Genomic DNA, 72,089 nt, shown 5'->3' with positions numbered 1-72,089 from the left:
CAAGCAAATGAGGTGTAGAAAGAGGCAACAGAGGTGCATAAAGACACAAGAGAGGTGCAGAAAAAAAGGAAAAGAAGTACAGAAAGAGGCAAGAGAATTGCTGAAAGAAGCAACAGAGGTGTGGAAAGAAGCAAGAGAAGTACGGAAAGAGGCAAGTGAGGTACAGAAAGAAGAAATAGATGTGCAGAAAGAAGCAAGGGACGTTTAGAAATAGACAAGGGAAGTGCAGAAAGAGGCAAGAGAGGTGTAGAAAGAAGCAAGAGAAGTGCAGAAAGAGGCAAGTGAGGTGCAGAAAGAAGCAACAGAGGTGCAGAAAGAGGCAAGGGAAGTGCAGAAATAGGCATGAGAGTTGCAGAAAGAAGCAAATGAGATGCAGAAAGAGGCACGTGAGTTGCAGAAATAGGCAAGAGTTGTGCAGGAAATGGCAAGAAAGAGCAGCAACAGGCAAGAGAAATGCAGAAAGAGGCAAGAGGGGAGCAGAAAGAGGCTAGAGAGGTATAGAAAGAAGCAAGAGAAGTACAGAAAGAGACAGGAGAGGTACAGAAAGAAGCAAGAGAGGTGTAAAAAAGGCAAGAGAGGTGCAGGAAGACACAAGAGAGGTAAAGAGACAAGCATGAGAAGTACAGAAAGATGCAAGAGAATTGCAGAAAGAAGCAACAGAGGTGTTGGAAGAAGTGAGAGAAGTGCAGAAAGAGGCAAGTGAGGTAAAGAAAGATACAAGAGCAGTGCAGAAGGAACCAACAGAGGTGCAAAAAGAGGCAAGGGGGTGCAGAAGGAGGTAGGAGTGGTGCACAAAGATGCAAGAGAGGTACAGAAAGAGGCAGGAGGGGTGCAGAAAGAAGAAAGAGAAGTGCAGAAAGAAGCAACAGAGGTGCTGAGAGAGGTGCAATGGGTGCAGAAAGAGCAAGAGAAATGCAGAAAAAAGAAACAGAGATACAGAAAGAGTCAAGAAAGGTGAGGAAACAGGCAGGAAATGTGCAGAAAGAGGGAGCAGGGGTGCAGAAAGAATGTGAGGTACAGGGAGAGGGGTACAGAAAGAAGCAAGAAGGGTGTAGAAAGAAGCAAGTGAGGTACAGGTATCATCAGTGATATCAACGGCGATGTCATTTGAGATGTCATCAGTGATGCCATCAGTGATGTCACTGATCATGGCACGAGTGATGTACTATTTGAAGTCATCAGCAGTGCATTACGGGGGCATGAGTTATAGTTAGCTCAGCTAACTATAAAGGCTGAATTTCTCTGGTTTTGAACTACTGAAATGTCAGTCTAACTATAACGTCCCTGAAACCTGTTATTTTTTCAGTGAATTTTCAAGGTTTTTTTAAATGCTGATTCCTAACTATACGTCCCTAAATCCTGTGTTTTTTTCAGTGAATTTATAGTGTTTTTTAAATGCTCATTACTAACTATAATGTCCCTGAAAGCTGTTGTCTTTTCAGTTAATTTCTAAGGTTTTTTAAATGCCAATCACTAACTACAACATCACTGAAACCTCTGTATTTTTTGGTGAATTTCTAAGGTTTTTTAAATGCTAATTTATAACTATGAAACCAAATCCCAGTACACCACAATACATATCTCAATTTAAATAATCTTCAAAGTTAAATATGAGCATTGACAACAGGTATCATTTTAATATGTTTAGGTAGTTCAGGTTCCAGCCGACACGTGTTTCGTACTTCGGGAAGAATTACCTGCGACTTCCTCAGGGCTGGAAAAAATTTACAAATGGTATAGTGTAAGCCCCAGATACGGTGGGCATTTATCACATCATATTCAGACATTTCCATATAATTATACATACACATGCATGTGGCATAAGAGGTGCCTGCAAGTGCAGATGGTATATTATTATTAATAGTGAGGGAAATGGAGAGAAAGCACCAAGACAGAACCAGGAATCCAATCCAAATTGTGCCTCCGAGCGTGATAGTCAATGATGGTCGTGTCTGTGAGGCAACAAATGTATCTCTAGTTCTATTTATGTGAGTATCAATAACCTGGGGACAGGGAGTGCTGGGTGTGGTATATAAAACAGTCAAACCCGGATATCATAAAATTTACTCGTGATAGGTGTTCTTAGTATCAAATAAGCAAGACTGGGGCATGCCCCAGGCCTACCTTAAAGAAATGCTCAGATTCAATTCCGCCTAGATTTAGACAATGATGACACAAACATTTTGTCATAAATTCAATCCACCAAATCTGATGGTCATCTAAGTAGCCCCAAAGGTCAATAACATACCTTCTGGCTGGTTATAATTCCGTCCCAGCCTCAATATGGCTGAGCAAAAAAGTCGAAAGACGTTCTCAATCAAGTCTCCTTAAATCAGTTAGGTATCTGTAAACAGTATAATTGATGCAAATAATAGGCATCAATCGATTTAGTGTGGCATGTTTCAACTATTGACAGTGCAAAGCATTGCATGGCCCTATTCACAAAGTAACATACTCATGTGCACCTCAACAAACCGTCTATAGTTATAGATGCCTGTGCGGCCTGTATTATATCCAAACCAATTTACATACCACTATCCATGACAGCTATACAAATATGCTCGCCCCTCAGTTTTGTATAAAAAACCAACATCCTATCTAATCCCCAATAAAAATATGCCAATTAGGTCACTCACATGCGCGCAGTATCCAAATCCGGAACAATAGCAGTGCTCCCGATGCGCATACCAGTCTTAGTCAGTAGCGCTAAAAAAACAAGAACGGAAGAAAAAGCGGGGATACTATTAGCTAGCACGTTCCAGCCGAGTCCGACATAGAACGGTGTGTGCTGCGATGAGGTGTAGCTACACGTACCTGTATCTGGCTACCTTCATGCGGCCATGAGTATCCGGCATCTACGCGTGGTCTGTGCGAGTCGGCACTCCTACGCAGAAGTCGTCTGAAGTACCGGTATGGCTATTGTAAACAACTAGAACACCTTCAACACAGACTCGCGTTCGAGACATGGTCGCCATATTGGGCGTCCATAGAGAATAGAGTATATATGTCAACTTTTGAAAAAAGAAAAGCTAAGGTATACATCGAAACCACAGAACACAGCAATGCCTAAGATGCCAACTCGTCAATACTCAAAGGGATCCGCGAATTCCGGGTCCAACATAATTAATGGTACCAATATGATTATCTATAAAGTCATGAATGCATCCTGCTGGCCCGGGTATCTCCCGAAGGAAATTGTTCCTAAACATCAATTATTGCGCATAATATCCTACATCCGAAGTAATCAGATAAGCAAATCAACCGCCATTTATTGGTATCTCAAGTTAGTCTTATCTCTGCATAAGAGATGTATTTACTTGCAAACTAGTGTCCTACAGTTGAGTGCAGATTGAAAAGGGTGCTCATAAGTGCTCAGTAATCGCCATCAGTTACTCGTGCAAAAAAACACCATTGATCAGTTGGGCTGTAAGAGTTTAAAAGGGATTTCATCTGGTGGGAAAGAACATACTGAAAACAATGAACAAAATATAAATTTAAAAAACTATATATATATATATATATGCATAATAGTGTAAATCAAAAACTGTAACGGTTACAATGTTCTGTCACATCCTGGAGTTTCTACACAATGTCATCATTATTATATTGACTTAATTCAACATACATATATTTATTAACATGCTATTCCCATGCATGGACACATCAATATGCAGCATATGATCAGCTTACATTTGAAGCATGGTGGGTGATGTGACTCACCAATCACAGTCATTCAATCATTCAGTCCCCCAGGAAGTAATGTAATTCATGCTCAGAATTCATTCCGTGTTCCACCGCCTGAAGCTTCATTATCCAGAGGGCCTCTCTACGTCTTAGTTGTAACTCATGATTGCCACCTCTATGGTCTGGATTAATCTGTTCTATGCCACAGAATGTAATTGTTTTGCTGTCTGTTTGTGCTCTGCAATCATTGATATGAGATGCGGTTGTGTATCGTGCATCCTTGTGTTTAATGGCCCTCAGATGTTCCAATATTCTTTCCTTCAGTGCTCTAATTGTGCTGCCTATATAGAAACTTCTGCATACGCATTTGATCATATAGACTACGTATTGAGTATTGCAATTAATCATCTGCTTAATTTCATATTCCTTTCCCAGGTGGCTGCTAAACACTTTGGTGTTGTTCATGGCCAAAAGGCATATTTTATAACATCCACATCTATGGAATCCCACACATCGCTGTTCCAGCCAATTGGGCGGTCTCATGTTTTGTTTCGGGTAACTCGGACTGATCAATGCTTTTATGTTTTTACTTTGTCTGTATGTAATTAGGGGGTGTTTAGCAATGTATTTATTAAGAGTTTTATAACTGGTTAGTATTTTCCAATGGGTTTGCATACTCTTGTCGGCTGGAACCTGAACTACCTAAACATATTAAAATTATACATGTTGTCAATGCTCACATTTAACTTTGAAGATTATTTAAATTGAAATATGTATAGTGGTGTGCTAGGATTTGGTTTCAAGTTATAGGATCTGCTGATCTATATGTTGCGGTATTGGATGACTGCCTCTACCCCAAGCACCCACTAACTTCAAATTTCTTAAGATTCAATACTGACCGTAACAGGTGAAGCGCCAACTTAGCCCAGGGTAAAATTCATCCCAATCTCTTACTAATTTATAACTATGCCTACATAGGTAGGACATGTGCAGAAAGAGGAAGAAAGTTGCAGAAAGAAGCAAGAGAAATGCTGAAGAAGGCAAAAGAGGTGCAGAAAGAGGAAGAAAGGTGCGGAAAGAAGCAAGAGGAGTGTAGAAAGAACCAACAGAGGTGCAGAAAGATGCCTACTTTGATTAGACCTTTCCACAGACCCTTCGCTGCTGGGGGTCCTTTGGGGCCAACTAGCTTACCTCTTACCTCCAGTAAGCCCCACACAGTGGGATTACTGAGAGGTGGACACAGGCCACGCCCCCTGTCTCCACCATTCTGCAAACGCGCCTCCTGGTGCACTTTAGGATGGGGATGATATCCCCTTTCCTCCTAAGAGTCCCTGGGGGCCAACTAGCCATCCTGTTACCTCCAGTAAGCCCCATACAGCTGGATTGCTGAGAGTGCCCAAAGGCCTCGACCCCTCTTAAAACCACTCTGCAAGCGTGGTTCCTGGCACACTGAGCTCGGGGATAAAGTCCACTTGAGTCCTGAGGTCCTCAGGACACAAGAGGACCTCATCGCCCCACTAGCAGTGTGCCAAGAGGCGTATTTGCAGAGTGGTGTAAAATGTAAATGTCATGGTACTAATAGAGCGCACTGTCACCAGACGGTCACCTTGCGGTGTCGCCTATTCGGCTTCCTGGCGCTGATACTCATACTGCTGTGGAACCCCTCCTGGCTTTCCCTGTGAAGTGTCCACTCCTGGGCACCCCAGGGCGAAGCCAGGCATCCTTAGGGCTGTTGGGGCCGGTGTGGATGCTAAGCAAGCTATTGCCCAGAGTTGCAGCGTGAGGCCCGTGATTAGAATAGGCACCGAGGCGAGAATTAACAGGTCTGAGGAAATTGAGCCCGAGACCCCACCGAGGCGGGAATCGTACCCTGGTCCCTGGCCAGAACTCTGCATCAGGGTCTGCCGCTCTAACCATTCATAACAGGTCTCTTTTTGCTATTCCATACTAAGTTCAGCATTGGCATTTGTTTCGTTGGTTCAGCTCTAACCATTCAATCAATCAATCAATCAGGTCATTTATAGAGCGCACTACTCACCCGTAGGGTCTCAAGGCGCTGGGTTGGGGGGGGGGGTGCCGCTACTGCTCGAACAGCCAGGTCTTGAGTTTCTTCCTGAAGGAGAGGTGGTCTTGGGTCAGGCGCAGGTCGGTTGGGAGTGAGTTCCAGGTCTTGGCGGCCAGGTAGGAGAAGGACCTTCCTCCTGTTGTCGCTCTTCGGATGCGGGGGACGGCGGCGAGGGCGTGGCTGGTTGATCTGAGGAGGCGCTTGGGAGTGTAGAAGTTGATCCGGTTGTTGAGGTAGCTCGGGCCTTGGTCGTGTAGGGCTTTGTGCGCGTAGGTGAGGAGACGGAAGGTGATTCTCTTGTTGACCGGGAGCCAATGCAGATCTCTCAGGTGTCCGGAGATGTGGCTGCGTCGGGGGATGTCGAGGATGAGTCTGGCCGAGGCGTTCTGGATCCGCTGGAGTCTCTTCTGGAGCTTGGCGGTGGTTCCGGCGTAGAGGGCGTTGCCGTAGTCCAGTCGGCTGGTGACGAGGGCCTGGGTGACCGTCTTCCTCGTCTCGGTGGGGATCCACCGGAAGATCTTACGTAGCATGCGCAGGATGTTGAAGCAAGACGAGGAGACGGCGTTTACTTGTCTGGTCATGGAGAGGGAGGAGTCCAGGATGAAGCCCAGGTTGCGTGCGTGGTCCGTTGGTTTGGGTGCGGTGCCCAGGGCGGGGGGCCACCAGGAGTCGTCCCAGGCGGAGGGCGAGGAGCCCAGGATGAGGACCTCCGTCTTGTCCGAGTTCAGTTTCAGGCGGCTGGTCGTCATCCATTCGGCTACCTCTCTCATCCCTTCGTGCAGGTTGGCTCTGGCGGTGGCGGGGTCGTTGGTCAGGGAGAGGATCAGCTGGGTGTCGTCGGCGTAGGAGATTATGTTGAGGTTGTGTTGGCGTGCGATGGCCGCGAGGGGGCTCATGTAGACGTTGAAGAGGGTGGGGCTCAGTGAGGATCCTTGAGGGACGCCGCAGATGACTTTGGTGGCCTCTGACTTGTACGGTGGTAGGCGGACTCTCTGTGTTCTTCCGTCGAGGAAGGAGGTGATCCATTCCAGTGCCTTGTCCTGGATTCCGATGTTGCCGAGGCCCATTGAGCCACACTCCTCCAAAGGGGTGTAGTCTGGACCACCTCTCAGCATTCCCACTGTGTGGGGCTTACTGTAGGTAAGAGATGGGCTAGTTGGCCCCTAAGGACCATCAGTAGGGTGGGGGAGTTCATCCCCTAACATAGAACGCTCCAGGAGACGCGTTTGCAGCGAAATAGTAAAAGGGTGCAGGGCTACCGTGAGTTGCGGGCTTCTTTTATTTTTTTTATCTTAGGAAGCGGGGCCGTGCGGCCCCCTTCCCCTGACCCTTTTGGGCTCCAGGGACCCCATCCCCCAGGGCCTGGCTAGTCTTTCCTTTTTATTTTATTTTGGAGGGTGGCCGCTAGGCCCCCCCTCCTGAGGCCAGTTATGGCCACGATGACCATTTTCCCAGCCTTGATTTTTTTTGTGGGAGGGGGGCCACGTGGAACCCTATCCCCTGGGCCTCGACAGCTTTGTATTTTTATTTTTTTCGGAGGGGGCCGCTTGGAGCCGACCTTCCTGTTTTTTTTTAAATAAAAAAAATTAAAGGGGATGGGGGCTCAGCCTCTCCCCTTCCGGGCCACTTCTGGCCCCGGGAACCCCATCCTCTGGGGCCAGCCCTCAAGTTGGGGACCCTGGGGGGAGCCTAAATGCCCCCACGGTCCCAGCCAGCTCCCCACCTCCTGCGGGAGCTGGCATTGCATTTAGACAAGGGGAGCTGCATGTTAGCAGTTCTGCTTTGCTTTTTGGAAGCTAGAGCAGGTTTCCTGCTCTAGCTTCCAAAAAGAAAAGCAGGAGTTTGCAATGGCAGGATGGGAGCCATGCTCCCATGGGCATAGGAAGTGTGGGGGATGCGGGGGATATATCCCCCCAGATTTTGCAGAGTGGGGGACACGGAGGACAAGGGTGGGGGGGACGAGAGGACAATAGAATTTCCCCTCTCCCTTCTGTGATTCTCAGTGCCATAAGCACACGAAAGCGCTACCGTTAATGGGCCTGAACTTTACCTGTGATCTGCCTCCAGTCACAGAGGCCACCCGCCCTCTGGCCTTTGTTATGCTGCAGTGAGGCTCGGCCATTCTGAGCATTCTGAGACAGGCAGAGAAGGAAAAATACCCTGTCTCTTTTCCTTCCTGCACAGAGAAGTGTCCATTTCTCCAGCTCTGCCTCTGGCAGCTGCCCTCCCCTATTCTCTCTCTTTATTTTAAACATTAGTTTTATTTACCTAGCATATTGGTTTCTCGTGTGCGACATTTACGTCGCACAGAGGCTCCCCGCACTCGATCTCCCTTTCACGGCGCAGCCGATTAAGGTGCTGACGCCGTGACTCTGACGATTACAGCCGCCATCTTACTGGGAGGAAAGGGTTGCAGTCCAGCTGCTGGACGCCTCCCGCCCTCCCAGGATACTTAAGGAGCTAATTTGCTAACGCACCAACTTTTGCTTTTTCTCCCCTGAGGCGGAAGTCGGGGGATCTCCACACTACCCCTGCATTATTGTATGTATTTGACATTTGCTGGTAAAATCTGATTTTAAGAACTGTAAATATTTTAAACATTCGTTTTATTTACCTAGCATATTGGTTTCTCGTGTGCGAGATTTACGTCGCACAGAGGCTCCCCGCACTCGATCTCCCCTTCACGGCGCAGCCGATTAAGGTGCTGACGCCGTGACTCTGACTATTACAGCCGCCATCTTACTGGGAGGAAAGGGTTGCGGTCCAGCTGCTGGACGCCTCCCGCCCTCCTCCACCTCGTATAAAGGGACCATGCCTTCCCGTCCGTGCAGCGGGCTGGCGCAGCGGGCGCGCCGGAGGCGTGCCAAAGGCGCGCCAAAGGCAAGCCCGTCTGCGCCCGTCTGTGCCTGGACCGGGCTTAGGGCCATACCCCCTACATCTCAGCCGCTACATAGCAGGTATTATAGTACTGAAGTCCTCCTTAGCATGAGGCCTTTGGGAATTAAAGGCTGTTCGCATTCTTTCCAGGCTACAGATCTACCAGTGATCTGTCCGGGGTGTAAACAGACTCTTAAACCCATGCAACTACGTGACGCGAAACGGGACGATAGCATGTTTATGTTAAACTGTAGATCCTTACCAAAACACAGGGTGGAACTTGCTCTTTTGCTATAAGAACGTATGCCAGATGCAGTTTTCCTCACAGAAACTCGGCTTACGACAGACTCTGACCCCGATATTGTGACAGCCCTTCCCTCAGGCTTCCAAATCATCCGGCAATATCGTCCTGAAGGGAGAGGAGGAGGTCTAGCCATTATACATAAAGAGCAGTATCATTGCCGAGTAATCCCTGAATCAATTCCAGAATGCGAGAGCCTAGCATTTAGCCTGGAATTTTCCCCTAGCAACTGTTTTTCAGGCACTGTTGTATACCGCCCCCGGGGCCCTCTAAACAGTTTCACAAGCACCTTCCATCCATTATAGCCGAACGGGTTACAACTGCCTCGAATTACACACTGTTAGGCGATCTTAATTTCCACTTTGATGCCACCCTGGATCATACCGCCATGGCGCTGGCAGTTGATTTAGCGGCGCTACAGTTAGCTCAACGAGTCGAGGCACCCACCCACATTAAGGGTCACTTATTGGACCCAGTGTTTAGCAACTGCACAGAGCTGGTGGTTGGGCTACCGATTTCTCTCCCCTGGACTGACCACCTACTTGTGCCTCTCACCTGGACTACACATAAGTCACTCCTCCCTAGCACCACCGCAAGGAATGCTAGAATTTGGGCCTGATTACCAGTTAAATCCTGGTCTAATAGACTCGTGATTGCCCAGCCCTCTTACAACGGGGACCCATGTGTGGCCAATCAGGAATATGAAGAATGGATTGCACAATCCCTTGAGGACACCCTTCCCCTGTGTAAAATCACATCGAAACGCTCTCAAAAAACCACTCCCTGGTATTCAGAGGCCCTTAGGGAAAAGAAACACCACTGCAGGAAACTAGAAAGACGGGGGCGCATGGGTTACTCACTGGATGAGAAAACCCAATATATGGAGGCAATTAAATCCTATAAGGTTGAGGTTAAATCTGCCCAGTCTAATTATTTCTCTGATAAAATTATGCGAGCCAAGTCTAAACCGAAGGAAATCTTTCAAATAGTGAAAAGCCTTACCAAACTTCCCTCCCCTGGCATGCACCCGGGAAAAACTGCAGCCCACTGCAATGACTTGGCAGAATTTTTCCCCTCACAAAGTCAACCAAATCTACTCCTCCTTTCCCTCCATAGCATTAGAACCCACAGTCCAGGGACAGACAAACCTGGGGGATACTCCATCTCATTCCCCGATAACTCTGGATCATTTTCCATTGCTAGACCCTGAATCTCTGGATTCTATAGCCCGCCAGGTAAAATCTGGGTCTCCATGCGACCCAGCACCCCCAGAAATTATGATGCTGGGAGCCCAGGCCGTACTACCCACCATCATGAACCTCCTGAATGCCTCCATCATCTCTGGCACCATCCCTCCTGCTTGGAAGCGGGCCATGGTCCGTGCTCTGCTAAAAAAAAACAATCTGGACCCCGGTGACTTCAGTAGTTATAGTCCGATCTCCTTGCTCCCCTGGGTGAGCAAAATTCTCGAGAGGCACATCAATACCCATCTGGTGGACTTTCTCGAGAATAACCAGCTGTTAGATGCCACCCAGATGGGCTTTCAACCCAGACATGGGGCAGAGACCGCTCTGCTGGCAGTCACCGAGGAAACCAGAAAGATCCTGGATCAAGGGGGATCAGTGGTAGTGATCCTCCTTGATCTAAGCGCGGCATTCGATACGGTCAGCCATGACACCTTGCTGAGTCGTCTCTCGAATGTCGGAATAGCAGGCGGAGCATGGCTATGGCTCAAATCATTTTTGAGCACCAGGTCCTTCCAAATTTTTGATGGAGACACGGTATCCACGAGTAGGCCACTGAAGTGGGGAGTCCCGCAGGGCTCCTCCCTGAGCCCTGCGCTTTTTAACATCTATATGAGACCGCTGGCTGAGGTTGTCTGCCCGTTTGGTATTAATATCATTTCTTACGCGGATGACACTCAGCTAGTGGTCTCCTTGGCGCAGGAGGATGGCCTATCAGCATCAGTGGGGCTGAAGAATTGCCTGGAGGAGGTAAAGGTTTGGATGACTTCATCCTCCCTCAAACTTAATGGGGACAAAACGGAGCTGATGCTCCTGGGTCCCACGAACCCCACCTTTTTCAACTCCCTGTGGCCCCCATGCCTAGGCACCCCTCCAACCCCCAAGGACAACATAAAGAGCCTAGGGATCTGGCTGGACAAAGCTCTATCTTTTAATACCCAGGCTACAAAACTTTCGGCTACCTGCTTTGGTCTCCTTAGGATGTTGAAGAAAGTTCTTCCTCTTCTGCCTGTGGAGGCAAAGCAGGTGGCCATTCAGGGTCTGATTCAGTCCCGATTGGACTTTAGCAACGTCCTTTACCTCGGTGCCCCTGAATATACACTGCGTAAGTTACAAATAGTGCAAAGCTGCACGGCCCGCACATTGCTCCAGCTGCCGCGTAGACTGTCAGCCAAACCTGGACTGAGCAGTCAGCATTGGCTACCGGTACGACAAAGTATTGCCTTTAAGGCTATGTGTATATCCCACCAAGCCTTCTGGGACACAGGACCGGCTATCGTCCGTGATCTAATAACACAGTATCATCCCAGTAGAAATCTTTGTTCTAGCCAGGCGTTTATGGCCATAGTCCCTAGAATAAAAAAGGCAAGAGCTGGCGGCAGGATGTTCACTCATAATGCCGCCAAGCTATGGAATTCACTCCCCCTTCAACTCAGGTCCAGCCCTAATTTGTACTCCTTTCGGAAACAGCTGAAGACTTTCCTTTTTAATGCCCCTCATTAATTCCTCAGCGACTTCCTCTGCTAAGCAAATTATACTTGCCGCTAGCGCTTGGACGCCTCAGGGCAGCAATCGCGCTCTACAAATGTATATTTCATTTCATTTCATTTCATTTCATTTATTTCATTTCATTTCATTTCATATTCCTCCCTCTCATCTATCTCGCTCCTCCTCACTTGCTTTTTTTAAGAGACAACACTTACCCCCTCTTGCTCCTCATTTCCTTTATTTGTTCACCTGTCAAATGGTTCCAAAAAAGAACGAAACACTTAGGATGGAAATGTCATCATTTTCTGACCCTTTTCTATTCCAAAAGACAATCACGGAACGAAGAGAAAAAAGTATAAAAATACAAAAAATAATTAAATAACTAATTAAAGCAATAAAGACTGGTCACAGACAGGCTGTATTGGTGTAATTTACACCCACGCACATTAGCGCCACTTTACAGAGTTTGCCAGTGAAGCGATACTATCTAATTTACCTTCTTTATTTGTACAACATTATTTTCCCATGGAAGGGCACCATTCCTAGAGGGGCTGCACTACCTGGTTGATGGGTGAAGTGGGAAACGTATAATGTGATCTTTTTCAACAGTTTTAATTATTTTAGATTATAAAATATGTACCACTGCTGGGTGTTCAGGAACGTGGTCTTTTTAAAGCAAACTGCTTAAGTTTTGTAAGAATAAAAGCAATGGACATTAAAACGGGTCCCTTCCGGGTCATGTAGTCATGTCCTGACTTTTCAGCCACTAACACTCACTGATGACTGAATAATGAGTGTAAAATCATTAAGGTAACCGTGTTGTTCCTGCTTACATTTCACATGCTTTGATTGTCCTTGCATTCCCTATGAGTGTTTGCTTTTTCCAGGATGTTATTACTTTTTTTCAGGCAGCATATTACTCTTGTCTAGTGCATAATTTGAATTGAGTCGCAGCACAATTGGATTGTAGCTGAAGGCAGTGCTGGTTTCTCTCAGTGGGGCAGTATGGTGTTCAGTAGGGGAGAGGATATGGCACTCTGACCAGAGCTGCTGAATTTCGAACTGGAGAACCAGGTTCATCCTTCATGACCAGTCCACCAGCCCACTCTCTTGACAGAGTACATTCGCATGATACACCTTAGAAGTCCCCGATAAAACTTAGAAACCCTTGGTGTCTTAGCACCAGCAGGTGGACCCTTGCGGTGGCAAGTATGCTTAACCTTGAAGGCCTGCCCACCACAATCCATACTGAAGTTCACCTCCAGTCTTTGTGGCAGGCCTACGAAGAAGCACACCCTAGAGCGACAATGACTCTGTCAATTGAGGTCACAAGACCCTTGAAGCCAGTCCACCTCACCCTTTGGTACCTCCTTTGGCCTTTTTCAGCAGTAGTAGTGCAACTTACCAAGGATTGTCAACGTAGAATTCGCATGCACACCAAACTAATTTTGCAAACCTAATGGTGTCTGCTTTGTGCACAAGCACTTTTAACATGTGCTTCCTGCTTTTGGGCCACCGAAGTTATGCAGCAATGGAGGGCAACATTATGGCGCAATGTTGACTAAGGTATGCAGTAAAAAATGGCTGCAGAGTAATGTGGTACATTTTATGATACTTTATTTTAACATTTTTATACATACTAACAGGCTCCGCAAAGCTTTTGCCTCATTAGTACCTGTGTAACATACAAATGCAGCAGTGAGAAAGGTGATCAGTCAACCTTTGCAAAGGGCCGTCCACTTCGTAGCAACATAAGCCACATTTTGATCTGGTTGGGCTACAAACAATTTTCTGGGTGAAATCGTTAGATTATGCAGTGGATGATGTATTATGTGGCAAATATAGTACAGCCATAATTAAGTGGAAAACATTTGCAAACTAGGATATTTTGCCATTCATGTTTGAACTGCTGTTGTGGAACAAGGGAGGAGAATTGCTGATGGCAGAAACTCCATGGCTCGGAGACAAATGGCTTGTGCTTCCACTTTTAAGCGTATTTGGCACAATCTGTGATTGAAAACATATCCCACTTTGTGAATATATTTTAATGTCAATAACTCATATTGAGCCTTAAATAAACGTGTATCTATTGGTTGAATTAACTGGTCAGTGAAATGCCCAAGAAATACCAAAAATAGGGAGGTTTTGCTCTTTCTGGCCACCCTCTCTGACTCCGCCCCCAGACCGAAATCTCAGGTTATCCTCGCCCTCTGATTCTGCATCCACAGTTCTCCTACTTTTTTCCCCACTTCGACCACTGATACATGCTTATTGTGTCACAGATCACAGTTGGCTCAGGTGGGGGCTAGGGCTTGAAAGTAGGAATCACAGACTGCATAGGGCTCTTTCTCATGTGCCTTCCTACTTCACTAAGAAGCCTAGTAAAGGTACCAGATGACACTGTATCAGGAAAAATGCTATTTTTCCTCCTCGACTTTCCTTAAACACAATAAGGCATTCTGGGATAGATAGTCTTGCATTACATAAGCTAAACCAAGTGAACGAATACACCTGAGAGCAATGTCAGGAAAAGGGAAAGCCCATAACTTGACCACTGTGTCTCAGATGATATTATGGAGTCCTCTGGTAATATTAAAGGTAAGCCACACTTATTCAGGCAGTACCACTCTGAACCAGGATAAAAATATGAGGCGCCTTTTTGCAGGCATGCCAAGTGTAACCCAAGTTGCCTTATTATCAAGTCTGTATCATTAATGGCCTGACAATATTCCCAATTTAAAACATAATGTTTCCTCTTAGGTCTGTTCTTGTGTTTGTCAATCACAAAAAGGGCAAGAGATTTGTTCACAGTATTGCACCAAAAATCGAAATGCGAGCAGCTCTTATGTCCCCATTGCACCAGTTGGCGGCCGTCACCTTTAGAAATTGCAGGCCTGCTAGGGCATCTTCTTGATACAATTTGTGGCAAATGTGTGGAATTTGTAAAAGATCATGTGCCCCTGACCTCCGGTTTCTCTGAGGTACATATTTGTTAAGTCTCTTTTGAAGATATTTGGGGCCTCTTCCTTTGAGTGCTGTATACGTGAAACAGCAGATCTTAAAGTGTGATCTTTTTCTCACTGGAAGCCAGTGGAGTTCACGCAGTAGTGGAGCCGATGCAGTGCCTGCTGGACGATTCAATACCATTCTAGCTGCAGTGTTTTGAATCACCTGCAGTCTGTTCAGCAGGGACTCTCCAACCCCGCCCAACAGAGCATTGCCATAGTCCAGACGGCTGATAACCATAGCCTGGACCAGGGTTTTATGATGGATATTTGGCATAAAGGGGAGGATTTTGCGCAACAATCACAGGCTATAATAACATGCTCTGGTTGTGGCGGCAATGTGGTCCTTCATAGATAGGGTCTGATCCAGTTTCAGCCCGAGGTTTTTAACACATTGCGTCGGGCTGGGGCTGTTCCCAATTGGGCAGGCCACCAGTCATCTGATCAACCAGCAGTGGCTTTGCCCAATAGCATTATCTCGATCTTGCCAGGATTCAACTGGAGACAGTTCTGCGTCATCCAGTTGGAGATTGGTAGCATGCCTTTGGCAAACCGTGCTTTCTCAGCTACTATGTCCGTACCGATCAGGAACATGAGCTGAGTATTATCTGCATAAGAGATGATCTCAAAGCCCTGTTGTTCTGCAATCCTAGCTGGAGGAGACATATAAATGTTGAACAAGGTAGGGCTTAGACAGGAGCCCTGAGGGACCCCTCTGTCCTTGGGTTTGACAGATAAGAGCCAAGCATGACTGTTTGTGTTCGGCCGGACATGAAATTTTGTAGCCATTTAAGAGCTGTTCCCTGGATTCCACAGGAGGCCTGTCTCTCCGCTAGCATTTTATGTGAGATGGTATCAAATGCTGCGGAGAGATCTAGTAGCAGCAGTGTGGCCGATCCACCCTTGTCTGCTTCTAGTCTGAGTGAATCAGTGAATGCTAGTAAGGCAGTTTCTGTGCTAAAGCCTGGTCGGAATCCTGATTGCGAGGGGTCTAAGATTTCGTTCTTCAACAAGGTAGTGGCTCAGTTGCTTGTTGATCATGCTCTCCAGCATTTTAGCTAGTAGAGGTAGGAGGGAGATTGGGCGATAGTTGCCCAATTCACGTGGATCTGCGTTTTTTTCAGGATAGGACGCACAAAAGCTTCCTTCCAGATACTTGGAATGACCCCGGTTGAGATGGAAGAATTAAATAGTTGGAGAATAGCTGGAGCACATCTGGAGGCTAAAAGAGCCATAGTCTTAGGTGGACAGAGATCAGTAGGTGAACCAGATTTAGCCGCGGCCAGTGCTGTTAGGACATTTTCTAGTGTGATTGGGTCAAAACAGCCCAGGGTGTGTCCTGTGCATATATCCGGCTCCCCCGACCCGCTCGGGGTATCCGGTGCTTGGATGCTTTTCCCTAGGAAGTTCTCATAAATTCTGATAATTTTGTCTTGGAAGTAGCTAGCAAGCTGATTACAAAAGTCTTGGGATTCTAAAGGGGATTGTCTGCACGCATGAGGAGACACAAAATCCTTTACACTGTTAAAAAGGGCCTTGGGGGAATTGGCCGCACCTTCAATTAGGTTAAAAATAAATTGGCGTCTTGCCATTTTTAAGTTAGCGTGGTAGATGGTCAAAGCTTGCTTGAATTGAATCCTATCATGTACTGCTTTACTAGTACGCCATGTTCTCTACAGTCTTTTACATTTGGATTTTTCGGCCCTGAGTTCGCTGGTGTACCAGGGGGCCGATGGACGGTTATGTGCCTGGGCAATCTTTTTACTAGGGATGAATACATCCAATGCTGTTTCAAATGCCTTATTGAAGCCCTACAGCGTTAGCTCATTGTCCCTACCTATATTATTCAGTTCTGGTTGGAACACCTCCTCAAAGGCTTCGACTGAGAGAATGCGCCAGAGTCTGCGCATGATTCGCTTCTTACCCGTGGATGGTGGAGTGATCTTGGGGCAGGGCAGTTTAATGGTAATACCCACCAGCGCATGGTCAGACCAAGTCAGGGGCTCTGGGGGGTTACAGTTCAGATGGTCCATGTTGGATAAAATAAGATCTAGCATATGTCCCGCAGAGTGGGTAGAACCAATTACTCTTTGGGACAAAGCCAACAAATCAAGAGTGGACATGAGTTTATTCACCTCCGCACTCTTTAGATTTTCACCGTGGAAGTTAAAATCCCCCAATAGGAGGAATTTATTGGCCGCAAGTACATGCATAGCAATTAATTCGGTCAATTTATCAACAAAATCAGATTTCACGCCCGGTGGTCGGTATAATAGTGCACCATTCCAGCTGTCTGTGGGTGAGGTTGAAATCTTGAAAATTCCTACCTTCATGCTATCGTTTCTTAGTGTGGTGATCCAATTTATAGTGAGATGATTCGTAAAGGCTATTGCTATCCCCCCGCCTGTCTTCCCCTCCCTATCCAGGTGTAGAAAAGAATACTTATCGGAAATGGCTACTTCAATAAGTGGATAGTTGGAGGAATTTAATCAGGTTTCAGTGAGAAAGCATATATCTGGGGAATGCGATGAGATCATATCCCAGATTTCGAAAGGATGCCTAGCCGGAGACCTCACATTACATAAAATACATTTGAGAGCACAGACGCTTTGCTCCCTTATGTTGTTTTTAGTCTGCGTGCTGACAGGCTGCTGGATACTTTGAAAGTGACACTGGCTATAGGCCACAGGTCCCTCCAGTGTTCTAGGAAATTTCTGCAAGCAGATCTGGTGCTTTTGGGGTTTGTCTGGCTCCCTCCTTCTGAGCCTCTGTAGGGCATTGCCAGTGTATGAGATTCGGGGGGGAAGAGTTTCTCATAGGAGGGGCAAGGTTAGTGGCCTCTGGGCTCGATCGGACACGGACGGGCGCAGACGGTCTTGCCTATGGCGAGCCTTCGGCATGCCCGTGCGCGTGTCCGCTGCGAGTGCGCCCAGACATGAGTCTTTGTAGCCTCCGCGCTGCTCCAGAACTAGCCCGCCGCCCTTCACTACTCCCAAGATGGCAGCTCGCTCCACCGGCCGCCTCTGGGGTAGTCAGGTGTCTCCTCTGCCCAGCTCCTCTATCGTCTGAGTCAGGTGGTGGGGTTGAGTGAAGATTACTCTAGTGCTTCGTGCAAAGAATAATTTTAAAACCGTTAAAATACAATGATTGGCACCTTCGAAATTTGCGCAGCACTTCTCCCGGCTTTCCGCCTCAGGAGATACTAGAACTGCACGTGCGCCCAAACATGAGTTTTTGTAGCCTCCGCGCTGCTCCAGAACTAGCCCAACACCCTTCACTACTCCCACGATGGCAGCTCGCTCCACGGGCCGCCTCTGGGGTAGTCAGGTGTCTCCTCTGCAAAAAAAACAATTGATGGATGGAATGCTGGACAATGCAAACATTCACTCCCAGTCAGAAGGATCTGGGTTAAATCATCATTCTTTTGCTCACCACACCACCCCAGTTTGGACCCAGCCATATGCAAACCATTCTTGACCCTGTTCCTTGTGGGAACAGTCCAGCCCGAACTGCCAAGCCAGGTCCTCCCTGGACCAGAAACAAGCATCCTGGGACTGGTTTCACGGCACCACCATTCATCAGCCAGGCTAGCTTGAATCCAGTGGTGTAGTGAGCACGGGACCCACGTCTGGGCATACCCTTCCCCCTTAGGGCGACATATGCAAAAGAAACAATTGATGGACGGAATGCTGGACAACGCAAACATTCACCCTAAGTCACAAGGATCTGGGTTTAATCCATCATTCTTTTGCTCACCACACCACCCCAGTTTGGACCCAGCCATTTTCAAATCAGTCTTGACCTGGTTCGTTGTTTGCATTGTCAGTATTCCGTCCATCATTTGTTTGCTGTAATACTTTTCACCCTAAGTGGGATGGGTATGCCCAGACGTGGGTCCCTTGCTCACTGTGCGACTGGATTCAAGCTAACCTGGCTGCAGAAGGGTGACATTTCCTGAAACTGGTCCCAGGATGGTAGTTGCCTGGCAGTTCGGTTTGGACTGTTCCCATGGGGCACAGGGTCAAAACTGATTTGCATATGGCTGGGTCAAAAATGGGGTGGCGTAGTGGGCAAAAGGACGATGGATTTAACCCTCATCTTTTGGCTGGGGGAGAATGTTTGCATTGTCAGCATTCTGTCCATCATTTTGTTTGCTGTAACGCTATTCGCCCTCAGTGGGATGTGTATACCCAGACGTGGGTCCCTTGCTCAGCTAGCCTGGCTTCAGAAGGGTAACATACCCTGGAACCGGTCCCAGGATGCTTGTTTCCGGTCCAGGGAGGACCTGGCCTGGCAATTCGGTCTGGACTGCTCCCATGGGGCACAGGGTCAAGACTGATTTGCATATGGCTGGGTCCAAACTGGGGTGGCATAGTGGGCAAAGGAACGAGGTATTTAACCTGTATCTTTTGACTGGGGGAGAATGTTTGCATTGTCAGCATTCTGTCCATCATTTGTTTGCTGTAACACTTTTTGCAGACATGGCTCCCTTGCTCACTGTGCCACTCAATTCAAGCTAGCCTGGCTGAAGATGGGTGACATACCCTGAAACCGGTCCTGGGATGCTTGTTTCCGGTCCAGGGAGGACCTGAACCTGACAGTTTGGTCTGGACTGTTCCTATGGGGCACAGGGTCACAACTGATTTGCATGTGGCTGGGTCCAAACTGGGGTGGCGTAGTGGGCAAAAGAACAATGGATTTTACCCAGATCATTTGACTAGGGGAGAATGTTTGCATTATCAGCATTTCATCCATCATTTGTTTGCTGTAACACATCAGAGTTTGCAAACAGAAGCCGGGGAACTTGTGGCTAGTCACATCCTATTCACTCATGAGTGATATTTGTAGAGATGTTTCTCAAGGCCAGAGTACCTCCTCCAGTTCTTACTTATTATATATTGCCTGATTAAATGCCTGGAAACTCCAGGGCATCTTCCTAACATCTACAGACACTTTTGTCTGCTACTATAGTCTCCTATCGCCTGCTGCTGAGATCCACAGGCAGGCGGGAAGGCTCCTGCTCACCTCAGCGCAGCAAGAAGTTCCAGCTGCACTTTTCAGGCCATTAACAGCTGTGCAGCAGGTAGTGCCAGCTGCATCGTTTAGGCCTTTTACAGCTGCGCAGCAAGTAGTGCCAGCTGCATCGTTTAGGCCTTTTACAGCTGCGCAGCAAGTAGTGCCAGCTGCACCGCTTAGGCCTTTTACAGCTGCGCAGCAAGTAGTGCCAGCTGCACCGTTTAGGCCTTTTACAGCTGCCCAGCAAGTAGTGCCAGCTGCACCGTTTAGGCCTTTTACAGCTGTGCAGCAAGTAGTGCCAGCTGCACCGTTTAGGCCACTTTATCCGTGGGGACAGTTCTGATTGAGTTAGGACTCTCGCTGCATTGGCAGCAGCCTTGACATTATGGTTCCAGGGCATTTGAGTCCCCCTCTGAGATGGCCAGTTGGCCAGGAAGACTGCGTGGTTTGTACAGAGCCAGGCCCTTTTACGTATATGTGGTGCTAGGAAATGCTTTTCATGTTGTTTGATTTACGTACCCTGTTCTGAGTACCGCTAAAGGTAGCCTTATGATGACGAGGTTGTCGTGCATATTTTGAGTTTGCTAGTCAGATTTTGTTCCACCCTATGCTCTTTGACCCTAATGTTGAAGATTCTCAGGAGATTAGGGTCCAATAGTAGTCTGTTGAGATTATGGGCGTACAATGCGGTTGGTTGCCGAATGTGCTTCTGATACAGGCTGATGCAAAGTATAATGATCACCAGTGGTCACTGGGTGTTCGTTTATGATCTGTTTTACTTTGACTAATTGTGCTTTGTTATGGTTCTGACAGTGGTCCAGTTGGTCCTATTATATGTAAATATTTCCCTTGTGAATATTATCTAGTGCCAGTTGGCATCATGTATACCTAGATGAATGGAAATTAGTTCAGATTTCCTCACCCGATGTCTGGAATATGTGCCCCCTTTTTGTCCTTATACTTCTCTTCACCACCGCTTTCCTAGTAACACCCTTCTCATATCTGCCTGCACCCCACCTCCTCATCTTCCCAACATGGCCACTACTCGAGTTAAGGCTAGAATTAACTGCTACAAAATCATTTATCCTCCCGGCCAGACTAATGCTTCAGTAAAACGATTGAAGCATAACACTATTGAACGTTTCCCTGATTCCCTTTTTGTAGATCAATTTTACAATGGTCGTTTTGGGAGGCTCAAAAACAATTTAATTTTCTTCACGCACGACATCCACTCTTGGTCCACCAGCTTATATAATTCCCCTAACGTCACCTCCTCCTCCTCTATCCCTCATGTGAAACAACTGAAAATGTCCCCCTCTGCGTATTTCAACGGCTCCCTCACAAATGTCCCCCTCCGCGTATTTCAACGGCTCCCTCGCCATCTCAATCTATAACAACGGTACTGTCATGATCCAAGGCAAAGACACCCGTCTCTCTCTCTTTGACCAGCTCTTCCCCTCCCTACTCCCCTCCTTTACGACCGGGTTTTCCCCTGACTCTCCATCTAGCTTTACCCATTACTCCCTTTCTCCTCCCTTGACCCCACTACACTCCAATAGGCAGCACCCTCGGGAGGCACGGGTCGGCCCTCTTCCCTCCCACTCACCTGTGCCCTCCCCGCCCTTTCCTCCCACTTCACAGTATGCCCCCCTTCATCACTTCAGCCTTACCACTAGCTAATACGCTCCTCGTCCAAACTACACCGTCCCAGTACCCCAATCTCATCTCCTCCCCCCTATTCCTACCTGCTACTCCCTTTTTTAGTCCACCTCTCCTTCAACCTCCTCCCCAGTTAACTTTCCTTATGCTCCCCTCATTCCTCCCTCTCCCCCTCTTCTCTAACCCCTCCTCCCCTCGCTTCTTACCCTGATCGCTCCACAATCCCATTGCATCTCTCTCCTTCTCCCCACACCTCCAGCAATCCTGTGTTACCCCCTTTCCCCCCTTGGTAACCCTTTCCATCTCCCTCCATCGGGCCCAGCAGAACCATTTCCTTTCTTCAACCTCCCCTTCTCCCAACCCCCCTCACTCTGCCAGGTGCCTGTTCCCTCACAGCCACCTCTCCTAGCCAACAGGACCTCTCCAACCACCTCCCCTCTTTTCCTCCCAAACCTCCTACATTTCTATGACACCACACAGTCCTCCCCTCTCCTTCTACCCCACCGCCTTGATCCACACCCATCTCCCCCTAAATATGTCCTTAATTCCTTTCCTTCGTGCAGCGCCAACAAATACAACTCTCCCTTCACCTTTGATACACCAACCCCCGCTCTCAACCTCCACCTTTCCCCACCTATGAACCCTATACGCCAACTCTCCTCCTGTCCCCCACCTCTCCCTGCCTTCCACCACCAATTTCACCCCCCTCCTGTAGCCATCGAGACACCCAACCTTCCGTGCTCTGCCCTACTCTCTCTTGAAAATAAGCTAGGCTTCCTTATCACCTCCATCTCCCAGCTTGTAGCTCCCATTTCACTTTTAAGCTCCAAGATTTCCACTTTCCCATTCACCTCAACTCTTTTGGAAAACTCTCACCTTCCCACGAGATGCACCTCGCCCCCTCACCCCATCATATCCAAGCATAACCTGTCGTCTGCAAACATTGTTAACTCACACAAGCCCTTGAACCCCACCCTTCTTCAACTTGCATCTCCGAGTAACCCAACTATCGACACTATTCCGACCATCTGTCAGAACCAAGCATCCACCTAAACCCTCCCTGCACCCCCATATAAGTACAATATCCCTATCACCCTTCTAGGCCCAAGTGCCCCTGTCACCAAAACAGTCTTGACAGAGCTGCGCTGTCTGTTGTGTTCCACAACTGCAGATCTGCAATAAAACACAAACTCGAAATCTCCGATACCATCACCCTTCACAATATTGACATGCTCTTCCTAACAGAGACCTGGTTCAACGATACCTCTCACTCTATGTTTGATCTCCTATTACCCACAGGCTATTCTATTTTTAGGAATGACAGAACTGTCAAAGTTGGGGGAGGTGTTGCAGTCATCTTCAGAAACTCCCTTCAACTTAAGGCTTTTCCTATCAGCACCTTCCGCACTTTTGAATGCCTATCTCTTGAGCTTCAACTACACCACCGCTCACCCCTCAGATTCCATGCCATTTACCGCCCACCTGGCAGCGGCCCTTCGTTTATGGAGGAACTCACTGACTTCATCAGCGACCAATACTCGCAAAGTGACAATCAGACCTTCGTGGGTGACTTTAATCTCCACTGGGGCTCTCCGCAAGTTTCTTCCGCGAATTTGCTGGCCACCTTCCTCTCTACAAACGATTTTATCCAACACTGCACAGAATCAACACACTCTAAGGGCTCAATCCTGCACCTTGCTATTTCTAAAGCAGGCATGCTTTCTATCGCTACCCCTATTCATGTAGACTGGTCAGACCACCTCCTCATCCCATTCTCTCTTCACCTAGCACACTCTATAACTCTTGGTCAACCTAAGAGGGCTACCTCCTTGTTCCATGACACTAAAAATATTGACACCGTTTCCCTCTGTGAATCAGCTTTGCTGTCACTTCCGAGACTAGACCCAAACCTAGATCTTGACGATCTCACCTCCCAATGCCTCTCAGTCCTTGCAGTCAAAATCAATAACATCGCTCCTCTCCAAAGCAAAAAGAAAAGGCCCATTCCCTCAGCACCTTGGTTCAACAAATCCCTCTATGAAGAAAGGAAGCAGCTAAGACTCCTGGAGAAACAATGGAGGCAATCACCCTCCACCGATAATTTGGCCACGCTTCGTTCAGCAAGATCCAAGTACCACAAGCACATCTTCCTTGGGAAAGGATCACACTTCGGAACCCTACTTGACTCAGCCCAAAATAGACCCAAAAAACTATTTGATCTCATCCGGAATACCAACTGCTCTCCCCCAACCTCCAAGTTGGAGGATTCTACAAAGAAAGCAATGGATTGCACTGTATTCTTTGATGGAAAAGTGAAATCACTTTTGGATGAGGTTGCTCATCCTACCCCTCCAGAGGAGCGCAAATCACTAGTCATTTGGCAAAACTTCAACCCCATCACTGAAGATGTCCTCCTCAAGTGCATCCTCGAAAACAAAGCCCTCCAACCATTCTCTTGACCCCATCCCTAGTGCAATTGTCATTGACTTCTATACCCATTCTCTTCCCTATTGGACCACTCTGGTCAACCTCTCCCTCTGTCAAGGCTCCCTTCCTGTTCCCTTCAAACGTGGGCAGGTCACCCCTCTGCCTAAAAACCCCACTGCTGATGCGAATGACCTCAACAACTTCCGCCCCATCACTAACCTACATTTTCTTGCGAAGATCACAGAAAGATGTGTAGCGAAACAACTCTCTTGTCATATCAAGGAGAATGATCTTCTTGACAATTTTCAGTCCGGCTTCATCCAAAACTGCAGCACTGAAACAGCCCTGCTGCAAGTGATTGATGACGCGCTGCGGATACTCGATTCGGGGGGGTCTTGTCTTCTAATTCTCCTTGACCTTTCTGCAGCCTTTGACACTGAAATCATAACACCCTCCTCAACACTCTTCAACAGAGAACGGGCATGGAGGGCAGTGTGCTTAAATGGTTTGCTCCTTCCTCTCTGATAGATCCCAAATGATAAAAATAGCGGACAGTCTTTCATCTCCTTTGGTGGTAGGTCAAGGTGTTCCTCAATGCCCTATACTTGCACCCACATTGTTCAATCGCTATTTAGAACCACTGGGAAATCTTCTAAGTAAATCTGGGGTCCACTATCATCTCTACGCAGACAACACTCAAATCTACCTCAAGGTTGCCTCCACTCACGATCTCTCAGTCCTAAGCTCTACTATGGACTCCATTCAAAACTGGATGTCAATGCATCAACTGATTCTGAATCCCTTCAAAACTGAATTCCTCCTCCTCTCCGCCTCACATTCTCCTCCCCTGGTTCAATCATGGATGGACCAGATGAATCTACTGAACAATAAAACCATCATTGTCGACAGCGCAAAATCCCTTGGTGTCATACTCGACACAAAACTCAATCTACTCTCCCACATTAATTCAATTGCAAAGTCCGCTCGATACCAACTGCGCCTTCTTTGGGGGATTCGTTGTTTCTTCCCGGAGCATGGCCTTAAAACCCTGGTCCAATCGCTGGTTCTCTCCAGACTGGACTACTGCAATTCTTACTGGCCTCCCCAAATCCCACCTGTCCCCCCTGAAGTCTGTTCTCCATTCAGCAGCTCGTTTAATTTATGGGGCCAAAAGAAGCGACCACATCACATCCATGTTATCCACCCTCCGCTGGCTTCCCATCGAGGCAAGATATATCTACAAGACTGCCTGCATCACCCACAAAGCCTTGCACTCCTCTTCTCCTCGCTACCTGGCGAATAAACTGAAACTCTCTGGAGACGCTAGACCATCACGAAATGCGGAATATTTACTGCTTGAACCTCCCACTTTCAAGAAGGAAAGACCGATGGCCCAATCCTTTTCAGGCAACGCGGTGAGAATCTGGAACTCACTTCCCCCTCAGCTCCGGACCACCTCCTCCTCCCAGGCCTTCAAAACTGACATCAAAGTTGTCCTCCTTCAAAGACACTTCCAAATTTAATTGTTGCCCTCTCTATTATCTGAAGGAAGACCTTTTATTATAGAAAATTCTATTCTCCATGATTATGGAAGTGCCTTCCCAGTGTGTTCTTGTGGTTTGAGAGTCTGCCATTTATTGCAGTATTACCCTTTTACCTGTGTTTAGTACTCTTTTGTAACATGCACACGTCACTTTTCTCTTGTACCACACTGTTTGCTACCTCTTACATTTTCTTTGCTTTCGATACTTGCACAAGTGCCACCATTGCCTACGTAACGTTTGTTCTTGTGTTTGAGTATCTGCCATGTATTGCAGTATTTTACCTCTGCTTGTACTTTGTACGCTTTTTTAACCTGCACACATGTCACTTTTTCCTCTTGTAATGCACCGTTTGCTACCTCTTGTATTTGTTTGCTCACGATTGTCACTTTTGCCTCATGTAACTTAGCGTTTGCATTTGTAATTTGTTCACTTGTAATGTTCTCATGTATCAGTTCTGTTCCTATTGTGAAACGCTCTGACACCTTCGAGTAAAGTCCGCGCTATATAAAAACGCATAAATAAATAAATAAATAAAAAATCCTGATTTACATGTGGGCAGTAAGTGAAGAGTCTGCTAAATGTACATTGGAATCTACCATTTTGTTTACAAAGTAAAAGTAATGTTATTTTTTTACGTTTTTAAGCTTTAGTACTGATACTCACAGTCTCATTTTATGATTTTTCATAAAACAAGTGGCACACCATAAATAGTATAAGCCATTGAAAGTCCTTCAGTGAATTCATACATATCTTCAGTCATCCATCAGTAGGGCATTCACCATCTTAATTTCTTTCATTCAGTTGAGGGATAGGCATGGATATTTTTTTTCTCAAACTCCACTATAGTGTCTGTAGGATTTTTAGTAAGCATGTTTCATCCTGAGACTGATGGCCCATAAAGATTCCTTAATTGTTCACCTACTATTAAAGTTCCAAATTCCACGTTTCATCATATGGATTGTGACCTCAATGCATCTTTCATATGATGAACATAGGACTGATAAAATCATCTTCCTCCTATATAGTGTTCCATTGATTCCTTGGGTCTTATGCAAGATATCCAAAAGCCAACCGAATTCGTCCAACTCGCCCAGGAGAGTGGTGGCTCACGACTACTGCAAGGCAGTGGCCGGTACCTGGAATGTTCGGTTTACCTTGTGGCCATGTAGTGATCGTTTTGCAACAAATGTCCTTACCATGCACAGCACAATGGGCCCTTACAAACTCTCAGGGGCCTCCACACATGCATGTCAGAGGGCACAGGATAAGCCCATAACCTGAAGGGCATTTTAAATCAGCACGATTTACCACCTTTACCATCAGCTTTACCACCAGCTACCATAAATAAGGAGGTAAATCGATCAACGACCAAGGTTGGACAGGGCAATTAGTCTGTGCTTACAACCTATGACTGTTTCAGGATATGTTTAGCTAATTAATAATATATTGTCACGTTTTTGGTGAATGATTATACAGATGCCTATAATTACATTCCTGCAATTTACGTATTTGCGAAAACATGTTTGGTGAGTACATAAAAGAAATTGTCAGGTAATTATACTGAGAACTGAAAATGAACTCAGATAAATCTTGTCAAAATTGCAGAGCACCAGTATGTATAAAATTGGTTCAAAAAAGTTTGATTCTTACAAGCAGAAGCTAGTATTTTCAACTTTGTCCACTCAAAGTTTTCTTGTGCTTATAACTGTGGAATATGTTCTCCAGGCATCTGTCATCATCTTCTCTGCTGTGAATTCATGACAGCCATTAAATACAAACTGAAACACCTGTATTGCGGGCTGTGCAGCCAAATGTGTGACACCTGCTGCTGTTCCATCTGTGCAGTGAGCATCGTGACAGTTCTTCCCTGCCACAGGACCCTTCATTCTCCATAATGACGAACGCAGCGATCATCCCCTATGACCTTGCAAAATGTCAGTCTGCGGTAGAAATGGCTCAACTGCCTCACAGGACAGGAACAAGATTGGCTCTTTAATTAACACTCAGCATTGCTATATTTATAGAAGTTCTGATATGAGAAATACCGACTATGCAAGGATTATCTGCACCAAATGTAAAAATACAATATTAAGTGAAGCAAGCCCCCCTCTAGCAAAAGCTCCATATGCAGATTCACCTGTAATATGACTCTCTTTGCTTCCTCCTGGTGAAGGCGTCAAATGGCAGCCTGCTTCTTCACTTGACACTATTTCCATGACATGTATCAGTGGTTTTACTTTTCCTAAATTTAAAAATTGGATGTCCATTTCTTTATATAAAATATGTACTTGATAACTTCCTCCTAAATGGTTTTAATGTCTGTGCACCATTGCATATATTACTAAATCAGCACACCCTGGTAACATGTTAAAAATAAAACATGTTTATGCATATGATTGTGCAGACTACACACTTTGGAAATTACCCTCTTTTGCGTGGTGTACCTCCAAAAATGTTCATTGATTGTTCTGGTTGTAGCACTCTATGCACTTCATCCTTGCTGACCAGAGATAAAGTGCTTGTGCTCCTCCTTTCAACAATAATAAAATTGGTTTACTCCTAATTGACTTCTTTAACTTACCCATAGGACCCTAGTATATTGCACCCAGAGTATACGGTAAATGTCACCAGTGGGCTGCAGCACTTATTGTGCCACTCACTGCAGTGATAATGCAAACATGGCTGCAGGCCTGACAATAGTAGCCTGGCTGTGCAGGTTTAAACTGGAAATTCAACCTGTCAAAATAACCCTTTCCGACTGGCTTAAATGACTCCTTTTAAATATGTGTAAGTCTCCTCTAAGTAAGCCTTACTGCCTATTAAGCAGGTTGCCTAACAACTATGATAATAGCGCTTACAGGATATTGCAAATAAAAGGTCCATCTACCTAGTAAAACAGGCTAGAAAACGTCATCTTAACAAAATTGACACAGATGAATATATCAAAGTTGAGCTGTACACAGTTCTTGGTCCTAAGGAGAATCTAAAATGACGAGGGTCAAAACGCGTTGACTACAAAACATTAGGGAGTTATTGGTGTCACAACTACTGATAGGGAAATAATATGGTGTCATAAGGCCTGAGGTTCTATTTCATTTTAGGAGCATTGGCAATTGAGAATATCAATTGCAACTTTTTTTATCTTGTGTTGCTGCAATACATTCTTCCCTGGTGCTCTGGTCCTTGCTGCTCGGCCAGGGTGAATGTGATGTCACAAAATGTTGGTATGTGCCGCTGAGTGCCCGCACCTTTGCTAACTTTGTATCATTGTGATTTGTCCTGTGGGCCGCCGCAGCTAAGAGATAGCTGCTGCCACTGTGAGCCGACCACATAGCTGCACAACGAGAGTCATCACCACCACCTGCCCGGGCCACTGCTGCCGCGTGCTGCTGCTGCGTGCTGTTGCCGCTGAGAGTCCGCCTGTCCCCGAGTGCCCGAGTCATTGTGAGTGCACGCTGCGGACCACTGGAGCCAAGATTTGTGTCGCTGGGATTCCGCCTGTCACCATCTCTGCTTCTTTGAGAAGCTGTGTGCTGTTTCCCCTTCCAACTGCAGGTATCTGGTGTGCAACAGGTCGCGTAGACCCAGGCCTTGAACTCAGTCAGTGCCACGTTCTGGTTGCATTTTTAAGTCCATACTGATTTATGTGCATTGTGGCTTGCTAAAACGCTTTAAGAGTCTTGTGTTAAACCTTAGATAAATATACTATTTTTATATACCTCCTTGAGTTGTGTCCTTTTGTGGTGTAGTTACTGCCTTATTGTGCATGGTCATAAATGCTTCACACACAGCCTCTGAGATAGGCCTAACTGCTCGTGCTACGTTACCACAGGGTTGAGCAGGTGTTATCAAAGGGGATAGCCCACTTGCCCTGACTTAGGAAGAAGGGTCCCTATTTGGACATTGGCGCCAGCCATTGCCTACTGGAGACCCCCATTTCTAACATTTGGTTATTGTCCATTGTTAAGATAAACAAATGAAAATTAACTTTACTTTTTTCGAATGAGCATTTGAGCAGTTGTGCAATATAAGTGAAAGAAACACATTGAAATACCCAAGATCTGGGTACCTTACACCAATGTGGTCTCAAATGCCATTGCGTCAGATGGAGCAATTCCCCCTTCTTGGAAAGAGATGGAGATCGTCCCAATTTTGAAGAAGGGGGATCTTGGTGTGCAATCTAATTACCGCCCAATCAGCTTATTGGACAACCTCACAAAAATCTTCTGTAAACAGGTCACTGACCGCCTACTGGGCTTATGCAAGAAAAAGCAGATCCTAATGAGGCACAAGGCAGGATTTAGGCATAGATTCAGCACAGTTGATTGGTTGATTGATTGATTGTGTTGACCAGGTCTTCCGGTTCCACTTGGTTAAGTGGAAGGTGGTCAAACTGGCTGGGGGTAACCTCTACGTGGCATTTGTCACCTTGAGTGCCACATTTGCTGTGGTCCCCAGAGGGAAATTGTGGGAGCTGCTCTTGGGGATGAGGACTTCGCCCAACCTCTTAAAACTGATTAAACTACTGCATGAGGGGAACTTCGCGAAATTAAGGTGCAGAGCAAAAGGAGAGCTATCGGAGGCAGACAACACGTTGTTGTTGTCCAAAGCCAGGAGGGAGTCTGCAAAGGCTGATTGACAGCTTCAATCAGTTTTGCAGCGATTTTGTTTGAAATTAATACCTCCAAGACCAAATATATGACGTATACTAATAAGGGCAAGCCAAATGGGATCATTATGGTGGGGACGGAGGTAATCGAAAGGATCCAGGAGTTTGAGTACCCGGGTATCAGGTTAGATGAGTCTGGATCCTGAGACCCACAAATCCTAAAGAGTACCCTAACTGTGAGGCAACTGGCAGGAGCTACATTCAAATTGACCAAAAATGTCCCATGGTCCACTGTACGTCTAGCAGTGGAAATGTATAAGGCCCAAGCAAGTGGGGTGGCCCTCAAAGTGGCAGAATTGTGGGGGTTCTCCTACATCAGTCCACTGAGTGTAGTAAAGAATACCTTTATTAGACATCTGGTGAACATAGGGAAGGGTACACCTCTTGTTCCACTTCATATGAATCTGGGGATCACCGAGATCTCCTATTGAGACCCCTATTGTATTGGATCAGAATCTGGGGCACTGTTGAATTGTCCCTCTTAAGAGAGGGTGTGCAGGATGCTATTGCGGCCAAAGGTGGGGGGAAATTCAAATGGTTAAGGGCAATGAAGAAGGGTTGGAATGAGTTAGGCCATGGCAAATTCTGGAGTGAGCCACAATTAATCAAGAGAGGAGATGCAGCCCTAGTTAAAAGGAGAATTCAAGGTAAGACCTCTAGGCTCAGGGACCACTCATCCGCAGCCTCACAAGGGTCTTCAACAAGTGCCTTCCTGTTATTTAAATCAGTGTGCAAGGCCAGGGAATTTTGGGATTTTATTTGCCCTGTTTGAGTTCGGTCTCTGTACTTTCAATTTAGGGATGATTCGCCCCCTGTAGTAATTTTTACTGCTGATAGGAGAAAGATGAACATTATTAGAAATTTGGAAAATGAGTTAAAATTTCTACCCACTAAAGAAGAGTTAAACAGCATGTTTTAAATGCATGCAGCCAGGGGAAGTTAAGTATTGTAAACAGTACACCCAGTGCATCCTTAACGTAAGAAAACAATCTTCACAGCTTTTGGGCCCGGAGCTACTGCACCTGTTGCACCATTCAAATCATGACCCTAGTGCCTTCATGATAACTGTATTTGTGACTGCCTGTTTTTTTGTAAAATATAGCAATAATCTGTGTTTAGTGTGGTGCCTAGAGCTGTTGGTCCGGGTTCCAATGCACTTGCTACACTATTGAAATCATGTCCCTAGTGCCTGCTAGATAACTGCACTCATGACTGCCAAATTAGGAGTAAAATATAACAATGTTTGGTGTTTACAGGAGAAATGACAATTTTTGGCCCCTGTGCCCCTGCACCTGCTGCACCATTCAAATCATGACCCTATTGCCTGCAAGGTAACTGCACTTGTGACTGCTTGTTTAGTGGTAAAATATAGCAATATTAAGTATTTAGTGATGTGCCTACAGCTTTTGGTCCTGGTGTTACTGCACCTGCTGCACCATTGTAATCATGACCCAAGTACTTCCCAGATAACTGCACTTGCAACTGCCTGTTTAGTAGTAAAATTGAGCAATAATCTATGTTTAACGGGATCCCCAGAGCTTGTTTCCCACTGCCATTGCACCAGCTGCACAATTTAAATCATGCCCTTTTTAGCTGCAAGGTACCTGCAATTGGGAATGTCTTTTTAGTAGTAACATATAGCAATATTACATGTTTGGAGGAGTTATGGCAACTTTTGGGCCCGGTACCACTGCACTTGGTGCATCACTCAAATCATGACCCTAGTGTCTGCAAGATAACTGCACTTGTGACTGCCTGTTTAATAATAAACTATAGCAATATTTTGTGATGAGAAGAGTTAAGACAACTTTTGGCCCTGGTGCCACAGCATCTGCTGCACCATTTCAATCGTGATCCTGTTCCCTGCAAGGTAGCTGCTCTGTTGACTGCCTATTTAGTAGTAAACATAGCAAATACTTGGTGTTTCGTGGAGTTCTTAGAGCTTTGGGCACCATTGTTACAGCACCTGATGCACCATTGAAATCATGACCCTATTGCCAGCAAGGTAACTGCACTTGTGACTATTTAGTGTTTAGAGGAGATATGACAACTTTTGGCCCCCAAGCCACTGCACCTGCTGCACAATTCAAATCATGACCCTAGAGCCTGCAGGATAACTGCATTTATGACTGCCTGTTTAGTAGTAAAATATAGCAATATTAGCTGTTTAGAGGAGTTATGACAACTGTTGGCCCCGGTGACACTGCACTTGCTGCAAAATTCAAATTATGACTGTAGGGGAACTGCAGTTGTGACTGCCTGTTTAGTAGTAAAATATAGCAATATGTGGTGCTAAGAGGAGTTCCTAGAGCTTTGAGCCTCAATGTATCTACACCTGCTGCACCATTGTAATCATGACCCTAGTGCCTGCTAGATAAATGTGCTTGTAACAGTCTGTTTACTAGGAAAATTTAGCAATATTCTGTGTTTAGTGGGAGTCCCAAGAGCTTTTGGCACCTATGCCACTGCACCAGCTGCATCATTTAAATCAAGCCCCTATTTCTGCAAGGTAACTGCACTTGTGACTGCCTGGTTAGTAGTAAAATATATCAATTTTAGATGTTTAGTGGGGAGCCAAGAGCTATGGTCCTGGTGCCACTGCACCTTCTGCACCATTCAAAACATGACCCTATTGCCTTTAAGATAACTGCACATGTGACAGCCTGTTTTGTAGTAAAATATAGCAATATTAGGTGTTTAGTGTTGTGCCTAGAGCTTTTTGTCCCGTTCTCACTTCACCTGCTACACCATTCAAAACTTGACCCTATTGCCTGTAAGATAACTGCACTTGTGACTGCCTGTTTACTAATAAAATATAGCAATATTCGGTATTTAGCGGGGTTCCTAGAGCTTTGGGCCCGGTGTAACTACACCTGCTGCACCATTGAAATTATGACCCTAGTGCCCGCAATGTAAGTGCACTTGTGACTGCATATTTAGTAGTTAAATACATCAATATTTGGTGTTTAGAGGAGTTCTGACAACTTTGGGGCCTCTGTGCCACATTGCCTGCTGCACCATTCAAATCAAGACCCCAGTGCATGCAATATAACTGCATTCGTGACTGCCTGTTTAGTTGTAAAATATAGCAATATGTGGTGTTTAGAGTAGTTATGACAACTTTTGGCCCTGTTGCAATAGCACCTGTAGCACAATTTCAATCATGACCCTATTGCCTGCAAGGTACCTGCACTTGTGACTGCCTGTTTAGTAGTAACATATAGCAATATTAGGTGTTGAGAGGGAACGATAACACATGTGAACATATGCAGCGTTAACCAAATGAAGAAAAGTATGAACCGCCAACGCGGATGGGAATGAGTAGTTAGGCCACAGGAAACTGTGAGAGACACAGACGGGAGAGCAGGCTACAATCAATAGAAACGGAGGAAAGTAAACTGGCACACATATGGACCAATAAAATGTGAAGGAGGGATGTAAGTCCCTTTTAAGATATATTAAAACCAATATATTTCACAAGCACAGTGCAAGCGCTTTGAAGGCGAACCATGCAAAGGTGTACACTGGTGCATTTTAAAGTGTTTTTCAAATTGTAAAAAATGGTTTACATTTTCTTTTGTTGATTTTAAGAACCCAAGAATAAGTTGTGGCTCATTGAAGTCTATTGAATATTCACTGATGGGTATGTTATCCAATGTTTATTATTTGTAATCGAAAATTAACAAAAAGGATTAAATTAATATTATGCATTGAGAAAGTGATCATGCTAATAAAATTTCTTGACAGGATGAATCATGTTTTGTGTAAATAATTTCAGAATTTGTACATGGCTATTCATTTGGCTTTTCAAGTGATCTAACCTTGCTGAACTAAGAGACCCAACCTCTAGGTTCACACCTTTAAAAAGTAGGCATTTACTGACTTTTTGGTGCCTGCTAACAATCTCTGTTCAGTCAGGGCTGGGTGAGAGCTGGGCTGTGTTCATTCCCTCTAGACAGAACGAAAGAAAGCTTTGGTGTGTCTTGATGATCAATCCTGTGTGATGGGAGGGAGAAGCTGGGCACAGCCTCACACTTACACCAGAAGAGGCTGTGCCCTGTCCCCACATAAAAGCCTGTGTAACCCCTGGGATGAGTCTTGAACCAGGGCAGGCAGTGAGGTCCTCTGTGCATATCAAAGGTTTCTTTGAATTCTCCCCCCTTCAAAGGCACAACTGGGTGTAAATACTGGACCTCAGATACTACCACTTCAGTATACTTCTGGACCTGTAAAGACTCTGCCAGGTCAGGAGAACTGATGTGCTGATGAAAGTATTGCCACTTTGCTGAACTGCTGCTTTGCGGGACTTTTGCCTTGCTGAGATGCCCACCTGCTCGCTGTTCTCCTGACTGGGTGAGAAGGAATGGATCTACATCATTTGAACCAAGAGTGACTCCAAGTGCTTGCTGACTTCCCTCCTGTTCTAAGTCTCAGGGACATCAAAGACTTCTACTCATCCTGCTTCAACACCTGGACTTTGCTTGCTGCCAGTCTTGCACTGCCAAGTGGTGCAAACCCAGTCCTGGGCTTTGCAAGTCGGTATACAGTGATGCTTCAACCGGAACCCATGCATCCTCATCAGTACTGGCTCATCTACGCCTTTGCGTGAGTCGGTACCAGTGCACCTTGTCGTTGGGTGGAGTGGACCCTGTGCATTGCCTTTGGGACCAGTGAACCCCTTTGAAATCAATGCATCACCTACTGCGAGAGCAGCAGCTGCGCATCACATTCAGAACCAGTGTGTTCCACTCAGAACTAATGTATTGCCACAGTTGTGTGGAGAAAGTTGACACATCTCATCTGCTGCGTTGCTCAATACTGATGCAACGATTCAGTGGCACCTTGCAGCTTCGTCTATGATGATGCATTCGGATCAAGGTACTTTGGTTCAGCAGGCCAAAGTGGGTCCCTCTAACCAACCCGTTCTCCATTCTGGGTGGCCTGAAATGTTGACTTTGCCCTAGTCCAGCGTGATCAGATTTTCCATTTAAACACTTATTGCTTCTAAGCGCTATTTTACATTAATTCTTTGAAAATTTGCATCTTGACTTCTACTTATTAAATTTGTATTGTTTTGCTCTTTTTTTATTTATAGAATTAAGCTCTATGTTTCTAACCTGGTGTGGCATCCTCATAGGGGTATTCACTGTGTTATTGTTTGAATTGTTGCACAAACACTTTATACATTGTTTCTTAAGGTAAGCCTGACTGCTCTGTGCCAAGCTACCAGATGGTGAGCACAACTTATTTTAGAGTGTGTATCTGACTTACCCTGACTATGATTGTGGTTCCTGCTTGGACATGGTACATACCTCTGCCTACCAGAAACCAATTTCTGACAGTGGGCACTAGGTTTCAATATTGAATCTCAGAAACCAACTCTTCAGTACACATCTGGACCTGAGGAAGACAGTGGATCAGAACCCCAGGGACAAATGCGGCTCCTGCAACATTTTATCAAGGACTCTGCCAGCTGTGAGTCCTGCCCTCCCAAGTGGTGCCGCCCCACTCCCCGACCTTTGATAGTGGGTCTTAATGTGCTCTGCCAGCCCAACTGCAGTCCCAGCAGAACCAATGCAGTGACTCCCAAAAACTGCATCAGAGCAGCTGCGGGACACATTCCCTTCCAAAAACTCTGCATTGAAATGGCTGTGCGATGCAACCCTGACTCAGGCCTTAACATCACAGCCCACAACCTCATAGGAACCACTGTTGTATGACACATCCTCAACGCATGTTTTCACATAGCAAGAACCCCGTTATTGGCAGTCTCTATTATGATCCAGGACCTCACATCGCAGCTTCACACACTTCCAGACCCTTCACTGCACAACACGTCTATGCACCATGTACTTGCATCGCCTTGGCTGTACGAATAAACCTCAACATGATATCTCGCAATTCTGTACAATGAGGATTTAAGGCACTTTTATTCAGCAGGCCTAACTTGGTCCCTGTCGCTAGCCCACACGCCATCATGGCTAGCCTGAACTTGTGATTTTATCCCTGTCGGGTGCTACACGATGAACACAGTTGGCAATTTTAACTTTTAGGCACTATTTTCACTTAAACCTTTAAAATTGCATATCTCTGGTTCTACTGATTGGATTTTTGTCATTTTGGTTTTAATACATTTCACTAAATTGGTGTGGAATTCTTCTTGTCTTGTTTTTTTACTAAGTCTGGGTGGTGAACTCCACATTACGCGGAGCTCACTAAGTTTTTTTTCTCGCTTGCATTCATCAATGTCAAGTTGGCGAGCACAAGCGAAGAAAATCCACCTCCCGGCGAGATTTTTCCTCGTTTGCGATCGTCAACATAAAGTTGGCAAGCACAAGCATGGAAAATCAACCTCCCGGTAAGAATTCTCAATGCGGGCTGTCAGATTTCTCATTGCGAGTGGTCGTGTATGCTCGGGACAGCTCGCTTTCAGAAACCGTCCGTTCGCGTTGAGAAAGCGACAGAAAGGAAGCAGGGCCCACTTGCGCTGTGCATTGTGCCGTTCGTGATGATTGCCCAGTGCGGACCAGCACCTGACGTTGAAAATCACTGCAAACGGCATTTAGCTAATGAAACTCTGCCGCTTGCAGGGCAAGGCGTAGTGCGGCGGAGTTTTTTTTTACTTTGCAACTCCGCCCAGGCTTAGTTTGTACTTTATTACTATATGACATGTTGCATATATACTTTACACATTGCTTCTACGTTAAGCCTGCCTACTTTTGTGCCAAGCTGCCATAGGGTCAAGCACAGTTTAATTTTGAGTTTGCATGGGACTCCACCCTAACAGACAATTGTGTTTGCTACTTGAGTAGGGTTTCACCACCCTCAAGCACAGTAACTCAATTTCGTACACTGGGGGTTACATATGTATTAGAAAAATTAGTTTTAGGCTTGGAAAAAGGTTTATTTTGCCAAGTCAAGTTGGCAGTTCAAAACTGTATACAGGGTGCAAAGGCAGACCTCAGACAAGATAAACAAGTGCTGCAGGTCCAGTAGCAGCATTTAATTTACAGTCTCTGGGTAGAGGGGTACCACTTTACTAGGGGCTTATAAGTAAATTAAAATGGGCCAATTTATGCCAGCCAATTCTATCATGTTTCAGAGAGAGCACAAGCAAGTCAGCACTAGTTAGCCGTGAAAACGTGTGCAGGGTCTTGCGATGAACAAAAATAAGTTCAGCATGAATAGGAGGGGTAAAGGTAAAATGTGTTAGTGTGACCGTACAGGGAGGGCTAAGTCCAAATCAAATTCAGCAAAACAATTGGGGAGAAGTTCACCCTAAGGCTAACGCACAGCCTGTGCATTTTGTTTTTGACAGAGAAGCTCTCCTCAGTGCCATAATTCTGGGTGCACTAAGGGGTGAGCCCTGGGGTAAAATAGAAAAGGGATGCAAACTGCCACAGCAAGTTGTAACAGTTCCTCTGTCGCTCAGGGGTCAGAGGATGTGAAAAGTCCCATCAGTCCTGCAAGACTGAGGATTCCACTGGCTCCATCACCCACACTTTTTGACAAGGCTGAAACTTAAAAGACCCTTGAAAGTGCGTATAAAGTGATGCATATATCAACAGTGTAACAGACTACTTGGGAATACCAGATACGTAATTGAAATTGACTAATTATAACATTATGTTTTTGGGCTAAGATAAGTTTACTGTGTTTAGTGGAGGACTAATATGTGAATCAAATATTTCCAATGCCTAGCACTTCAAGCACTTTATTTTTAACCTGGGGACCATTGGCACCAGTCATGGGCACAGTGGAGCAGGTAGGATCCAATATGCGCAGGAGAGCAGCCAACGCACAGTGTTATATTTGATCTTTTTATGTCAAACCTTTTTCATTTTCCATCTTCTTTATATCTCAAACTGCCGCCTTCAGTTGTGCCTATACTTTGCTACAACTGCAAAGTTGCTCTGATATTGCTGTCCAATGTGTATGAGAACAAAACAAGTGGAGCCCCTTTGGTATAACCGCATCCACCAAGACTTCAGCTGTTGATTTTACTTTCCTATTACGACCTTCCATCTCACATCCCTCATTGAAACAGACTGCTTAAGTTAATACATTCAAAACTGCTCCACGGTAATCAGGATAAGTCCCACAATTAGCAATTGTGGATCCCCAAGAGTGGTGTTAAGAGCTAATCTGTAGATCTGCTGAGCTGAGTATGCAAAAGAAATCTGTAATGCATACCTCTTCATCTTACAAAATTGGGAGCAGCTTTATCTGGCATTTTATTATCTATGAAGAAGCACCATCATGTGCATATCCTATTCCATATGTTATGCTACTGTATATAAATTAAAATATAATGTAAGAAAGAATATACATGCCAATAGTCCCTAATTGCAGCAAGCAACTTTACCTAATATTTTCTCTGTCCTTACAATGAAAAGGTGGACGTTGTCAGTAGAAGTTGCTTGCTGCAATTAGGGACTATTGGCATTGCATACTGGTGGGTCTCTTTCACGGTCACGCATGTGCAGCTGTGACATCATTCTGAGTACACAGAAGCATAATACTTTGAACTTATGCATATTTAGAAAATGCAACTGATTCCGGAATATGCAACACAACATCTACTACAATGGTAATCCAGGGAGTGGAAGTCACTAAGAATGGTGGCTCGTGTACGACACCTCTCTAATGACATTACTACTAAGCCTGAATTTGACAATTGTGTGCTGTGAAATGTTCTCAAATGGTCTACACCTAGATTGGGGCTAAGTTTCTTGGGTTATATTGATGGGCGGCAATCTTGAAGCTCTGTCACAAATATCTGGTTGGATTTCGGTTGGGGTTTTAATTTGGCTATTCAACCACATTTACCTTATTTTTGCCTAATGACTTCAGTTTAGCTGACATGGTTATCAAGCTGAAAGACTATCCTCAGAAGCCTCTATGGGTTTCTTGCAGGCGGCACAAGGTTGTCTTCAAGGATTCTGCTGTAATATTGTCCATACTCTCATATTCTCTTGTACTATGGCAAGTGCCTCAGCTTATGAAAAGCATCTTTTCAACATGAAGCTGCCACCACCACTTTTCACAGTAGGGATGGTGCTCTTTGAGCATTGTGTTGTGCTGGGGTTGTGCCTTCGGTAATACTTAACATTACCACAAATGGTTTAGCAAATCCCTTTGCCACATGACAAGAGAATCCTGAAAGTGTTCTTTGGCTTACTTCGAACAGGTAGGTTTTTTTGAGTAATGGCCTCAGTCTTCCTACATTAGGATCCAGGCCAGAGGTTTGAGTTGGTAGGTTTTTCTTGTAATTAGCACTCTGTGACCAGCATTGTCCATGAAAGGCTATAGTTGCTTTAAAGTTGCTACTAAATTCCATCTGCTTGTTTGTTCTCCTTAGGCATGGTTTGATGCAGAGAGGTTTACGGTTGTGTCCCACATCTTCCACCTCTTAATAATAGCACACCAGTGGATATTAAAGGTCCTTGACTTTTTAAACCTATCTTCTGGCGTGTTTCCCACAACTGCGTCCTGTGCTTGTCTGAAGGCTCCCTGGGGCTCCTGGATTAGACGTTGCTTTAAAATGCACATCCCAGCAGAGGGGCCATATTTGAAGTTCTGCATCATGCTATGCATGTCACTGCAGAAGACATGGAGGACAATTACCTGGGTGTGTCATTTTGAGGGTGAACATTCTGAGAAATGCTTTTAATAGGGTGTGTAGAAAAATGTATAAAAAATATATTTATTGAACTTTAATTCCAGAAAAATGTGAACATCTTAAAACAGGTTGTAGATTATCTGCACCTGAAGCTTCCATTTAACTTAAAGCACTGGATGCATCCTTCTAACTTAAAAGCACAATATGGCTATAACTTTAAAAAAACGTTTTCAAATAGGAGCTGATACAATTTGAACACATTGCACAATTTGTAAAACAATTGCAAGGTTCACTTTAGTTACAATGAACTTTAAAATATACTGATCATTTGCCCAACATTCCATTCCTTAAACCCTCCCATGCTCATGACGGAACCGTTCCGTCACGAGCCTTGGGTGGGCTGTGCTGGTGACGGAACAGTTCCGTCACGGCCCGCTCGCCTCGCCTGTGCGGCGCGAATTCCGCGCCTGCGCTGACGTTATAATGGGCGGGCGGGTCCATGACGGAACCGTTCCGTCACAAGCACAGCTCACCCGAGGGCCGTGACGGAGCGCTTCCGTCACGAGCACGGGACCACCGCGCGGCCCCGCCTCCCCCTTAGCGCTGCGGCAGAATAGCCGCCGCAGCGAAGGGTTAAACACAATGACTCAAAGTTTCCCCATGGCATAACATGAGAACAGCTTTGAAAATGGCCGAGGTAATGCGATATTAGCCCATGTCAAATGCTTTCTTTTATTAGGCGCATCTAAATAGAGACAGTCTTCCTCTTATACCTGTCACAAAACCTGTGCAAATCACTATCCATGTGTTTACAACTTTTAAAAATTATATATTTCAAAAGCATCCACTTTGTCGCGAGTTTCTTAGTGTGTTCTGAACTTTTGACCAACTGTGAAGGGGAACTATAGCATTTACAGTCTTGTAATACAAATTATGATCTCCCGGTGTGTGACTTCGAAACAATCTATTCATTTGAAATCTGATACAAATGGATGTCAAATCCTTTGGCAACAAGTAAATGTAAATGTATTTCGATTTATATAGCGCACGAATCACCCAGGGGTCTCAAGGCGCTTGCTTAGGGAACCCGTCCTGGTATTCCCCTGTGAGATACCCCGGCAGGGTATCCACAAGGTGAAAGCCAAGCATCCCACCGCGAGGGGCCGTAGTGGAGATTAAGCAAGCTATTGCCCAGAGTCGCAGAGTGTGACCCCGTGAGTCGAGTAGGCACCAGCGCGAGAATTGTCGAGTCCGTGGAATTTTTTGAGCCCGAGACCCGCCGAGGCGGGGAATCGAACCCTGGTCCACGGCCGATCTCAGCTTCCGGGTCTGCCGCCTCTAACCACTGAGCCACGCTTCTCCACACCACTGAGCCACGCTTCTCCACATTTCTCCTTCTTCTTTCTGTAATTCATCCATTGCTGCTGCTGTGGGATCAATCAAGTAGCTGAGCCAAGATTCAATACATTTTGTCTAAAGCCTGCTGAACACATTTAGTAAATACACGCATAGTGGGTGGTCTGCTTGCAATTACTTCTTTACCACTTCCGGCTTTAGGAACACTTGATACAAATTAGGCACAAGGTAGGGGCTTGCTACAAAAAAAACCTGGATGAAATGTAACCACATGAACGCGCTTGTGTGATATATTTCTGTAAAATATTACCTGCATAATAACGACACAGCCAGGCACTGTGTATTTGATTGTAACTGTTAGTGCAATGAAAGGCATTCAGGTTATGAATTTATGAATGGATACATTGAGGTGACTGCATTTCCTAGCACAAACAGAGACTGGACTCAGCAGCACCAAATTGATAAGAGAATCTGTTGTATTTGGTGGGCCTTGTACTCAAACAAACTTCTGGAGCCACTTAGGTAGGAGAAAGCTCTGAAGCTGCTGTTAGGCCCTTATTCGATAATGTTTTTAAGGTTTTAGATTTGGGCCAGGGTTTTTTGGTTTAGGGTTGGGTAGGCTAGGGGCATAGGGTGGTAAAGGTATTTTAGGGTTTAGGGGTGGGTACTGGTATTGGGTATTAAGGATATTTGTAGTCATTAGGATTTAGGGATAGGTAAAGGTATTGGGTAGTAAGGGTATTTTTAGGGTTTAGGGTTGGATAGGGGTATTGGGTTGGAAGGTACATATAAACTATGTACCTTCCATTTGTATTTAACATTCTTAAACTTTTTAGAAACACTCAGTCACTGGATGATGTCATCAGTGATATCATTTGAGATGTCATCAGTGAAGTCACTGACCATGTCATCAGTGATGTAATATGTGACGTCATCAGCAGTGCATTGCGGGGGTGCAAGTTATAGCTGAATTTCTCTAGTTTTGTACGAGTGAAATGCCAGCCTTACTGTAACGTCCCTGAAATCTGTGTTTTTTTCAGTGAATATCTAAGGTTTTTAAAATGCTAATTCCTAACTATAACACCCCCAAAACCTGTGTTTTTTTCAGTGAATTTCAAAGGTTTTTTAAATGCTAATTATTAACTATAACGTCCCTGAAACCTCTGTTTTTTTTTAGTGAATTTCTAAGGTTCTTTAAATACTAATTTCTAACTATCTCTACATAGGTAGGACATGTGCAGAAAGAGGAAGAAAGGGGCAGAAAGAAGCAAGTGAAGTGCAGCAAGAGGCAAGAGAGGTACAGAAAGAGGAAGAAAGGTACAGAAAGAAGAAGGAGAAATGCAGAAAGAGGAAATAGAAGTCCAGAAAGGGGAAGACATGTGCAGAAACAAGCAAGAGAAGTGCAGAAAGAACCAACAGAGGTACAGAAAGAGGCCTACTTTGAATGTACCTTTCCACAGACTCATACAAAGTAGCCTAATCACTAATCCTTCTACCAAGATGTCTTAAACCTCACTTTTCTCTTGAAGGTTCACTATTCATTGAATGCTCAGAATGTTAGGCCTACCAAATGTAAAACAGCAATCATAACCATATCACTGTTGTAAGTCTTACCAAGTGTGTGAAGGAATGCATGTGGGTGTCTGTGCCTTTACCTAGTGACATGTTACATAAAAATAAACATACACATACTTGAATACCCTTGTGTACAAGAAGGTCTATGTATTTCTGTTCATAATACAGGGCACATGGGTATTCAATGGTATATTTGAGGGGCTCTATAATACCTACATACATAAGACACTTCTGCCTGTGCAACCGAATGACAGAGCAGAACTGAGAAGATTTGACCACCTATAGGAGAAGCTACCCACTTTTTATGCTACCATCTTCAGATGCATAAGACATGTGAGAATACATGTACAAGTAGACATATACGTCAGTCACAAGAACACGAAGACGTTTAAACTTGACAGCTTCCACTTTCCATTTGAGTACAGAAAGAGGCAAGAGAAGTACAGAAATGGGAAGAGCAGTGTGGAAAGAGGCAAGAGGGGTGCAGAAGAAGCAAATGAGGTGCAGAAAGAAGCAAGAGAAAGTACAGAAAGAAGCAACAGAGGCACAGAAAAAGGCAAGAAGGATGCAGAAGGAGGCAAGAGAAGTGCAGAAAGATTGAAGAGGGGTGCGGAAAGTGGCAGAAGGGTGCAGAAAGAAGCAAGAGATTTGCAGAAAGAAGTAACAGAGGTGCAGAAAGAGGCAAGATGGGTGCAGAAGGAGCCAAGAGACATCCAGGAAGGAGCAACAGAAATGCTGAAAGAGAAGTGCAGAAAGAAGCAACAGAGGTGCTGAAAGAGGCAAGAGCGGTGTGGAAAGAGGCAAGAGGAGTGCAGAAGAAGCAAATGAGGTGCAGAAAGAAGCAAGAGAATGTACAGAAAGAAGCAAAAGAGGCACATAAAGAGGCAAGAAGGATGCAGAAGGAGGCAAGAGAAGTGCAGAAAGATTGAAGAGGGGTGTGGAAAGTGGCAGAGGGGGGCAGAAAGGATCAAGAGATTTGCAGAAAGTAACAGAGGTGCAGAAAGAGACAAGATGGGAGCAGAAGGAGGCAAGAGACATCCAGGAAGGCGCAACAGAAATGTTGAAAGAGAAGTGCAGAAAGTAGCACCAGAGGTGCTGAAAGAGGCAAGAGAGGTGCAGAAAGAGGCAAGAGGGGTACAGAAACAGGCAAGAGAAGTGCAGAAAGAAGAAACAGGCATGCAGAAAGAGGCAAAGAGAGGTGCTGAAAGAGGGAACAGGGGTGATGAAAGAGGTAAGAGAAGTGGAGAAAGAAGCAGGAGAGGTGCAAAAAGAAGTAAGAGAAGTACAGAAGGAAGCAGCAGAGGTGTAGATAGAAGCAAGAGGGGTGCAGAAAGAGAGAATGCAAATGCAGTAAGAGGCTAGAGAAGTACAGAAAGAAGTAACACAAATTCAGAAAGAGGCAAGAGAAGTGCAGAAAGAAGCAATAGAGGTGCACAAAGAGGCACAAGGAGTACAGGAAGAGGCAGGAGGGGTACAGAAACAGGCAAGAGAGGTGCAGAAAGAGGGAACAAGGGTGCTGTAAGAGGCAATAGAGGTGCAGAAAAAAGCAAGAGAGGTGCAGAAAGAAGTAAGAGAAGTGCAGAAGGAAGCAACAGAGTTGCAAAAAGAAGCAAGAGGGGTGCAGAAATAAGGAACACAAATGCAGAAAGAGGGTAGAGAAGTACAGAAAGTAGGAACCGCAATGCTGAAAGAGGTAAGAGAAGTGCAGAAAGAAGATATAGAAGTTCAGAAAGAGGCACAAGAAGTACAGAAAGAGGCAAGAGGGGTACAGAAACGAGCAAGAGAAGTGCAGAAAGAAGGAACAGGGGTGCATAAAGTGGCAAGAGAGGTGCTGGAAGAGAGGTGCAGAAAGAGGCAAGAGGGGTGCTGAAAGAAGCATGTGAGGTACGGAAAGATGCAACTGAGGTGCTGAAAGAGGAAAGAGGGGTGCAGAAAGAGGCAAGAGGGGTGCAGAAAGAAGCATGTAAGGTACAGAAAGATACAACTGAGGTGCAGAAAGAGGCAACAGAGGTGCAGAAACAGGCAAGTGAAGTGCTGAAAGAAGCAACAGAGGTGCAGTAAGAAGCAAGAGATGTGATGAAAGAGACAAGAGTGTTGTTGAAAGAAACAGGAGAGCTGCAAAAAAAGGCAAGAGAAGTGCAGAAAGAGGCAAGCGAGGTGTAGAGAGAGGCAGGAGATACGCAGAAAGAGGCAAAGGAGGTGCAGAAAGAAAACAAGGGAGGTGGAGTAAGAGGCAGGTGCAGTGCAGAAACAGCCAAGATGGGTACAGAAAGAAGCAAGAGAGATAGAGAAAGACAAAAGTGAGGTGCAGAAACGGTCAAGAGGGGTACAGAAAGAGGCAAAAGGGGTGTAGAAAGAAGCAAGATAGGTGTAAAAAAGAGCAAGAGAAGTGCAGAAAGAAGCAAGAGAGGTACAGACAGAGGCAAGAGAAGTGCATAAAGAGGAAAGAGGGGTGCAGAAAGAAGCAAGTGATGTACTGAAAGAAGCAAAAGAAGTACAGAAAGTAGCAACAGAGGTGCAGAAGACAGCAAGACAACTGCAGAAAGAGGCAAGAGATTTGCAGAAACAGGCAAGAGATGTGCAGAAAGAAGCAACATAATTGCAGAAAGAGGCAAGAGAAGTACAGTAAGAGGCAAGAGAGGTACAGAAAGAGGCAAGAGAAGTGCATAAAGAGGGAAATAGGGTGCAGAAAGAAGCAAGAGATGTACAGAAAGAAGCACCAGAAGTGCAGAAAGAAGCAACAGAGGTGCAGAAGAAGGCAAGAGAACTGCAGGAAGAGGCAAGAGAGTTGTAGAAACAGTCATGAGAGGTGCAGAAAGAGGGGGCAGTGGTACAGACAGAGGAAAGGGCTGTATAGAAAGATTAAAGGGGGGTGCAGAAAGAGGCAAGAAGGGTGCAGAAAGAAGCAGTAGAGGTGCAGAAAGAAGCAAGAGAAGTGCAGAAAGAACCAAAAGAGGTGCAGAAAGAGGCAAGAGAGGTACAGAAAGAGGAAAGTGAGGTGCAGAAACGGTCAAGAGGGGTGCAGAAAGAGGCAAAATGGGTGTAGAATGAAGCAAGAGAGGTGTAAAAAAGAGCAAGAGAAGTGCAGAAAGAAGCAAGAGAGGTACAGACAGAGGCAAGAGATGTGCATAAAGAGGGAAGAGGGGTGCAGAAAGAAGCAAGAAATGTACAGAAAGAAGCAACAGAAGTGCAGAAAGAAGCTACAGAGGTGCAGAAGACAGCAAGAGAACTGCAGAAATAAGCAAGAGATTTTCAGAAACAGGCAAGAGATGTACCAAAAGAAGCAACAAAGTTGCAGAAAGAGGCAAGGGAAGTGCAGTAAGAGGCAAGAGAGGTAAAGAAAGAGGCAAGAGAAGTGCATAAAGAGGGAAGTAGGGTGCAGAAAGAAACCTGAAATGTACAGAAAGAAGCAATAGAAGTGCATAAAGTAGCAACAGAGGTGCAGAAGGAGGAAAGTGAACTGCAGGAAGACGCAAGAGAGTTGTAGAAACAGTCAAGAGAGGTGCAGAAAGAGAGGGCAAGGGTGCAGACAGAGGCAAGGGAGGTATAGAAAGATTAAATAGGGGTACAGAAAGAAACAAGAAGGGTGCAGATAGAAGCAGGAGAGGTGCAAAAAAAAGCTTAAGAAGTACAGAAAAAACCAACAGAGGTGCAGACAAAGGCAAGACGGGTGCAGAACAAGACAAGAGAAGTACAGAAAGAAACAAGAGAGTTGTAGAAAGAGGCAGGAGAACTACAGGAAGACGCAGGAGAGGTGCAGAAAGAGGTAATAGAAGTGCCAAAAGAGAAGAGAGGTGCAGAAAGGGGCAAGAGGGGTGCAGAAAGAAGCAGGAGATGTGCAGAAAGAAGCAACAGAGGTAAAAAAGGCAAGAGGCGTACAGAAAGAAGCTAAAGAAATGCAGAAAGAAGCAAGAGAGATACAGAAAGAAGCAACTAAGGTGCAGACAGAGGCAAGAGTAGTGCATCATGAGGCAAGAGTGGTTAAGAAACAGGCAAGAAATGTGCAGAAAGAAGGAACAGGGGTGCAGACAGAGGTAAGAGAGGTGCAGAAAGAGGGAAGAGGGTGCAGAAAGAAGCAACAGAGTTACCGAAAGAGGCAAGTGAACTCCATCAAGAGGCAAGAGAGGTTAAGAAACAGGCAAGAGAGGTACAGAAAGAGGGAACAGGGTACAGAAAGAAGCAAGAGAGGTGCAGAAAGAAGCAAGAGAAGTGCAGAAAGAACAAACAGAGGTGCCAAAAAGGGAAGAGGGGTGCAGAAAGAGGCAAAAGAAGTGCTGAAAGAAGCAACAAAGGTACAGAAGGAGACACGAGAACTGCAGAAAGAAATAAGAGAGTTGCAGAAACAGGCAAGAGAGGTGCAGAAAGAGGGAATAGAGGTGCAAACAGAGGCAAGAGAGGTACAGAAAGAGGGAAGAGCAGTGCAGAAAAAGGCAAGAGCGTTGCTGTTAGGACTGGGGTCACTAGTTGGCAATGGTATAGACCTTTGACAAAATAGAGACCTTTGCTTCTAAGTCAGGGAAAGGGGATTGCACTACTGGATAACCCCTGCTCACCCCCTTGGTAGCTTGGCACGAGCAGGCAGGCTTATCACAGAGGCAGTGTGTTAAGCATTTGTGAACATACACAGTAATACAGTGAAACCACTACAAATGGACACCACACAGGTTTTATAAAAATAAGTATTCTTTATATAGACTTAACACAAGACCACAAATGACAAAACTCAAGTTGATGATGAATGCAACAAAGTTTTCACAAAAGTACCTGGTTGTGTAACGCAAAACAAACAAAAAGGTTCACAGGAAGGGAGATGCATCGGTTCCTGGCTTCGGGGGGGATGGTGCATCACGCCTCAATGCTTGCACAGAGTAGGGGATGCGCCTTGGTCCTTCCCGGAGAGGAGGTGATGCGTAGATTCTTGTGATGCGTTCCGGTTGCAATGTGACAAGATGGTGCCTTGATGTGATCTGACGATCCGGTGCGATGCGATAAGATGGCGCCCTTGATGCGACGATGTGAAGACGATGCATGCATGCCCGGCGGCCCTGTGGCAAACTCTGTAGCTTTGGAGCCGCGATGCGATGCCGACGGCAACCTTGCGGCAGCGACACGCTTCTCCAGTGATGCGTCGGGTAACACCTTTGACAAAGGCACGCTTCTCTGGTGATGTAGTGGCAACCTCTGCGGCGGCGACACGTTCTCCGGCGATGCGAGGGCAACAGCTGCGACTGCAACACGCTTCTTCTTGATGCGTCGCGCTTCCAGCTCCCAGCGACACACAGTCTTCTGCAGACAGAATTCCCAGCAAGGGAATTCAGAGGGGAGCTGGTGATGAAGTCTTTTGTCCCTGAGACTTCAGCAGGAGGCAAGCACAAGTTCAAGCTCTTGGAGTAATATTCTGTACAATCATAAAAGTTCTTTGAAAGTTCCTTCTCCTTTCCTTGGCAGTAAAGACACCACCTCAGGCCAACCCAGCACACAGCACACTGGCAGAGGGGCAGTCCAACCTCCTGCAACTTCCTTGGTTCTTCTCCTTGGAAAAAGGTATGTCTTTTTTTTTTGTCCTCATTTGCCACTTTATCGATCCAGGGGCATTCCTACCGCAGGACCCTGTAGCCTTTTTAAGGTGCTGTCAATTTTCCCTGGAAGGCTGGTCTGGTGTCATAACTGAGAAATGGAGCCCCACATGATCTAACTCCCGTACACACCCGATATGGGCTAATCGTCCAATATAGCTATGGCTTGGGGTGCCTCCCATTGGACATGGAGACAGAGGCTTAATCATCGGACCCGGGGAAACCCTCCCCCCCCAAAAAAAAACCCGGAGTCCTAACTATTCCGACTCCAGTCAATTAAGAAATTCCAAAATCTCACTGTACGGGGACTACATGTTCTGGCCAAATCTACTTTGGATGTAATGTACAGTGAAGACAACCACTCTGCATGAGTTGGTGGGTTGATGTTAACCCAATTTTTGCAGATTTGTCTTCTTGCTAATAATATAGCGTAGTATAGGAACTCTCTTTGTAATCCTTTGATGTTATCACTCAGTCCAAATATTACCAAGGACCAAGAAAGGGGGATAGGGATTGTAAGGATTGACTCAAGCGATGTCTTTACTTCCTGCCAAAATTTAGAGACATTCGGGCATTCCCAGAACATATGTATATCTGAGGCAGCTGGCAGGGAACATTTACTACAGCATTTCCCCGGTTGTAACTTAGAAAGCCTTTTGGGGGAGTAGTACGCCCGATGTAGTGTGAAGAGTTGATTACGCCTCAGCCAGGCTGGTTTTATGATTTTATAAAGGAGCGTAAAGGACTCAGTCCATTTCTCATCTGCCTGGGGTTCACCCTCTCCACCCCATAGCTTTGTCGGAAGATAAAACTCATCCTCTCTTTCTTCCAGAATGCTCCAGTAATGTGCAGCAACCTCCTTTCCCTTATATGATTTTTCCATTAGATTCCTCTCTAATAAGCTGTCCCCTCCGAAATTTGGTCTTTTTAGTTATTTGAGAACGAATCCAGCTTGAAATCTGACTGTAAACAAGCCAAGATAATGGCTAGGTTGCACTGTCTGAGAATGTTTCCCAATCTATAAGAGAGCCATCTTCTACTAGTTCTCCCCATCGTGCAATTCCTGCTTCTTGTAGGACTGTTTTTACCGTCTGTATGGAATATGATGAGATCCCAGGGAAGTCCCATATCGGCGCGTAGTTAGAAAAGTATGCAATCCCCGCCTTGGATTTAATTTGCGACCATTCTTTTATGGGGCAATATAATGTCTTCAGTCTGACTTTTTTGAAGAACCTCTGATGCCCGAATTTGAATATAAATCCGTCCGATGGAAGGTCTGAACCCATTAGCATAGCTTTGAACATGTAGCCGTTGGAGTTGTCTAGTGGGGACTTTAATAACATCCTGGAGTGGGTCAGGTGAAAGGCCCACGCATAGTATTCTAGGTCTGGCAAAGCAAGGCCTCCTTTTTCCCTTCTTCTTCTCAGTTTCTTCCACGCCAGCCTAGATGTTTTGTAACACCAAACGAATTAATTTATGTTTTGTTTGGATTTTTTTAGTTGGTTCGTATAAAAAATTAAAGGAATTGTGTTAAAGAGAAAGGTGTATTTCGGGAGAATGGACATTTTTACTAAGCTGGTCCTACCATAGATGGTGAGAGGTAAAAATGACCAAGACTTCATTAATGTTTTTGCTTCTCGTGAGACGCGATCTAGGTTATTCTGAGCCAAAAGGTTAGGGTCTTTGGTGATTCTTATGCCCAGATAACGCATTGAAGATCTTAAGGGAAGCTGAATATTGGTGATGTTCCAGACCATTATCTCCGTCTTCCCTGCGGTAATTTCATAACCTGGGTACTTTCCAAATTCCTCCGCGCTTTGGATTACCATAGGGAAGGGTATGTCTTGTTCCCAGAAGTGATCCAACGCCTTGTGGTCTGGGTACCCATATTTATATTGCAAACTCCTTTGTCCTCTGAAGGCAGAGGGGCCTTTGCCTAGTCAAAACCAGTTTTGGTCAGTCCTGGAGCACTTTGTTGACAAGTCTCCTTCTTTCCTTTCACAGTGTAGGCCAGGGACATCAGACAAACAACAGGAGGTGGAGCCAGCATTGTGGAGGGAAGGCACAGCCCTATTCAGGTCCCAGGTGCAACTCCTCCCTCCCATCTGCATGCAGATCTCTCTATTCAGCCTTGTGCTGACTCACCCTGCCTCCTGGAATCCCCCAGCCCCTGTCACTCAAACACCAGACAAGGAATACACAACATAGCAAGGGAAGGCTTGGATAGTTAGGCGAGAAATATCCTACTTTCTAAAAGTGGTATTTTTAAACACAGAATGTTAAAACCAACTTTACTAGAAGATGTCTTTTATCATGCTGAGTTCAGGCATACTAAATTCGAATTTCTACCATGTTCCCTGAGTCAGCTAGGATTATAAGATGCTATAATCAAACTGCCCATTCTGGCCTATGGGGAGCAGGTAGCCCTGCAATACTTGAAAACGAAAATGGCTGTAATTCACTATTAGGACATGCCACACCACACACACACACCAAGGCATGTCCTACCATATACTTACAATGAACCCTGCACTTTGGCCTACCTTAGGGGTGTCTGATATGAAGAAAATGGAAGGTTTATGGACTGGCAAGTGGGGGCACTTGCCAAGGCAACATAGCAGTACTAGACTGCACACAGGCTCTGTAATGTCAGGCCTGAGACACACTTTACAAGATGCTTCTGTGGGTGGCACAACCAGTTCTGCAAATCCCGCAGCATTTGATTTACAAGCCATGGGCACACATGGTGCATTGTACTAGGGTCTGAAAAGTAAATGAAATAACCCAATCATGCAGTCACTAATCAATACATCAATTTAACATAGGGAGCTCCTGCACTGTGGCACTGAATAGCAGTGGCACAGTGCCCAAAGCATCTAACCAGCAAAATATGTCAAAAACAGAGGAGGCAATCACTAAAAAATGGAAGGGAGACTCACTCTAATGATGCCAGGTCTAACAGTTGCAGAAATAAGAAGCAAGAGTGGTGCAGAAAGAATGAAGAGAAGCATGGAAAGAACCAACACAGGTGCAGAAAGAGGCAAGAGGGGTGCAGAAAGAACAAAAGAAGTGCAGAAAGAAGCAAGAGAGATGCACAAAGAGGCAAGTGACCTGCAAAAAGAGGCAGGAGAGGTGCAGAAAAAGGCAAGAGAAGTGCAGAAAGAACAAAATAAGTGTAGAAAGAAGCAAGAGAGATGCATAAAGGGGTAAGAGACCTGCAGAAAGAGGCAGGAGAGGTGCAGAAAGAGGAAAGAGGGGTACAGAAAGAGGCAAGAGTGGTGCAGAAAGAAGCAAGAAATGTGCAGAAAGAAGCAACAGAAATGCAGAAAGAGGCAAGAGAAGCGTCTCATTGATTTGATAGTTATGCTTCTATGTAAACAAGGAAGACTAAACCTGAGGTTACCACTCCACAACACAGACTGCCACACCTCATAACTACTCTCCATAACACATAATCCCACTCTACATAATTCCTATACACTAAATACCACATATTTTCTATCCACATAGTTTCAATGCACAACATACTACATAATTCCACTACACACAACTTACATCCACTCCACTTCAAAAATCATTAGTAAAACACTTTTACATTTACAGCACCAATAGCTCTAACTTTTGCAAATGTGAGACCTATTCCATTACAAATACTTCATTACCTAGTAGTCTCTTTTTCAGCGTGGTGGAGAAAGGGGGCTGGGCCACTGACAAGCGCTCAGGAATTCCGCTGCATAGGACTTACAGGAGGTACCAGGAGGGCTTCTTGGCCCCAAAGTCCCTCAGGAGTAAAGTGGACTTAATCCCCCAACCAGTAGTGTACCAGGAGGCGCGTTTGCAGAGTGGTGGAGAAAAGTGGGGCCTGGGCTCCGAAGACCTCTTAGTAATCCCACTGGGTGGAACTTACGGGAGTTAACAGGAGGGGTAGTTGGCCCCCAAGTACTCCTTGGGGGCCAACTACCCTCCTATTACCTCCAGTAAGTCCCACACAGCAGGATTGCTAAGTTTTCATAGCAGGCCACGCCTCCTTTGCCCATCACTCTGCAAACGCTCTCCCTGGTGGACTCTTGGATGGGGATTAGAGTCCCCTTTGATGCTGAGGGTCTTTAGGGGCCAACTAGCCTACCTGTCACCTCCAGTAAGCCCCACACAGTGGGATTGCTGAGAGGTGGACACAGGCCATACCCCCTTGCTCCACCATTCTGCAAACTTGCCTCCTGGTATGCTCTTGTTTGGGGGATGAAGTCCTCTTGCCTTCTGAGGGTCCCTGTGGGCCAAATAGCCCTCCTGTAACCTCCAGTAAGTCCCACACAGCTGGATTGCTGAGAGTGGTCAGAGGCCACATCCCCTTTTTACACCACTCTGCAAATGCACCTCCTGGCACACTTCTGTTTAGGGAATGAAGACTACTTTAGTCCTGATGTCCTCAGGACACAAGGGGACCATGTCACCCAACCAGCAGTGTGGGTTTGTAGAGTGTTATAACAATGAGTGGGGCCTTGGTTTACCTCTCTGCAATCCCACTGTGTGGGAATTACTGGAGGTACCTGGTGGACTAGTTGGCCCTTAAGGACCCTTAGGCTCAAAGAGGACTTAAACCTCAACCCAGAGTATGCCAGAAGGTGCATTTACAGAGCTGTGCAGGGAGGGGGTGGGGCCTCAGGCGAGTTACAGTTTCTTTAAAAAATATATTTAAGGAAAGGGGCTGTGTGCCTCCCCTTCCCTTGTGCCTTCTGGGCTCTGGGTGCCCCATCTCCTGGGGCATGAACCATTTTTCATTTTTAAAATAAAATTAAAAGGGAGGACCCTTTCCCCCAGGGCCAGGCCTTTCCTTGTGACTTTTTGTATTCAGCCCTGGGCACTCCATCCCCCGGGGCCTGGACATTTTCTTTATTTCTTTATTTTTTTCTTTAGGAAAGGGGGTCATGTGGCCCTGGCTTCCCTGGGCGTCCCTGCTTTTTAAAAAAAATCTTTGGGGGGGGCCACGGGACCACCCTCCTGAGGTCACTTTTGCCCATGGGGACCCCAACCCCCGGGTTCAGCCTTATTTTTTTCTAAATAAAAAAAGAAGGGAGGGGGGCCAAGGAGTCCCCCTCCTGGACAATTTTTGGCCTCAGGGAATTCATCCCCGAAGGCACAGCCTCTGTGTTGGGGACCACGGGGGCCCCCACGGTCCCTGCCGGCTCCCTGCCTCCTGCTGGAGCTGGCATTGCTTTGGGCAATAGGAGCTGCTGAAATGCAGCTGCCTTTGCTCAAAAGCAATTCTGCTACGCTTCATGGAAGCAAGAGCAGTTTTCCTGCTCTCACTTCCATGAAGTTAGGTAGATATTTGCTATGGCAGGGAAAGAGCAATACTCCTGCTCTGCCATAGCAAACTGCAATGTCCTGGGGGTGGGCACCCTTGGACATTGTTAGAGCTTGTGTGTGGGTGGTGGTGCCCCAACACCAAGGACGGCTCCACATGGCCCCCTTCCATCAGATATAATGCCCCAGGGAGGTGGTGGGCTTTGGGGTCCCCAACAGAACCCCCCATTTACATAATTAGAGCCCCAGGGAGGTGGCGGTCCCTGGGGCAGTATGGGGGTCTCGAGCCCCCAACACTATAATTTTAAATTCAGCCCCAGGGAGGTGGTGGTCTCTGGGGCTGCGTGGGGGGGTTCATGGCCTCCCGTTTTTATTGTGTATTGCCCCAGACAGGTGACAGTCCCTGGGACTGGGGCTGGGGATGCGCATAACCCTCCGAATTTCATGAAGAAAGCCCTGCTACAGTATTGTATCTAGCCCTTTCTGAATGATTTTTGGCGTCGTTGGGTCTGTTGGGGAGGCTGATTTGATACTTAGGGCTACATTTTTCAGATCTTCCAAGGAAGGGAGGGAGAATTCTGAGATGCAGTTATATCCCCATTCAGGGGTCTTCTCAGTTTGACAGAAGGTGCCATTGCGAGCCTCATCAGGAAAGTCGTCATATATTTTCAAAACCTTTGTTGCAAAAAAGTCAGCAATTTGGTTACACAACTCTATTGAGCTGGTGGCCTGCGCCATAGTTCTCTCTAGAGAGGATAGGTCTTTGAGAATAACAAATAGTTATCTCTGGAGGATTTATCCTCTTGCTCTATCCTGTCATTTTAATAGGCAGTGCTTGTCTGCTTAATGGGGGAATGGTAGCACTTTACGTTTAGCTTATAGGCAGCCTTATTATTATCTGAAAAGTCTGTCCTCCATTTATGCTCTGAGGATTTACAAGATTTCTTTGCTATCCTTAGGGCTTCAATAAACCATGGAGCAGATTTGGTGCATCTGCAGGGAACACTATAAGTCCATGGAGCAACCACATCCAGTGATTCAGTAATCCCACAGCAGATTTTAATTACTCTGCTCGCCACATTGATATCCTTTCATAAAAAAGGTCGGCTTAGTTGTAAAGCCTGAGTAAAACTCTCAGAGTTAAATCAAGACCATCTCCTGTGTGTGCTGTTTAGTTCTGTTCTAGCTGTAGGGGAAGGCTTTAGCTAAGAGAATGGAGGTTGCCACAAGGTGGTAGTCAGACCAAGGAAATGCCGTACGGGGCTCAACTTCCAAATCAGAGCAGTTGGAAAAAATAGGGTCTAATATGTTCCCTAGTTGGTGTGTCGAGCGTGTGGATTTAAGTACTAGCTGAAAGGCAACATGTTCTTGCCGTAGAAACTGGGCTTCCCCACAAGTGTGGTTGTCAAAATGTAGATTTAGGACCCCCAGGATAGTCAGATTTCTATGATTTGGCACAGGTTGAACCACTAGTTCTACCAACCTTGAGATAAAACCAGTGGCCACACCAGGCGGTCAATAAATCAAAAAATCATTAACTGTGGTTGTCAGCCACCCTTATTGTGAAAAAGGTTGCTTCACTTTGGTCTATGTCAACTGTGTTCATTGTGCATTTTAAAGATAGTTTATGAATAATCGCTATTCCTCCTCCACACGTTTTCGTGCAGTCCTGTCTAAGGATGGCGTAATCTTGCGGGAGAGCTTGCAATATCTCAGGAGCAGAGAACTCATTCAACCATGTCTCTGTGAGAAATAAAACATCAGGTTGTTTTTCTAAAATACAATTTTGGATTTCAATCTTGTGTTTGTTAAGAGACCTGCAGTTAATGAGTAGTCGTTTTAGTTTATGCTTCCCCCAGGATCTGCCTTAGGAGCGCTTGTTTGGAATGAACAATGCATGCAGCTCGAGGGCATTGTCTCTATGGATAAGGTGTGCTTATATGAATCTGGAAATGGAAGTTCTAGGTCTTTTAGCTGCTCCACCGAATACCTCAGGAGCTGATCTCTACTAAAACTGGCAGGGGTCTTGGACCCAAGCCCCGGCCGGCCGTGGACAGGCGCAGATGGGCTTGCCTCTGGCACGCCTTTGGCGTGCGAGCGGTTCGTCAGCGCTGGAATGTGCTGTAAATAGGCGGGGAACTGCCAAAAACTAGACTGCCAACTTCCCTGCAGACAGGTCCTGGTGGAAGTGAGGGAGACACTTAGCCCAGCCTTCCGCTCAAGCAGCACTGTAGCTGTGGTGGAATGGGGTGGGTAGTCACCGAGGGGCAGGGATCACAGTAATAGTTGAGCAAGACTAATATCGGTGAGAATAGAGCTTTAAAAGTAAAGAGCGCTTTATTATAAAATGTGCTTACTATACAAGAGAGTCCGTCTCAAATAAAATTAAAAATGCCTCAGCGTAATTTACCACGTTTTTCAAGGAGGTCAGGTCAGAATGCTAGCAGACCCTGATACAGTCTGCTAACTCTGTACTTCTCTCTATGCTACCTAACTCTACGCCAATTCACTTCACACTACTACAATCTATGCTATTTCACTGTACAACACTCCACTCTATGCCACTTCAAGGTACACTATTGCACTGTACACCACTAAGTCTATCCCACTACAATATAGCTCGCTCCACTCTACAACACAAAAATTTACAGTACTTCACTCTACACCATGACATTGCCCGCCCCTCAACTCTATTCTACATATGCCACTCCATTTTACATACCTACACTGTACACCAGGAACACGCAACTGTATTCCATTCTCTCCCACTGTATGCTACTCAACAGTATGCCACTCCACTGTACCCCACTCTACAGTGCGCTATTACACTGTACACCACTACCACCTACACACTATACTGTAACTCTTTCCAATCTACACCACTCTAATCTATTCTGCTGTAAGCCACTACACTGTACCTCACTCGCCATTACACCAGAGCACTTTACAACACTACAATGTACTCCACTATACCCACTACCACTCCAATGTACGCTCCTCTAATATACGCTATTCCACTGTATGCCGCTCAACTCTAACACACTCCACTGTTGGCTATTTTAATGCACACCACACAACTGTATGATACTCCCGGCTACACCGCTCCACTGTACACTAGTACACTGTTCACCAATGTACTCTACTTTATTCTACTGTGCGCAGCTCCAGTGTATAACACTCTACTCTATGCAATTCCACTCTGCCACTCCACTGTACGTCACTCTAATCTACGCTATTCCACTCTATGCCACTCGAATCTATGCCTTTTCACTCTTCGCCACTTTTCTAAATACCACTCCACTTAATGCTACTACACTCTACCCCTCTACACTCTATGCCACTTCAATTTATGCCACTCCACTCTATGCTACTCCACTCTACTCTATTCCAATGAAAACAACTCCACTCTTGCGCATTGCACTCAAATCTATTCGACTTTATGCCACTGCACCGTATGCCGCTCAACTCTACGTCGCTCCGCTATATGCTGTTCCACTCTGTCACTCCACTAAATGCCACTCTAATCTACGTTATTCCACTCTATGCCAATCTTATCTATGCCTCTTCACTCTAAGCCACTTCTCTAATTGCCACTCCACTTAATGCTACTCCCCTCTACACCTCTACACTTTATGCAATTCAGTTTATACCACTTCACTCTATGCTACTCTACTCTACTATATTCCAATGAAAACAACTCCACTCTTGCCACTACACTCTAATCTGTTCCACTCTACGCCATTACACTCCATGCCCCTCAAATCTATGCCACTCCACTATATTCTATCCCACTCTATTTACTACATTCTATGCCGCTCTACTATGCATCAATCCACTATTCGCTATTATACTCTACTCCAAATCACTCCACTTCAAGCTATTGTACCATATGCCGCTACACTGTACCTCACACCACTGTACGCTGCTCCACTCTACACCATTGCACTCTACACCACTCAATTGTATGCTATTACACTTGACCACACTGCACTCTATGCCACTCCATTCTTTGCCACTCCTCTGTATGCTATAACTGTATGCCACTTAACTATATGCGACTGCACACTGCAATAGCCCACTGTATGCAATTTCACTCTGTGCCGCTCCACTGTACACCACTCCACTAAGCAACATGCCACTTTATGCTATTCCACTTTAGGCCACTCCACTGTACCCCACTCCACTCTACGCCACCACACTATATGTTAGTCCACTGAATGCAACTACACTATACCCCGCTCCACTCTCTGCCACCCCACTGTACTCCGCTCCACTCTATGCCACTCTACTGTACACTATTCTAATCTATGTCATTCCACTCCATGGCAATAGAGTGTTCATCACTCCACTGTACACCATTCCAAGCAAGCCTATTTCATTCTACACTTATTTAGTGTATGCTACAATACTGTACGCTATAACCCTGTACACCACTAAACTCTACGCCACTCCACAGTACACTATTACACTGTACCCCACTACAGTCTACCCCACTGCACTCTACTCTGCTCTACTTAACAGCACAACACTTTACAGTGTTCCACTTCACACCACTACACTGCACCCCACTCCACTCTATGCTATTCCCCAAATGCCACTCCACTCTATATGGGTACACTGTACGCCTGTAAAATTCAACGTTTTTCCACTCTACACCACTCCACTGCAAGCTTCGCCACTGTATGTCACTCCAATCTATGACACTTTACTCTATTCCACTCCACACTGTAAACCACTACAGTCTACCTAACTACACTCCACCCCACTCCACTCTACAACACTGGACTTTACAGTATTCCACTCAATGGACCCAGCCCAACAATCACAAGCAATCTAAATCCTCTGCTGCTATATTATCCACATAACCAGAGCTGACTTGAGAGAACTGGTGATGCTTCTAAAGGTATATCCAACAATTTCTGAGTGACACAACATGTCCAGACGTACGGGTCCCAAAGATGCTGCGGAATCGCTGCAGTACGTCATCAGCACTCATCGGGGATCTTCATTTATAAGGAATTCGAGCATTAGGTTTGTATTGAAAGGAAACTCACCTCCAAGAGCTTGTCTGATGTTGTCAATATAGTACATATTCATCAAAGTATGTGAGGTAGGATCCCAATCAGATATGGTTCTGGGCACAGGAACAACGAAGCGAAGTGACTAGAGATTAGACCCTAATGTGGTAATTCGCAGGCAAAGACCTCATTCTTTCACGGTGAGAGGCATCCTGGCGACCCAGTACTGTTAACGATGTGAAGTCACAGAACACAGTCGGGCAGCTTGATCTGGATTTTAGGGCGCCTTGAGGTCACGTCCTCCACTTGTCTCCCCGATTCTACCATTTTTTGGAACGTTCCGATGATCTATCTTTCCTGGTATTTTGCACAATTTCGTGACACATCTTGCCACTGCGCACTGCAGTTTATCATTACCAAGACGCAGCGCCCTATTTTGTTAGCAAAAGTGCGAGAAAGGTGGTGAAGGTAAACTTGGAGCTGACAGAAATGTGCAACTTCGAATAAGCAGTACTATAGATTTTCACTCAGCGCTGCCCTGTTCTGCACGAAAATTAGGAATCTGGCCAAGTGTTTTTAGCAATGGCTTTGCTTATTTTTACAGAATAGCTTTCTGATGTATTTCTGTTACTGCTGCTGCTGCTCCCATGGACGAGCTCCGCAGGCATATTCCCTATATAACTTCAGAAAAACATTTAGCAAGATAAAAAAGCAAAAACAATTCAATGTAATCAAACAATAGAACAAAAACTCAGTGGAGCGTATCCGATGCCCGGCACCACCTAAATGGATGTTCGGAGCACATGCCATTCCTTGATATATATCGACTTGCAAGCACTTCTCTTAAACAGCATTAACTTTAGACGCGAGATAAACTCAGATAATGATCTGAACTGGGGAGGTATACCAATTTCCCATGACCACCATAAAGAAATGCCACTCTGCAATACATTGTTCTGAATTGTATTAAATCGCAATGGGACACCCACAGGCTAGAGACTAGACAGTATACTAATGGAGTAGCTACAATTCAAAAACAAGAATGTCAAAGAGTACATCACCGAGAGATGCATTACGCCTGACTCATTGCAGATCGGTAATGTGGCACTCAAGTGTTTCAGAGTGAATAGGTAAAGAAGTGTGGGTACCGCAGGTGCTACAGAACTCTCTGATCTTTACTGCCCTCCGTAAACGTAAATAGGAATAGGTTCCTACCTGAGTTTGAGACAAAACCTATTTAATTCTTCCTGTTGTGTGCCAACCATATTTTGCTACATCTGTCCTTTGCAATGCCTCTTGAAATATGTGCCCATAATTTCGAAATAAAGAAATAATCGTGGTCGGTTTTAAAGTGTGTTTGTATGATGTCCCAAAATGTTTATTTTTTAAATATATCTAACCATTGCCCTTTAAAATTATTCTGCAGCTCAACTCTATCCATTGTGAAGTCACAACAATTTTTTACATTCACTAATGTCCCAGGCCTATGCAACTCTAAAATATGATTTTTCTAAATGTATGCAAGCAGTCCTGTTTTTTTCTGTAAGTCTACTGTTAGAAATGGCCCTTTTTGCATGGCTACCCCAAACCTTTTCCCTTCCTCCTCTTTTTCTGAGTCTCTTATGTTGGCTTTAGAACTCTAAGCACTTTACCACTGTTGACCAGTGCTAAAGTGTGTGTGCTCTCTCCTCTAAACATAGTACAATTGTTTTACATCTGTTTGGCATATTTGATTTACTTGTAAGTCCCTTGTAAAGTGGTATACCATATACCAAGGGCCTATACATTAAATGCTAATAGTGGGCTTGCTGTACTGATGATTGTGCAACCCACACAAGTAGCCTTTCAAACCTGTCTAGACCTGAGATTGCAGGGCCTGTGTGTGCACTATACTGCCACTTTAACTTGGCAGTAATTTAAAACCTTTGCCAAGCCTTAAACTTCCTTTATCTACACATAGGTCACCCCTACAATAGGCCCTAGGTAGCCCTATGGGCAGTTTAACCCGTTGACTGCTGCCGTCGGCCAACGGTTGTCGCGAGCACTACCTCGGTAGTGCTGCGCACGTCCATTGGCCGACACGGCCCCACTCGTTTCTTCGAACGTTCAGCACTGGCGCAGAACGTTGGAAGCAGCCAACGGGTTAAAGTTGTACATGTTCTGGTAGTTACTAACAAGCTAAATTAGCTTTTCACTACTGTGAGGTGTACTCCTCTCATAGGTGAGCATTGGAGATTCCTTAAAGCCATTTTTAAGCTTAGATTCCTGAAAACAAAGGAGTAGCTACATCATGTTTCATATCTTTGGAAAAGTGGGGATAAATTCTCCTTAATGGTAAAGCTGGATCTGGCAGTACCATTTTAGAAATGCCACTTTTAGAAAGTGGACATTTCTCCACTCTTAACTTTGCTCTGTATGCCTGTAGCCCATTTACAATACACATCTGGGCTGGGTGACAGTTACACTTTGTGCAGTCCCTCTAGACAGCCACAAACACAGGAAGGGCTGGGTGTGACAGAGGACTCATCTGCATTCTGATAGTCTTACTGGGCAGGCAAGGGGAGAGGTACATCTCACATATATTTATTAGGCTGTGCCCTGTCCTCACACAAAGGGCTGATTACCCCAACAGATAGCCTGGCAGACTGGACTGGGTAGAAAAGGATTCTCATGCACTTCAGAAAACTCCTTTGAAGTGACCCCCTACCTCAAAGGCACTTTTGGGTAAAAGTACCAGGGTTCTGACCCTTCCAATTCAGTACACTACCGGACATGGGGAGAACTCTGCTGGAGTAAAGACTGATGTGCTGAAAGGATTGCTACTTTTGCTGTGGTTGACTGTTCTGAGGAACTTCTGTGCCTGCTTCTGTGCCTTACTGAGCTGCTTCTGTGCCTTGCTGACCTGTCCTTCTGCCTGCTGATCTCTGTACTGCTGAGGACAAGGACTGGACCCTCTCACTTGAACCGAGAGTGACTTCAAGGGCTTGCTGGCTTGCATCCTGTTTTCTGAAGTCTCAGGAACATATCAAGCTTCCTGCAACCCTGCTGTTGGTGCTGGACACTGCCATATGTGAGTCCTTCCTACGCTTCCCTGAGATGCCCCCTCCAGTCTGTGGCCTCAGAAGTGGGTTCTGCAGCTGATTTCTGATGCATTGACACAACTGAGTGAGGATTTCCAATGCATCACCCCTTCGAAACATGACAAAGATTCCACAGCCTGCCTGCCTCGATGATAATGCTCGGTGTGGCTCAATAATGAAGCATTGCATTCACTTCAACGGAGCTCGACGACGAAGCGGGATCGCCTCTGCACAGCTCGGCAATGAAGAACTTGACTCTTGACATTGACAAAAGCTTCCTCCAAGGCATTTCCTCAGTGGGACCTGTGAGCGTCCTGTAGCTGGCCTGCCATCGAGCACGATCAGCCCGAATTTTGACTTTGCAAAGATTCCTCACAACCTCAAGTAACCTTTTGACCGCTAGTAACTTCTAAGCACTATTTTGAGTTTATTCTTTAAAAATTCATATCTTGACTTATACTTATTGGATTTTTGTCATTTTGGTCTTATTTTTTTTTTTAAACAGATTTTATTTGTCAAATAACCAATATATTTCAGAGCACTGTAACCCAGCAACTCATGCATACAGAATGAACATTGAATTGACTTTGACAATTTCAACTAAAATATAGGACAAATGAAGAGCAATACATTTGAAATATTCAGCAAACAAAAAAACAAAGAAACAAGCCCAAAAGCCCACCAGCGTCGCACTCACGCCTACCCTGAGACAGCACCATATATGAATAATCTCATTCATCCAGACACAATGTACCTGTAACTAAAGAGCGATGTTACATGTCAATCACAGGGGGAGGGCCACCAAGTCCCTGGCCACTGAAACCGGTTCTAACTCCAGTACCCGATATTCTGCCCATCACCTCCAGATTTTGTAATGTTTAAGCTGGCATCCCCTGGACGCAAAGATGGGAATTTCCAGCCCCATACAGAAATTCAGACAGACGGCGCCCTCGGAGTCTTCCAGGCTTTGGCAATATCCCTCTTAGCCAAGGTGAACCCTAATAACATCAGATGGCATTTGTATATGCTCCATAACATGCAGCAGGACCAATTTTGGAGAACTAGGGAGGTCCCAGCCGATTACCTCGGATAAGCATGACAAGACTCTTTGCCAAAATCGTGCCAAGGCAGTGCATTGCCAGATTGTGTGGAGCAAGGTACCCTCCTCATGTTGGCACCAAAGACACACCAGGGAGGCCATCGACCCCGCCCTCCAGAGCCTGACCCTGGTGAAATAGACCCGGTGGAGATATTTAAACTGAATAAGACAAAGACTTACGGCTATAGATGACCCTCACGGGGAGGCCAGGGCCTCCAACCAGTCCTCCTCTTCCAGTGGGCCTATGTCTCCCTCCCAGGCCTCCTGAAGTCGCTGTAGTGTGGGGGAACAATGGGTACCCAGGGACTGATAAATATTGGAGCTCTTGTGGTCGTGGAGGTCTCCCATAAATACTTTTGCCTCAATGGGACTAAACTCAGCAAGGGACCCCAACCCCTCGATGTAAGGAGTGTTGGAATGCCGGAGTTGTAAATACCAGAAAAATTGAGTTTTAGGCATGTGGAAGTCCTTCTGTAGCTCCTGAAAGCACTTTAGAACTGGTCCCCGCAGGATGTCTCTGAGAGTAGAGATGCCAATGCTGTCCCAGCTCCGAAAACCGGACAACATCGGCAGTTGCGGTAGCCGCCCATTCGACCAAAGGAGAGTCTCCCGATTTAACTTATTCTACCAGCTTGTCCTTTGCAACAGCTGTCGCCATATTTGAAATATCAGTTTCGTAGCCAGTGGTAAGGAGTTGCGCAGTGGCGCGGAGTACAGTATAGTGTGTAGGGTGTTATCCCCCATACAATGCCTCTCGACCTCATTGGCTGGGTAGTCCCTATCGCCATACCACCACTCATTGAGGACCAGGAGATGGGAGGCCAGATAATAAGATAGGATTTCCGAGGTTGCCAATACCCCGCAATACGTGGACTGGAAGTAGGTCCGCAGAGCTACCCTCGCCATTCCGCCAGCCCATAGAAACGGACCCAAGGCTGTATTGACACTTCTGAACCAGCCGGGGGAGATGGGATAGAGATGGTTTTTAGTTGATAGAGGAGGCGGGGAAGGCCATAGATTGAAAGAGGCATGTGGGACCAGGTTTTAAGATTTTCCCACACCTGCTCCCATACATAGGCCAGATTCTTTTCCCAAGAGATGGTCTGAGTATCGGATAAAAACACTCCCAGGTACTTCAACCCCCCAGAGGCTACTTGAACGGAGGAGGCCCAGGGACCAAGCCCGCCGCTCCCCCCAGGACCCACAGTGTAGATTTACGAGGGTTCATGTACAGACCTGACGTCTCCCCGAATATTTGCATAATACATAGTAGGCGTGGTCCATCCTATCAATATTGGTAAGAAAAAAGAGTACATCATCCGCATATAAGGCAATACGATCTGATAGGCCCGTCACCCATTCCAGTCCAGAATCTTGTGCGTCGATTCACACCCAGGACGATAAAGGTTCCATGGCCAGCGCAAATAAATAAGGGGACAGTGGACAACCCTGGCTAGTGCTCCGACCAATAGAGAACGAGGAGGAAACTGTGCCCGCCACTCGTACGGACGCCGTCAGGTCTGTATAGAGAAGGGTGAGGTAGGACAGGAACCTTGGTCCAAAGTTCAATTTACTGAGGAGTGTGAATAAATATACCCAGCTGAGGGAGTCAAAGGCCCTGTCGATATCGGCAAGTAATAGCGTGGCCCGCTCCCCAAGCCCCTGGACAGTTAAACATTGCAGCATGTGCGCGTCTAATATTGTGGCGGGTCGCCCGATAGGGCATAAACCCGGCCTGATTGTGATGCACCAAAGATGTAATATGGGCACGAAGATGATTGGCCAAAGCCTTGGCCAACACCTTGGCCTCCACATTAAGGAGGGATATAGGGCGATAAGATGCATGTTGTTCTGGGGGTCTTACCAGCTTGTGAAACACTACAATCTCCGCGTGCCACCAGTCACAAGGCATGCAACCCCTTTCCCCGGCCTCCTCAACCACTCTACAGAAATTAGGTTCCAATTGCAGAAAATAGCGTTTAAAAAACTAGCATGTGAAGTCATTCGGCCCGCACCCTTTCCAGGCTGCATCTCAACCAGTGCCGCACCTAGCTCCTCCTCGGCAGATCCAGCTCCTCATGCACCTCGTCGGAGAGGGCCTTGGGCGGTAGATCATCAAGAAAGTGACCCACCATCGCTTTGGGGAGGCACTCCCTAGGGGCATAGAGTTCTGCATAATACATGGCAAAGCTGTCAGCAATTATAGAGGGGTCAGTGAGAGAGGACCCATCTGGGCCTAAGACACTTGGTAGGACCTGGGAGTACAACGACCACTGGCACAACCTATGTAACAACTTGCTGAATTTGTCACCCCACTGATAAATTCTACTGTGGTTCGCCAGCCACGCCTGTCGGGCTTCATCAAGCAGAATATGAGCATATTCCTGCTGTGCCAAAAGAAGTTGGCGGCGAGTGCGGTGTTCAGCGCCTTCCCTGCTGCGGGATTCCAATGCCAGTAGCTTCGCTTCCACCTGAACCAGAGTCTCCCTACACGATCTATGGGCCGTTGCGCAAAATGAGATATCCACCCCTCGAAGTGTGGGCTTCATTGCCTCCCAAAGGCAGTCAGCCCCCTCTACTGTCCCCACATTGAGGAATTGATCAATGGTGTCTCCCATATGCTCTCCATAGTCCTCCCTCTGGAGGTTGCACGCTGAGAGACGGCACCGAAATGGCTACTGTGCTCCACCCACGCATAACGTAAGAGTGATCGGTGAGTGGTCCGACAGTCCACACAGGAGAATATCGGCGGCAACCACCCTGTTCTCCAGGGCACAGGGGACGAAGATGTAATCAAGGCGGGAGAAGGAGCCATGGACGGCCGACGAATATGTATAACCCTGTGCTGTCCCATGTAAGCGACGCCAGGGGTCTCACCAATCCAGACCCGACACTAGTGCACGCAGCCTCGTAGGCCCACCCATGGCCGACGGGCGAACAGGCCGTCAACGATGCCCAACCAGGTCTAATACATCATTCCAGTCTCACCCCACAACCTTTAACCCAACAGGTATGTCTGTCAGCAGTGTCATGAGCTTTTCAACCATGCCCCAGGAGAGGGGTGGGGGGGTAAACACTTCCCAAAATTATGGATTCCGTCCCTATCATCCCTTGAAGAAATATAAATCTACCCTGTGTATCCCTCCATGCCTTCACTTGTGTGTATGGGACTCTTCTATGTATCTGGATCGCAACCCCCCAGGATCCCCTTACAAATCCAGAGTGGAAAACGTATACGTACCCAAAGCGTTGAAAACAGAGTACCTTATTCCCCATGAGATGTGTTTCCTGTAGTAGGAGGATGTCTGCATGTGCGCGCTTCGCCTGTTTGAGTATCGCGCCACGCTTGATTTTGTCAAGAGCTCCCCGTACATTCCAAAACATTATTTGAAGGGTCCCCGAGGAATCCCGCTTATCACTAAGGGGGCCAACCATGAGACAGTGCGAAATGTAAGTGTGCACCAAGCAAGGCCGTGTGAACTGGATAAGCAACTCTGAAGCAATGTAGGCTAGTGCGATTGAGCAATATAACCCCCCCCACCCGCCAACCAAACCAACAACATTCCCTCCCACCCAATACCTCAAAAACGATGAAGTATCTGTTGCGGCGAGCATACATGACAGACTACGACAGGGGGTCCCCTCCTCGCCCGCCAATGGGTCCCCAACTTACAACCCATTGTATTTTGGTCTTATTTTAACCGGGCAAATATTCTCTGTTTCTAAGCCAGTGGTTAGTCTTTTTTGTGAATTTTTTCACTGCTTTATTGGAATTTAAGTGCTACACAAATAATTTACACATTGCCTCTTAAGTGAAGCCTGACTGCTCTGTGACATGCTACCGGAGGGTGAGCACAGGTTAATTTAGGGTATGTTTCTAACTTACCTTGAATAGGGTCGAGGTCTAGTTGGACTGGGTGCAAACCTCTGTCAACTAGAGATCCCATTTCTAACATCTAATAATATGAACTTCCCGCCTAGTGGGGCATTTGCAGATGTAGGGTTGTTAAAAATGCATTTCTGAATAGGTATTTCCCCTTTCCTTAAAGGCACTTACAAATGGAAGTATTAGCAACAATTTCCATATCTAATTCTCCAAAATAATGTAGCTGTCAATTTAGAAGTGCAGTATATGTCTTCAAACCATGTATACACCAGGATACCAGGAGTCACAATTACATCAGTACCTGTGACAATCACGCCTTTTTTACAGACTGAAAAACACATATATGCACAAATATTGTAGTATTTTTGGCACTAGGGGTTTATTACTGTGCAGTCCAAACTCATGCTTTTCTAGTGAGCTCCTATAAAAATAATTTCTAAAACCTATTTTCCCTTTTTGTGGTGATGCCTGGACTCACGACAATGTTGGTGTCCGCAATCACCCCCCCAGATACGTTGTGAAAAACCAAAGCAAAAGCAGGACTTCAATAGCCACCACCAAATTCAAAAATTACAACTATATAATTCATTCTAATCATCAAACTAGATAGATCACTATCTAAATAACTCAACAAAAATATCTCTATAGCAGTGTGTATTATTGATTCACTGAGGTATGTGAGTTGGTGCATAAGTCTCCAAGGCGGTCTGTGACTGGCTGCATGAGTCCTTCAGTAAGTGGGTGCATAAGTCTCTGAGTGGCTGTATTAAAGGGTGCCTGAGTCTTTGAGTGAGTTTGTGAATGGGTGTATACGTCTCTAACTGGGTATGTGAGTGGGTGTAATGATTACTGAGTGAGTATGGGAATGGGTACATGTGTCTGTGACTGGATCTATGAGTGGGTGCATAAGTGTCTGAGTGGGTCTATATATCAGTAGGTGTATGAGTGGAAGCATAATTGTTTCAGTAGGTCTGTGAGTCAGTGCATGAGTATCTAAGTGGGTTTGTAACTGATGCATGACTCTCTGAGTGGGTCTGTGAGTGGATGTATAAGTCTCTGACTAGCGAAGTGAATAGGCGCATGAGTCTCTGAGTGCATCTGTAAGTGGGAGTATGAGCCTCTGAAATACTTATGTGAGTAAACTCATGGGTGTCTGAGTGATTCTATGAGTGGGTGCATTAGTGTCCAAGTGGGTATGTGAGTGCTTGTATTAGTGTATTAGTGAGTGAATATGTACATGAGTGTGACTGTGACCAGAGAGGGTGTGTATATAGATATAGATACTTTTTGTTTCACATAAACTTGCATCACCAAACCCCTAATTTCTCATACATGGGTTCAGAGAACCTCCACAGGTGACCCCCTGTATTTTAACTTTCACTGAAATTTTCAGCCCTGCAAACCATTCCCGATCGACTTACATTTCTCAAAAACTACTGAACAGATTTGCACCAAATACCAAATAGGACATTCTGTGTCATAACTAAGTGGGCGGAGTTAGCATAGCCGCGCTACGGGGAACTCCACGAAGTGGTAAAAAAACTCCACCACACTATGCTGAGTTCTACAAGCAGGTGGAGTTGTTTTTTTTACCCGTTCATGTGAACAATTCTGCCATACAGCAACGCAGATTGAGTGTTGGGTGGGAAATATAGCATGAACTGTCCCACAGGGTCACGCATGGGTGTTGCCATCTTGTTTTCTTCTCTCAGTTATGGTGTTGGGGCCTACTTCAATCCTGCCTTAATCTTTCCAATCCTTCTTTCTCAAACTTTTTTTCTGATCTTTTATGTTTATTATCTTTCCCTGTGTCTTCTTAAGTGTATATTTTGTGTTGTTTTCTAATATGTGTGTGTTTTTAGTTTGTTTTGTACTTATTTTCTATATTACTTGATTTCTCATTTTTGTTTACTTCTTTTCTTCTTCCCCTTCCTTATTTTTTTACTTTCTACCTTTTCATTTCCCGTCCCCCAAGGTCATGGCAGAGAGTGTGACCTGGACAAAGAGGTGCAGCGTCACCTCCCCTCCACCCTGGCAGCAGGGGGCAGGCCTGGGTCCAGGTACGGGATCCGGGAGTGCCAGCGGCAGTGGGCTAGGGTGCGCCGAGGAGTGTATAGCTGCTCTGGGGTCTGGCACACCTTTAACCAACTGACGCACCGGTGGTCCGATACCCTGGGCCGAGAGCAGCACCTGCTGGACCTGTTGAACCTGCTGAACTTGCTAGGTCTGGAGGTAGGCGGGCTTTTTGAGTAGCTAATTATAAATATTATTATGTGTTCTAGGTTATTGTGAATATTATTTTTTTCCCAAATAGCAAGAATGCTGCTGCTCACATGCAGGTAAGTTATATTTAAAAATCTTATAGTATGTGATCGTTATTGTAGACAGGTGCTTGGCGCTACCCAATCATACTTGTTTGCAACTTTCCGCTCGCTTGGAATGATTATGTAAGAGAACTTAAGTTAGGTAATGCAGACTAGAGAGACCCCGTCCCTTTGTGCTGTCACCAAGATAGTGGTAGTTAGTTAGTTACTTAGTATTAGTTAGTAATTTAGTGGCCTGCGTCCTTTCACTTCAATCCCTGACTCCTTAGTAGAATCTTTTTTGTAGTTCTTATATTGAGTGTATAGCAACCAACCAAATTGGTGTATGCAATATGCATGCATCCATCTATGCATTTAAGACTAAAGCAGACTTATTAAATTGGCTCATCAAAGGGGGTTTAGATGATTACAAATGAGATCAGAACTTAGAAGCAAATATCATTTTTTTGCAATACATTCCAAAGTCTTTGGAATAGGCGGGCTAGGTAATTGTAGGATTCAGGAATCGGAATGGAACTGTGGAATGATGAAGATAGGATGGTCTACTACTAGTCGATCTGATTTCGAAAATGTAAATGTTATTGCAATTGCCGTTTCCTGTCAAAAAATCTTTTTGGGAGCAATTATTCAATATTGTTTTATCACCAATCATTTTTTGTCTCTTTAATTATGTCTTACATAACCATCAGCATCCAGGAGCAAGAAGATGAAGTCTTCCGAGGCGGGTGCGAGACCTGGAGGTGCCTCCTCAGCCCAGTAACACTCCTCATAAGATGGCTCAGCTGGCCCCAGTAAATCCTCCTGTTGTTCATATTAATATATATTTCTCTAACTTTTACGGCTCCTTATTTTGAACTATTATTTACAATTCCTAATTTTATTTTTTCCCAAATCATCAGAGAACCCCTTGGTCCTGACTACCACTAGCTGTAGTACTAATACTCTGCTGTGCAGGTTGCATGCCCAAGTTAGGTATTCTAAGCATGTTTGTTGAGATGAGAAGGCTTACTATTACTTTATTATGCTTAATCAGTAAATCATGGTCACGTTGGGCACCCCAAGTTGTGTCTTCTTCTCGTATAGGCCTAGTAATATTAGCAGCAGTTGTTGATGGAATAATTACCGTGCACCATGGCCAGAAGGAAGTATGAAGAGGAGGAGGATGGCACCATTACATTTTCCAACTAAGAACATCTTATGTCCGATTGTTCACCCAGTTGGCCACTCATTTCCTTTTAAACACTCATATTCACCTGTAGCTCTAGCCACTGAGCTCATTCCTGTGAGTTCTCCTATTCTTGAAAGGCTTTTCAAAAATTGCCACCAATAAAAATGCCCAACCGGATATTTTTTCATTTTTGATAGGACAAACTGTGTACGTATAGTTTTTTCAATCTTGCTAGCAAAAAAAATAAATAGGGGGTAGGGGTATATGGCATCTAAAAAATGTGTAATATTTTTTCTAGGCGTAGTGACCACCAGTGCTGGGGCCAGCAGGGAAGGTGACGCTAGCCCAGAGGCAGCAGATGTGGCAGGTGCAGGGAGTGAGCCAGTAGCAATGGTGGGTGGTGGTAAGTCATATTCCTTGCTTATTGACAATCAAATTCATACGCTCACTACAAGGGTGTACACTGTACACCGTACTGTTGAGACTAAGTTGTGAACAGCTGATGAAGACACCCTTTACTTAGCATTAGCATTAGCAGGAGTTTAGTAACTAATGGCCTTTTCTCTTCAACTCAGCAGAGAAAATTTTATGAAGAAGACTAAGAGTCAGACCTTGAAGGGTTGATGGAAAAAGGAAAGAAGGATGGAAGGAGGAAGGAGAGGTGACAGAGTAGGATGAGTGGGTGAAGGGGACCCGGGGTGTATATGGGTGGCTGATAAGATGCAAGGGTAGGTGAAGGATGGGTGAAAGGTGAAAGAAAGGATGCCTACTTGGGTGGGTGAAACTGTATGGGTGTAAGGAATCCTCCCGGGGGTTTGATGGGTTAAACTAAAATGCAAGCAAGGACCCATGAGTGGTTAAATGACAAATGTATGTTGGTGAAATGTGTGTTGAGAATAATAGCCATGTCTGGATGGATGCTTGCATGGTGTTCAATCATAGGTGAAGACTGGATGAAGAGAATGTAAAAGAAAATTAAAACATGCCATACTAGCAAAGCCAAGGGTGAAGAATAAATATAATGTTAGAAGAACAATGCAATGATAAATGTAAGAATTCTTAGGAATAAGAATAAACAATGTTTTTTTTCAAGGTTTTTGATTCAAAGGTTTGAGGTTGTATTTCAGACTACTCCCTTGATTTACAATAGTTTGCAAGCACAACATATATATTATGGATGCACTCACCTATCATCAATCACCTCCCTCCGACTCCGAGGCCCACTCCCTCCCTACCCATGTCAGTTTGACAGTGTCAGCCATGGGTGTCCTGTTGACTGCATGGTTACAATAGTAGTACCTCATGTCACTTGAAGTATTGCCATATATCATCATTCATATTAGGAATCATATCATCTGGCTTGTTTTAGCAGTCAGAGTGAAAGTAAAATTGAACCTTTGCCATTGATTTAACAGAGTATGTCCATAATTGAAAAATAGATAATTGTGTAGTACAGATGCCCCACCTGCACACAGTAGAAAAGTACCGTGAGTCTGCGACACAGGTATATCTGTCTAAGGTGCAAGCTGAGCTGGCATACCTACAACATTAATTTAGTTTAACAAGAGAGAGAAGAAGAATACTTTTCTACTCCATAGTGCTTAATGCTTAAAACTATATTCACATCCAAATCTTAGAGGTCGAGGAATTGAGGATACCACAAATGTTATGTAATGCTAGTTCTACTGTGTCACTATACTTTTATGTATATAAATGTATGTGTTACTGTTTTGCTAAGAGTATTGGTTACAATAGTTTTTTTTCTTTATTGACATAGCTACTCCTTTCCAACCCACCACGCAGAAGATAGCAGCCGAGACCCAGTAACTGAAGCTGGAGTCCATCAGCGCCAAATATAAGCGGCTGCTGGCTCTAGCGAAAGAGGAGGCAGCAGCAGCAGCCTCCAAGCCCCCCCAGTGTCTCCCGTGGTACGGCGCCATGGTCCGCAGCCGCCACTTGCAATTCAACCACTGCTGTTTCCCCCTGTTCATGTAAAACCTTTCAGCGCTGCATGTTGCTCCAGATGGCACGGCTGGAGGCCAGGATGGAGGAGTCTTTCGACCAGTTTGAGAGAAAGATCCGGCTCCTAGACCACCGCTAAA

The sequence above is a fragment of the Lissotriton helveticus genome, chromosome 2_1, assembly GCF_964261635.1.
Source record: "Lissotriton helveticus chromosome 2_1, aLisHel1.1, whole genome shotgun sequence".
NCBI classification, from domain to species: domain Eukaryota; kingdom Metazoa; phylum Chordata; class Amphibia; order Caudata; family Salamandridae; genus Lissotriton; species Lissotriton helveticus.
This window is presented reverse-complemented; position numbering follows the sequence as displayed.